This window comes from Phoenix dactylifera, unplaced genomic scaffold, assembly GCF_009389715.1.
Source record: "Phoenix dactylifera cultivar Barhee BC4 unplaced genomic scaffold, palm_55x_up_171113_PBpolish2nd_filt_p 000228F, whole genome shotgun sequence".
Taxonomy (NCBI): Eukaryota; Viridiplantae; Streptophyta; class Magnoliopsida; order Arecales; family Arecaceae; genus Phoenix; species Phoenix dactylifera.
The window spans coordinates 344,492-416,580 of record NW_024067733.1 but is presented as its reverse complement, the minus strand read 5'-3'; the positions used below and the strand labels follow the sequence as shown (position 1 = coordinate 416,580).

Genomic DNA, 72,089 nt, shown 5'->3' with positions numbered 1-72,089 from the left:
AGAGCGAAATTGGTGCAACTTTCGGTGATCTTCGTCCTATTGAGCTCGAATGTCCCTAGGAGCCACGTATAATTGATTTTAATTAAAGTGACACTATGTGAGATTGAGTTCACCTAAGTTGGGCAAAAATCTGGTGATGAAATCCGGCTCTTATCTTGTTGGGGTGATTGCCCTTACTATGTGCGGATTAATTTGTGTATGTATATCAAGCATGCATTCACACTTTTGCTGAAATTAAAATTAAACAATCACCACAAAATTTCAAGCTAATAATTAATTTAAATAAGAAAGGTTTAGAGGTTACCAAAGGGAATTTTCCCAGCAATAAAAAATTTTTTAGGCAAACCTTTACAGCATTCCTTTTCCAGCTATTCTCCTTTTGATCATCCCAGATTTTTCCTTCGATTCCTGATCAAATAAGACCAAAAGAAAAATTAAAAAAAAAATAGTAGAAGAGAGAAAGGAGATAAGAAAAGTAACAATAATAGAAAATAAATTTTTTTATTTTATTTTAGATATATATATTTTTTGAAATTTTTTTTTTTAATGATAGGAAAAAATAATTATGCTAGCAATCCCCGGCAACGGCGCCAAAAATTGATCGATTCTTTCAATTTTGAAAATAAACCACGCAATAGCACGTATCCTGTAGGATAGTGATTACGGGTGTCGATCTACAGGGATTGAAGAATAAGTTATTTTTCTTCTAAAAATAAATCAAGAAGAAGAATTTGCTAACTTAAATATACTGAATTAATCTATGAGTACGAATTGAAATTTATCAAAGTAGATGGATCTAGGGTTTGGAATCCACCGCGTAGCATTGCATTAGGGACTGTGTTCTTAATTTTTATCTTCTGGAGAGGCATGCAAATTGGCTACAAGCCTTTTAAAATAAAAACATAAAGAGTTTTAGGAAGATCCATCTTCGGTGTAGCATGAAGTGTCTACCTAAGTATGCTAATCTAGGATGCAGCACACTTCATCTTCCTAGACATGGATCATCTTAGACTACTTTAGCAAACATGATTAGTAACTAGCATGCTCAAAGTTTAAATATCATAAAGAAATATTTCATTGAAAATGAGAATTTAAACAAGCTCCAAAATAATAAAAAAATAAGAACTACAATGCCCTGATACATTGCTAGGGCTTCATCTAGCCCTAGACTAGATGTTTAGCCGAGCATGGCTTCCGGACGACCTCCCATCTTCCAATGAAAGCCTTCACCTCCCATCATTCCCAAAATATCACAAAATATTCTCTTTCCCCCCCTTCTCTCTTTTTTTTATTTCTTTTCTCTGGTTCGGCTCTCTTCTTCTCTTCACCGAAACAGGGTCTCCCCTGTTTTTCCTCAACCGAGCTCCCCCCTCTTCCCTGTCGATGGCTTCTTCATATAGACCCTCTCACCCGGTGATGGATCCCTTGGGAGCGTGCCGGTGGGGATGCGAATCCGGGATACTTGATGGGAGGAGCCGCAGGATCAACGTGATGGCTGGCTCCGGATGCATCGCGGAAGAAGAAGCGGAGGACAGATCGTAGATGGATGGCTCAAATTCGGAAGAGGGGACAGCTAGATGCTTGGGCTCATGCCTGATCTCATGGGATGCTGGAAGCATTGATCATGGAGGAGATTTGGTTGCGGGATGGCTGGGAGGATCGCTCCGGACGACTTCTTTCTTTGGACCGTAGAAGGAATGGATGCGGGATTGTCGGACGCCTGATGCGGAAGGATGGCTGACTCCGAGAGCGGCTGGGACGTGATGCTGGGAGGAGCGGAAGAAGGAGGTGGCCGGATCCATGGCGTGATACGCTGGGAGCATGCGGAGCTTGTCTCGGACGCCCGGAACGGCAGCTGTGCGGAGGCGGGGATGCAGGCGGATGAAGAGGCGGAGGATCTGGTCGCCGGCTGCACCGCGTGGAGGATTGGAGCGTCGGCTGTGGTGCGTGGCTGGAATGGGCGGGGGGGGGCTCTGTGAGGCGGGATCACAGGAAGGATAGATAACGGGAGGAAGGAGATAAACAGTGAAACAGTTTTAATTATATTATTTCTCACTGTTCATATGAACAGTATTTTTACGGGACACTGTTCATATGAACAGTGAATAAGTGATTCTCCCCAAAATTATTTTTATTTATTTCATTATTTCCCTTTTTTTTGTTTTAAATTTATAAATTTATATGAAGGCAGGTAAGGAATTGGTTGGAAATTGACTTTGGGTTTGAGGTGGGTCATGATGGTTGACTTGTTCTTGAGCCCATTGTCATTTAAATTTAATTCTTGCTAAGCTGCTTCAGATCGAATTCGACCAGACAAGACTAAAAATAGGACCGTGACCTAATAAAAAAGGTTAATCAAATCTCTGCCCCATACAAAATTAATTATAACTTTCGATCGAATCAGGACCAAAATCCATTTAATTATAGCCTTAGCTTGATTACAACTCCATTAGGTTACTAAACCGGGTCAACCCAATCCCCTCCTTATATGTTTTCATGAAAGATCGCAACCAGGAGAGAGACGAGTTCAGAGTCTGTTTTAAGAAAAGAATTATTTACTTCTTACCATATTTTAAATTTATTTCAATATTTATTCAATTTTATGGTAAAATATGTATTTATTAGTTTAAGAACATTGATAAGTGCTATCGAAAGATAACTAAATTATGAATTAATAAGCACTTATCAACCATGCTCATCTTTTTCTAATTTACAAGAGAGGCTCGTAGGGGTACCTATTGTTTTTGAATCTTCCATACCAAACTTCTTTAAGATTTCTTTTGTATACTTGCTTTGGCAGATGAAGATTCCATCTCTTGTTTGCTTAATTTGGAGTCCAAGGAAGAAGTTGAGTTCACCCATCAAACTCATCTCGAACTCACTTTGCATGAGCTTAACAAATTCTTTACATAAACTTTCATTAGTAGCACCAAATATAATATCATCAACATATATTTGAACAATTAGAATGTCTGCATTTTTTTTTTTTAATAAACAAAGTTTTATCAAAATTTTCTCTTGAAAAATTACTCTTTATTAAAAAATTGCTTAGTCTATCGTACCAAGCTCTAGGAGCTTGCTTTAGGCCATGAAGTACTTTGTTCAATTTAAAGACATGATCTGCAAGTTTATGATTTTCAAAACCAGGTGGCTGTTCTACATAAACTTCTTCTGTTATGAACCCATTTAGAAATGCACTTTTGACATCCATCTGAAATAATTTTAAATCCATGAAGAATGCAAATGCAAGTAATAGCCTAATAGCTTCAAGTCTAGCTACAAGTGCAAAAGTTTCATCAAAATCAATTTCTTCTTTTTGATTATATCCTTTTGCAACTAATCTAGCCTTATTTCTAATTACAATTCCATCTTCATTTAATTTGTTTCTGAAAACCCATTTTGTTCCAATTACAGAAATATTTTCAGGCCTTCTAACCAAATTCCAAATATTGTTTCTTTCAAATTGATTTAGTTCTTCTTGCATTGCCATTAACCAATTGTTATCATTTTCAGCCTCTTGAAAAGATTTTGGTTCAATTTGAGAAACAAATGCAAGGTGATTACAAACATCTCTAATAGAAGATCTAGTTCTAATGCCTTGAGAAGGATCACCAATTATTAAGTCTCTAGGATGACTATGTGCATACCTCCATTCTTTTGGTAGACTAGTTTTACCTTTAAGCATTTGATCTTCGTCTTCTTGATTTTCATCATGCTCTGAATTTTCAGATGTAGAAACATCCTTTAGGTTAAATTTTTGACTTGCTCATTTAGTTCTTTTGCATCATCATTGAGATCTACATTCTTCCTTGAAAAAGGGTCATTAGATTCATCAAAGATAACATGTATTGACTCTTCTACGACTAGAGTTCTCTTGTTAAATATTCTATATGCTTTGCTTGATGAAGAATATCCAAGAAAAATAGCGTCATCTGATTTTGAATCAAATTTTTTCAAGTTGTCCTTACCATTATTTAGAACAAAATAGATGCAACCAAAAATATGAAAGTACGAAAGATTTGGTTTCTTATTTTTCAAAAGTTCATAAGGAGTTTTCTTTAGAATTGACCTAACAGTAACTCTATTAAGAACATGACAAGCTGTATTTATGGCTTCAGCCCAAAAATATTTAGGTAAGTCACTTTCACATAACATTCTTCTTGCCATTGCAGTAAGAGTTCTATTCTTTCTCTCAACAACACTATTTTATTGTGGTATTTTTGGTGTAGAAAAGTTATGATCAATACCATTTTCAGTGCAGAAATTTTTAAAGTCATAATTTTCAAATTCAGTTCCATGATCACTTCTAATCTTGATGGTCTGCAGTCCATGTTCATTTAAAATCTTTTTATACAGTTTAGTAAAAGCTGAAAATACCTCACTTTTGTGTGCCAAAAATAAAATCCATATATATCTAGAGAAATCATCCACAATAACAAAACATAATGCTTTCCACCTAGACTTGCAGTTCTAGTTGGTCCAAATAAGTCCATATGCAGAAACTCTAGAGGTCTATTTGTGGAGACAACATTTTTTGATTTGAAAGAGGTTCTGGTCTGTTTTCCTAGTTGGCATGCAAAGCAGATTTTATCCTTTTCAAATGATAATTTTGGCAAGCCGAAAACAAGTTCTTTTCGAATAAGTTTTGAAATTAAGTCCATGCTTGCATGAGCTAATTTTCGATGCCATAACCAGCTAGCTTCACTGTTTTTGGTTTTCATAGCTACCAAACAGTCCATGTTTTTCATGAGTATTTGATCTAAATCAACCAAATACACATTTCCATGTCCATATCCAGTAAATATTATACCACTGTTATTAGTACTAGAAACTAAGCATATTGATGATTCAAAAGTCACAATATATCCCTTATCACAGAATTGACTAATGCTTAGCAAATTATGTTTTAATCCATCTACCAATAAAATATTTTCAATAAAAGTAGTTGGAGTAATCCGAATGTTACCAATAACAAGATTTTTTGGCCCTTTTCCATTATCACCAAAGGTAACCATTCCTCTCATCTTTCTTTTGAGGGACATGAATTGGGATTCATCCTCTGTCATGTGTCTAGAGCACCCACTGTCCAAATACCATTTTCTGTTTGATGCTTGGGATGCTAGACACACCTGCAAAACAGAAATTTAATTCTTTATCCTTGGTACCTAAGCTTTCTTGTGTCCTTGAATGTTAGCAATGATGTTCCCTTTGAAACCCATATTTTCTTAATTGAAATATTGCTTACAAGTTTTTGGCTTTTAGGATTGCATGCAGTGTATTTTTTCTATTTATCTAATTTAAATAATGTAATTTTGTTGAACATAAGTTGGCTTTACAAATATGTTCTTCAATGATTCTGTTTCTTCCAAGGATTATATCCTAAACTAGCTTTATCATAAACAGCTTTCTGACTCTCTAGGATTAGATTTAACTTCTCAGAGCTTAGGATGAATTTATCTACTATAGGTCTCAGTTTTTTAAGTTCTTTAGCTAACTTCTGTTTTTCTTCATGCAATTTTTTCTTATTTTCCAGAAGCAGAGCATTTTCTTTTTTCCAACGATTGGTTTTTAATCTTTAGCTCCTTATTCTTTAAACTAAGCTTTTTATATTCAATCATAAGCTCAGAAAAAGCATTTGAAGTTCATCGAAAGTAAAATCATATTCAGTATTTAAATATACCTCACTTTCGTGTGTCATTAGGCACAGATTTGCAGCTCTTGTTGCTGTTCCTCTTCTCCAGAGCTGGATTCATCACTGTCACTCTAAGTAGCCAGCATAGCTTTCTTCCTAAACCTTTTCGGAGCCTTTTTTAATAGAGGACAGTCCGTTCTGAAGTGTCCAGGCATTTTGCACTCATAACAGACATATTGCTCCTTATTTTCTTTGCTTTGCTCCTCCTTGATTACAGGCCTTTTCTTAAAGTTTTCTCTATTTCTTCTAAAAAATTTTCTGAACCTTCTTTAATCAGGGCCATTTCTTAATTGTTTTCAGATTCAGTCCTCGCTCTCATCTCATGTAGAGTGGACTTAAGAGCAATGGTTCTGCGCTTCTTGGTTCGTCCTCCTCAAGGTTCTGTTTCATTGAAAGCCCATGAGTCATTAGGGAACCCAGCAGTTCTTCCAGTGGAAGAGAGTTGAATCTTTGGCTTCTTGAATGGCAGTGACCTTGCTTCCCATGCTCTAGGAAGAGACCTAAAATTTTTTTTGAACAAGATCACTGTTAGAGTAAGATCTACCAAGGCTTTTCAAGCCGTTTAATATCAGTTAATCTAGTAAATATTTCAGTTATAGATTCACTGTTTTCCATTCTAAATAATTCATACTTATGCACTAGCATACTGATTTTAGATTCTTTGACCTGGTTAGTGCCTTCATGTGTAACTTTCAGCCTATCCCAGATTTCTTTAGCAGTCATGCAAATAGATATACGATTAAACTCATTTGCATCTAAAGAACAGTAAAGAACATTCATGGCTTTTGCATTTAGCTGAGCCATTCTTTTATCATGGTCATCCCATTCAATCTCAGGTTTGAATAAGGTGATGCCATCTACAATCTTAGTTGGTATGTGAGGTCCATTGACAATAACAGTCCATAAATCATAGTCAAGTGCTTGAATAAAAATACGCATGCATGTTTTCCAATAAGTAAAATTTATGCCAATGAAAAGAGGTGGTTTGTTGGTAGATTGCCCTTCGGCAACAGAGGATCCCATAGTGGCTGCCATGACCTTTAACTCTTGATTGTTAGATCAAAAAGTTACTGTGAGTACCAGGCTCTGATACCAGCTCCCCCTTGATTACAGGCCTTTCTTGAAGTTTTCTCTATTTCTCTAAAGAATTTTCTGAACCTTCTTGTAATCAGGGCCATTTCCTCAGTGTTATCAGATTCAGAATCCTCACTCTCATCTTCATGTAGAGTGGATTTAAGAGCAATGGTTCTGCGCTTCTTGGGTTCGTCCTCCTCAAGGTTCTGTTTCATTGAAAGCTCATGAGTCATTAAGGAACCCAGCAGTTCTTCCAGTGGGAGAGAGTTGAGATCTTTGGCTTCTTGAATGGCAGTGATCTTTGCTTCCTATGCTCTAGAAAGAGACCTAAGAATTTTCCGAACAAGATTACTGTTAGAGTAAGATCTACCAAGGTTTTTCAAGCCGTTTATAATATCAGTGAATCTAGTAAACATTTCAGTTATAGATTCACTGTTTTCCATTCTAAATAATTCATACTTATGCACTAGCATACTGATTTTAGATTCTTTGACCTGGTTAGTGCCTTCATGTGTAACTTCCAGCCTATCCGAGATTTCTTTAGCAGTCATACAAATAGATATACGATTAAACTCATTTGCATCTAAAGAACAGTAAAGAATATGCATGGCTTCTGCATTCAGCTGAGCCATTTTTTTATCATGGTCATCCCATTCAATCTCAGGTTTGAATAAGGTGATGCCATCTACAATCTTAGTTGGTGTGAGGTCCATTGACAATAACAGTCCATAAATCATAGTCAACTGCTTGAATAAAAATACGCATACGAGCTTTCCAATAAGTAAAATATGTGCCATTGAAAAGAGGTGGTCTGTTGGTAGATTGCCCTTCGGCAATAGAAGATCCCATAGTGGCTGCCATGACTTTTAACTCTTGATTGTTAGATCAAAAAGTTACTGTGAGTACCAGGCTCTGAGACCACTTGTTGCCCAGAGGTGCAGCCCAAGAGGGGGGATGAATTGGGTGTTTTATTTTATTTTTTTTAAGAAATTAAAGTGTAAGTGATATAAGTTATTGTTATCTTTCAATAACTTGCAAATTTTGCAGTGGAAATAAAATTACACAAATGAATCAGTGAATAAGAAGAGGAAAGCAATCAGGAATATGCAGTGGAGGAAGAGAGAAAACCACAAACGCAAACAATAAGGTTTATAGTGGTTCGGTGCACTCCCAGCACCTACGTCCACTCCTCAAGCCTAGCTTGAGATTTTACTATAACCCAGCAGATTACAGCCTGATTGGCTATGGAAGGATGTTCCAATGCTCGAGCAGCTGCTCTTCTCGATGCAGTGAGAAGCTTCGACTGATTTCCTCACGGGAGAAGGTTTCAGATGAAATGCCGATGAGGATGATGAACTGTTAAGCTTTTTCTTCTCTTTTTCTCAGTGGAAACCTTTTTGTTTTCCATAGAATCTTTTCCCTTTTCTTGTTGTTTCCCTTCTGAGGTTCCTTCGTATTTATAGACAAATTCTTCGGCGAGATTTGAATTTCTTTCTTTCCGTTCTGATGAAAATCTTTTTCTATTACAGAAGAGGACAAAAGTTGTGCAAGCTTTCCGTTGTGGTCCCAGCAATACAGGGGTCGACTCATGTAACTCAGGGGTCGACTCATGTTTATTCTGGATCAGCACTTCAAGTGTTGAGAAGGCTCTTGTTGTGTCATCTTCAAAGGGTCGATTCTTCAACCTTAAGGGTCGGCTCATCTTCTTCAGGAGTCGCCTCTTTAAACACAAGGGTCGACTCATACTATAATTTTCTGGCTGATGCTGAGACTGAACTGGGGTCGACTCTTCAAATGCAAGGGTCGACTCTTAAATTTTGGGGGTCGACTCATTTTGAACAAGGGTCGACTCTTCAAACTTTGTCTCAGGCGGTAAAAGCGTTCTGTTTACTTTGAACTACACAAGGGTCGACTCATGTTTTGCGGGGGTCAACTAATTGACTGCGCTTCTTGAATAAAACATACCTGAATCAACTTAAACTTGTCCTTTTTGCTTCGGGGTTGACTCAAGTTTTTCAAACAGAAAACTTTAGACTTCATCTCTGATCTCCATGGATTAGATTAAGATCATTTTTCTTTTAGAATATATCCAATGAAGTGTTTGCGAAGAACTTATGATTTTGCAGTGCTTCATTTCTTCTGATTTTTCTTGACTTATAAAACTTCACAATTAAGCCAATATCATTAGTACACAACATTATCTCAAGTATTTTGTAATCATCAAAATTCATCCTTTAGGGTTGACAATAAGTCGAACATGGTATACGATACTGTACCGATTGGCTTTAGTCTAAGTGGAAGTTGTTGGAAAATGTGTCCTAAAGGTCAATCGTCAGCCTGTTGATGATTAAGATGTATATGAATTAATAAATAATAAAAGTTATTTGGCATTTTTCATCGCATATTTTAATATATCTTCATGAACTCATGTGATGTGATGAAGTCCTTAGGACTCTTTTAAATGATAAAGCAGGATTTGTGTACGAGTCCTTAAACCTGTTCACGACCGAACGATATGCTATTACTAGGACAATGGCATTATCAAGTATAGGTCGTTGTGTGTCATATTTGTTAGTTGTCCTCTTAACCAAGGAGTGTAGAGATACTAGTTTGTCACACGGTGAAGTGTAGGAGTACATTTCACTGAATGTGACCTGATCCGGAGCGCTCTGCTGTCAAGAGATGTTCCGAGTGGATATGGGTATAAGTGTCCCTCCGACCTGAGATCACCACGGTGACTAGCAAACAACTCACTGTACTTTGGTACCAGACTATATGAATTTCTAATTCAGTGACGGAAGATTTTTGGGTATAGTCAAGTACTTGCGAAGTCGGTGTATGAGTCAAGATGGGATTGACCCCTCCTGATGATAGGAGATAATGCTCTTGTGTTCAATTCAGCAAAACCTTGGCCGGGGTAGTTGTTACCCAATAGACAACCCAAGAGGGGGGGTGAATTGGGTTTTGAATAAAGACTTTGATTTCTTTCCGAAATATCTAATGAGATTATGAAAGCTTTCTTGATTTTAATCTAAGAGATAAATTTTAACTATAAAGAAAGCAATGGAAACCAGATACTCAAGGAACCACAACACAAACACAATAAGTTTTATAGTGGTTCGGAGCCAACCCTGCTCCTACGTCCACTTCCCAAATTCTTTTGGGAATTCCACTATAATCTTCTTGATTATAGTCAGTTGTTTTACAAGCTCACAACCTAACTTGTTATTTTTACGAGATCACAACAAACTCGGTCGGTTTTCATAGGATCACCGACTACAACCAAACTAATTATTTTTTTCGAGATCACAATCTAATCCAGTTGGTTTTTCTAGGTTCACCAACCACAATCTAACTTATTGGTTTTACACTGGCTCACCAACTAACCTTGTTGCCCTTAATTCAATTCCTTGATTGAATCAAGTATAATAACAGAATATAAGAGTTATATGGTTACAGCACCATATAAACAATATTAAAGGGAAGAAGTTCTCAAACAGATTTTATGTTGAAGTACGATGTGGCTTCTTCTCTTCTGGATCCTCTCTTGAATATGCTGGTGGTTGAGGATCAGTTAATCAAGCCTTGAATGAGAGGAGTACTTCTGAATTTGATGTTGGGGCAATTACTCCTCCTTTTGCTTTGAGAAAGGCTCCAATCCTTTTTGGTGAATGTAAACTTGAATGCTCTTCAATGGATGCTTTGTTCTTCTCTCCTTTCTCCTTTTAAACACTTTTCAGAGCCTTTCTTTTCGAAAACTAGCCGTTACGAATGGTGAAAGAACCGTTCTGACACAACTGTGCAACCTGATAATATGACCATTGAGATTGGAGTCGACTCGTGTTCTTCATGAAGAGTAGATTGCCCAAGCCAATCATTTGATGGGTTTCTCTTTGTAATCCTCCAAATCATGTACTTTGACACTCGATATATATCAATAAAGGCATTGTGTTTCATCATTTGCTGCTTATCTATTTTATTATTGGATGATGAACCCCATAAATTAGGACATTGGTTTTAGGGTTATGATGAGATCATACCAGTGAGACCTAAAATCCTAAAATCCTAATTTAGAATATTCCCAGTCAAATTGGTATATTGAGTCGGGGATCAATATTACCGGAAAGACTGGCACATCTTATGTATGCTCAATGTAGAGGGTGATTGATCTCACAATCACTTGTGTGAGACACTAATACAAAGATGTGGGTGCTCATTAGAGGAATGAGTTCACTGAAATGACCAGCCATGAGAACATCTTATGGATTCTTACTTAATTATCAAAAGATGGTTCTCATAGTGGGAGTTGTGCAAGTGATCCTTAGACCTGAGATCACCATGGTACCTTGTGCACTTGAAGCTATTTTGGTTTACCCTCATTCACGACATTGCGTTGTGTACGGGGTATTCTGGATATGGTGGATTTTGTACGAAGGTTGTGAGTAGGTCAACAAGGAATCAGTCACTTCTAGTAAGAGAAGGTAACATCCTACTTACTCTAATCTTATGATGATTCAAGAAGCCTTTGATCAAAGCAAAATGAATATTAGAAAGAGTTTCTAATGTTTCATTGTTTGAATTATCATATAAAAGATTGAGAGAGACATGAATAAGTGATTGAGTTTGATATTGATCCATACTCGAGCACTTATTCAGGATGTAGTATGACTGAGGGATTGAATTGCACAGTAACTTTCCACTGAAGGGTATGTTTGGATTTGTCCAATACATTCCTCATCTTCCGGGTAGACATGATACGTTGCTAGACGTCAATCATGTCTTGTGGGTTGATCGGATCAAAGAGTTTGATTAGATCAAAGCATCAGAAAGGTTCTGATTGCTAAGTCAGGTTTAGCACTAAATTGAACCTAAATTGGATTAGAGGTATTCTAATCAGGTTAGGTCAACTTGCACCTGCACCTACTGCTGGCTAAGATAAGGAACCCAATGGGTCACACACAAGGGAATTGATCAAGGGTCTAATTGGATTAGATCATGTTTGCAAGATGAACATGCTAGCACGTGTTGCAAACCCTAGCTCCTGATTCAAATTAAATTCGAATATGATTCTTAGATTAGGTTGATCTAATATGATTAGATCATGACCTAATATGGGTTAGCCAAGAGTTGAAACCCATTTGGCTTTAATTAGACCTGATTTGATTAGGTTTAATGTTTTCTTTAAGTTGGTTAAACCCAATTGGATTGGGTTTGATAGGGCCTTCACTTCTGGACCATTGGATCGCTTCCTGGATGAAGGATCTGGTCCACTGGTTGGCGCCTTCATCTGGACCATTGGATGGCTTCCTGGATGAATGATCTGGATCTATTGTCAGATGGCCTTCACGTTGGTCAGCGCCTGAATCTGGACCACTGGATGGCTCTCTGGATGAAAGATCTGGACCGTTGCTCAGCGCCTGAATCTGGACCACTGGATGGCTCTCTGGATGAAAGATCTGGACCGTTGCTCAGCGCCTGAATCTGGACCATCGGTGATGGCATCTTGCTTCTGGACCATTGGATGGCACCCTGGATGATGATGCCTTGATCTGGACCATTAGATGGCGCCTAGATCTGGACCATTGGCTTTGGTTCACTGCATTTGGGCCCTTGGATCATCAGGATTTAAGAGGGAGATGTGAGAAAGAAGTTGATACACCCTTCTCCTTAGCACCCCATCATGATGGGATGCATCTCTTGGCACATGCCTCATCATGATGAGGTGTGTGGATGGGATGCATCCCTTTATGATGCATCCCTCCATCTCATAAGGAGGTGCCTTGGGGTTCTAAAGATCATCCAAGAAAAAGCCTCTCCTTCTCTCTCCCTTATCCCTTCTTTCTTACAAGCCTCTCTCTTTTGTCCTAACCCAAGACAAGAGGGTCTTCTTTAGGACAAAAAGGCTAGTGAATGTTTTAGAGGTAGAAAGGAAGAAGGAAGTGAAGGAAAATCAGCCAATTAAATCCTTTGGAAGGATTGAACAATTAGAATCAAGTTTTGGTGGAGCTAGAGTCTTGAACCCATTCCTGTGTGGATCAACATCGGAGGGTGAACATTTGGGCACCTTAGGACATCTTCAGACATATTGGATATATAGCTATACCAAGTATTATATTTTCTACATTATTTGGTTATACTATTAAGGCGATCTTGGCTTATTAGGGTTTCATATAATGGGTTTTATAAGAAAATTTTATAATCCCGTATCTTCCGCTGCGCCCTAGGGCACTGGGAAACCCTAACAGTGGTATCAGAGCCACCCTTAATCAGTTTAACCAAATGATAATACATGCTATTATCTTGATGCTATGAGATAGCTAGGTTGTTTGTATGCATGATTAGTTTATGCTATGAGATAGTGTTATATTCATGTTGTAGCACAGTATAATTGCTAGTACTAGAATGTGCAATGAGACCAATATAGTAGTATGAAAACTTTGGGCTGACCCATTCTGGAACAATCGACTCAGTTGGTGTCTAGGAAGGAAGCCACAGGTGGTTACTTAATTAGGACCTCACTCTCTGAGTGAGGGGTGCCTCCCACCTGCTTTCCTGGCCAATTATTTGATTGTCCTTTATGGTTGAGCTTAATGTTAGTAAGATACTACTATTTGAAAGCCCTCACTAAATTCATAATTAAGTCGTAGTGTTAATTGCTTTAAGCTGAGCCATTCTGAATCAATTGACTAAGTTGGTGTCTTAAAGAGGCTACAGGTGGTTATTTAATTAGGACCTTACTAAGTAAGGAGAGCCTCCCATCTGCTTACCTGGCCAACTATTTGATTGACCTCCATGGAAAAGCTAATTGCTGATATAACACTATAAAGGTCCTTCCTTCATGCTTAGATATTATTATGTCAATATCTACGCTAGCTTGTTGTGATTCCCACAAGGCTAGTATTAGGGATTGATATTGTAATATCTTGGTGCATATGATGCATATGGCATATTTTAATATGTTGCCTTGTTGTGATTCCCACAAGGGCAGCATTATTCAAATATGACTGTATAAAAATGAAGGGTTTGACTTAACTAGACACAATAGTTTGTTGTGATTCCCACAAGACTATATGTGTGCTAGAGGACAGAATAAAGTTGGGAATTGCATGGGATGCAATTGGAAAGAGTTTCCTACCTTTGAACTTATAAGGGCTTGTTGTGATTCCCACAAGGTCTTTTATAAGGAATTTGGATCTCAACCCCACTAAGAAAATTAGTATTTTCTCGTTCATCATACTTGAGGGTTATGATATTCGATAAAAATAGTGGGAGTAACAATTAGATAAAAGTCCTTGTCTGATTGAATACATGTCATCATGATTGGTCTGCTTATATTAGTGTTCTTTGTAATTATAGATTAATTCTGCAAAAATGGCATCTTCACTCTCACTTAGAGGTATCTTAGATACAAACAAATTGACTGGTCCCAACTATGTGGATTGGTTGAGGAATTTAAAGATTGTTCTCACACAAGAAAAACTTTCCTACATTCTTGAAACCCCTGACCTAGGGTCAGCAGGGGAAGATGCAACTGAGGAGGAATTGGCCACATATCGTATGTGGAAAAATGATAGTTTGACTGTCAAATGTATCATGCTTGCTTCTATGAATAATGAATTGCAGAGGCAGCATGATAGCATGGATACTCACTCCATACTCCTTAACTTAAAGGAGTTATATGGTGAGCAGAGCAGAACTGCTAGATATGAGATATCTAAACAGTTGTTCCGTGCTAGAATGATCGAGGGATCGTCTGTGCAAGACCACTGTTTAAAGGTTATAGACTTAATCACTCGATTAAGTCAACTTGGCTTTGCTATGGACAGTGAGCTCAGTCAGGATTTGATCCTGCAATCACTACCCGACTCATTCTCGCAGTTTGTCGTGAATTATCACATGAACAAACTGAATTCCTCCCTGCCTGAGCTTCTAAATATGCTGAAAACAGCAGAGTCTCACATCAAGAAGGACAAGGGTCCGATCCTTCTTGTTGGTGAGAGCTCAAAGAAGAAGTCGGGCAACAAGGGTTCAAAGAAAAAACTAAACCCTAAGAGTCGCATCAAAAAGAAGAAGGGAAAGAAAACCCCGGTACCTGTTTCCACTGTGGCAAGACGGGGCATTGGAAAAGGAACTGCAAGAGCTTTCTTGCAAGTGTGAAGCCTGATGCAAGTGTTGCATCAAAAGGTATGTTTTTATTACATGCCAATATGACATTAAGTTCTTCTGATTCTAATTCATGGGTATTGGATACCGGTTGTGGTTCTCACATATGCAAATCTTTGCATGGACTGCAGAAAATTAGAAGACTGAAGAAAGGTGACTTCGAGCTATATGGCGCTGGAGGAGAATCCATCCAGGCTGAAGCTGTTGGCTACATACTGGAGCTACCCTCCGGAAAGTTCTTGAAGCTAGAAGACTGTTATTTTATGCCAAAAATCATTAGAAATGTAATTTCAATTCCTTTGTTGCTTAAGAAAGGATTCGAAATAAATGGAAAGAGCAATGGTTGCTCTATTTCTTTATCTAATGAGTATTATTGTCATGGCACTATGGAAAATGGTCTTTTAGTATTATGTCTTAATAATGTTATGTTTCATATTGGCAAAGATAATAAAAGAAAAAGAGAAAATATTAATAATACCCTCCTCTGGCATTACCGATTAGGTCATATTAGTGAGACAAGGTTACATAAGTTGTATAAAGATAAATTCTTTGACCCTTATGATTTTGAATCATTAGGAACTTGTGAATCTTGTCTTATGGGTAAAATGACCAAGTCTCCATTCTCGGGACATGGAGAAAGGGCAAGTGAGTTGTTAGAACTCGTACACACTGATGTGTGCGGTCCTATGTCAACTCAAGCTAGAGATGGATACTCTTACTTCATCACATTTACTGATGACTTATCAAGGTTCGGTTTTGTGTATCTAATGAAACATAAATCCGAAGCCTTTGATAAATTTAAAGAGTATCAAAGTATGGTCGAAAAACAAACTGGAAAGTGTATTAAAATCCTTCGATCTGATCGAGGAGGAGAATACCTTTCTAGTGAATTTTTAGACTATCTTAAATTAAAGGGTATACTCTCTGAATGGACACCTCCATATACGCCACAATTAAATGGTGTAGCTGAAAGAAGGAATCGTACCTTATTAGATATGGTACGGTCCATGATGTGCTTCACAAATCTTCCAATTTCCTTCTGGGGACATGCCCTAGAAACTGCTGCATTAGTATTAAATAGAGTACCATCTAAGTCTGTATCTAGCACTCCATATGAGATATGGAAAGGAAAGAAACCTAATCTTAAGTATCTTAAGATATGGGGTTGTCATGCTTATGTCAAAAGAAATTTTGGACATAAGCTAAGTGCTAGATCGGACAAATGTATATTTGTAGGTTATCCTAAAGACAGTTTAGGATATATCTTCTATGATCCTACCGAACAAAAGGTATTTGTTGCTAGGCATGCCACTTTCTTGGAAAAAGAGTTTTTCTTAGAAAAGGGCAAGGATAGAAGAATTGAACTTGATGAAGTTCAAGACCTACAAGGTGAGACACATAATAATCCTCAACCAGATGTACCCATGGAAGAGGTACAGCCACTACACACTACTCCTCCGAAGGTCAGAAAGAGTGCGAAATGCACCTGAGAGGTATGGATTTATCATTGAGAATGATGAAGCCCACATCGTTGATAACGATGACCCTCTGACCTATTCGGAAGCTGTCAAGAGTAGGGACTCTGACAGATGGTTGGACGCCATGAAATCCGAGATAGATTCTATGTATACAAACCAAGTGTGGACTTTGGTTGATGCACCTGAGGGAGTGATTCCAATAGGGTGCAAATGGGTATACAAGAAGAAGATAGGAGCTGATGGCCAAGTAGAAACCTACAAGGCCAGGCTAGTGGCAAAAGGTTTCAGGCAAAAACAAGGCATTGATTATGATGAAACTTTTTCGCCAGTAGCTATGCTCAAATCTATTCGGATTATGCTTGCTATAGCTGCATACTATGATTATGAGATCTGGCAGATGGATGTCAAAACCGCCTTCCTTAATGGTCACCTTGAGGAAGAGGTTTATATGACACAGCCAGAGGGATTTGTCTCAAGAGAGAGAGAACTTGGTTTCATTTGTAAGTTTCCTACTTAATGTTTCACAGTTATGAGACAATTTTAACTTATCTTTGATAAGAGATTGATTTTCTTCTTTTAGAACTTTATTTTTATTAATTAGTTTCTTATGTTCTTCCATGAGTTCTAAGAATGCATCATGTAATTCATCAACAGTAAAATCACAGTCAAGTTCAGAATCTACCTCATCGTCATTGGCCATATGACACATTTGGGCCGTCTCTTGATGATCTTCCTCCTCCGAACTTGATTCCTCACTTTCACTCCATTCAGCCATGAAGTTCTTCTTTTTCAGTTTTCTTGCCATCCATTTCAAATCCGGGCAATCTATCTTATAATGCCCGGGTTTGTTACACTCATAGCAAATGGGAGTTTCTTTTCCTTTTCTTTGTCCTTATCCTTTTCTTTGCTTGAGTTACCTTTGAGGAAGGGTTTCTTTTTATAGAATCTATTCTTACCTCTCATAAATTTTCTGAATTTTCTTCCAAGCATAGCCATCCCTTCTTCATCAAATTCTTCATCATCATCTGAATCTTCCGATTTAGTTTGTTGTTTAGGGTGGTAGTCTTTAGGGCAATGGGCTTTCTTCTCTTGACCTCATCTTCTGAATTTTGCCTCATTGTCAACTCATGGGTCATGAGTGATCCTAGAAGCTCCTCTAATTGCAGTGTGTTGAGGTCCTTAGCTTCTTGAATTGCGGTTACCTTGGCCTCCCAAATTCTTGGTAGAGACCTGAGAATTTTTCGCACCAATTCAGAGTTAGTGTAAGATTTTCCTAAACTCTTAAGCCCATTTATAATGTCAGTAAAACGAGTAAACATATCAATTGTGGACTCAGATTCCATTTTAAACAATTCATACTTGTGTACTAATATGTTTATCTTTGACTCCTTAACTTAATTGGTCCCTTCATGAGTGACCTCAAGTTTGTCCCAAATTTCTTTAGCAGAGATGTAAGTAGATATTCTATTGAATTCACTTACATCTAATGAGCAATAAAGTACATTTATAGCTTTAGCATTTAACTGTGCCAATCGTCTATCACTTTCATTCCAATCCATTTCTGGTTTGGGTATGATAGTGCCCTCTATATTAAGTGTGGGTGTGTGAGGTCCTCTAGTAATGATGTACCATAATTCATAATCTGAAGCTTGAATGAATATCCTCATCCTAGCTTTCCAATATGTGTAGTTTGTGCCATTAAATAGAGGTGGTCTATTTGTAGATTGCCCCTCACTCATAGAACATCCCACTTGGGTTGTCATGATCTTTAACTCTTGATTGTGAGATCAATGAGTACTATTGGAGCACCTTGCTCTGATACCACTTGTTGCCCAAGGTGACAAGCCAAGAGGGGGGGTGAATTGGTTTCTTTTAATTTTAACTATCTTACTTGTGTCAAATGAATGATTAGTAAGCTAAAACAGATCACAATACAAACAACACAAAGTATAGTGGTTCGGTGCTCTCCTTGCACCTACGTCCACTCCCCAAGCGACTTCCTTGGGAATTCACTATAATCCGCGGATTACAGTGGATTGTTTTTCGGGCTCACAATCCAAAAACCTTTACACTTTGGTTTTTTCGGGTTCACCAAAAAACCTATGTTGGTTTTACGGCTCACCAACGATCTTTGTTGGTTTTACGGCTCACCAACGAACCTTTACAATTGGTTTTCCGGTTACACCCATAACCTATTCCGTTGGTTTTGCGGGCTAACCAACCACCTTTCAAGTAGTTTAACAAATAAAGAAGAAAGATTTAACTCCTAGATGAGCAAATAAAAAGAAGATAATCAACAAAGAAGAGTTTAGAAATGTATTTATCATCTTGTAGTGATCTTCTCTTCTTTGTCAAGAATGCTTCACTCTTCAAGGGAGGATGGAGCTCTTGATGACTCTTTGAATCTGCTCAACCCCTTTTGATTCTTGAATGAAGCACTTGGATGAAGAAGATTAGGCACTTTCTTTTCTTGTATACTCTTTGATATTCTTTGGAAAGTTTTGTTCTATCTGATGATGCCCTTTAAATAGTTCCTACTCCATTGGACAAACCCCAATGGTTAGAAATTCAAAAACTAGCCGTTACTCACTGTTGGAAGACAAAAAGTACATTGCAGAACTAGCCGTTATGCTTCTGCCCGTATTTGGGTCGGCTCAACCTGTCCTTGGGTCGACCCAACTTTCACTTGGGTCGACTCAAACATTCCTTAGGTCGACCCTCTCAGAATCCACAGAAACTTGAAATTCAGCCTTCCTTCACTTGGTCGACCCAACCTTTCTTTTGGGTCGACCTAGGTTCAGTTGGGTTGACTTCAACTTCTTCTTGGGTCGATCCTAAACAGGGTTTCAGAGAACCTTTCTGTCTTCTGTTCTGTCTTGCCTTTGGGTCGACCCTTCTAGGGTTTGGGTCGACTCAAGCTGGGTCGACTCAACTATACCTTGGTCGACCCTCTCAGTAAATCCAGAAACCATTTTCTGTCTTCTGTTTTGGAGGATCTTGATGTTTGGTCGACTTTCATGCTTTCCCTTGGGTCGACCCAACTCACTGTTCATTTGTGCCATTTTTTGTGCAAAAGTGTGCCAAATGGCTTTCTATGTGCCGGGTCGACCCAATCATCCTTTGGGTCGACTCAATCCACACTTTGCTATCTCAAGGTTAGATTCATTCAAATAAACAATGAAATGTATCTATATCAATTTATCCAATATACTGAGAGTAATAGACTTATAATGAAGTATCGATTTAACTTATAACATACTCTAGATAATTGCTTGTTAATCATCAAATAACACTATCATCCTCAGCCCCACTGAGTCGACCGCGGCCAAGTCTCCTCGACCTCGGAATCCTCCGACTAAGGTTGGGATGCCCCACGTGTCGACCGCGAGCCAAGTCTCCCTCGACCTCGGGATAATCCTCGACTAAGGTTGGGGATGCCCCACTGTGTCGACCGGAGCCAAGTCCTCCCTCGACCTCGGAAGCTATCGCAGAGTTGACAGCGAGCCCAAGCTCCCTCGACCTCGCGCATGATCCCCCGACCAAGGTCGAGATACCCCGCTGAGTCGCGCGAGCCAAGTCTCCTCGACCTCGGGTGCCCTGCTGAGTCGATCGCGAGCCAAGTCTCCCTCGACTCGAGAAGCACCGCAGAGCACGCAGAGTCGACCGCGAGCCCAAACTCCCTCGACTCGCGTATGGTCTCCGGCCCAGTTCGGACACGTCAACCTAGTTCGAGATACCTGCTACGACAACATCAAGCTCTACCTGATGGTTCCCGGCCAAGCTTAGGGACACCCAGTCGCATTGGCCGTGAACTCACTTCAGGTCCCGCCTGACGCGCCTTCGACAAGTCGAGGTCAAGAAGTATGCAAGCTCTGACGGCAGCTCAGCATCGGTCTACACTTGCATTAAGCCGAGCTCAAAGACTTAGCGGATCTTCCAATGTCTGAGCTCAAAGACATAGCGGGATTCTCCCAAAGTCCAAACCTAAAGACTCGGCGGACCTTCCAGATGCCGAGCCTAAAGACTCGGCGAAATTTCTCCAGAAGCTGAGTCCAAAGACTGGCAGGACTCTTTCAAGTTCTAAGCCAAAGCCTCAGCAAGATCTTTCTGGAAGTCGAGCACAGAAACTTAGTGAAATTCGCCAAACAGGAGTTCCAACTCAAGTGCTCGAGATAAATTCATTGATTGCACAAGTAAAAGCAGATACGAACACACAATAGAATTGAAAAAGAAGGTATTTCATTGATTAAAGCCCAAAGGCTAAATACAAAACTTGATTTCGAGGCTGACCCACATGGCCGTACAGCGGCTGCAGTAGCCGACCTCATTTACAAAAGAAGAAAGAAAAAGCTAAGTCCTAAGGCATCTCGAGAGCAGCAGTGGCCTCGGCGTCGGCCTCAAGTCGTCCACGACGATCATGTTGGGATTCTCAGCGGGAGCTGCCCAGGGTCCTCCTGGTCCGTTTTCGTGAGCATCCGCTAGCGCCTTTGGATGGGGCTTCGCCAGCAACCTCATCTGGAGCAGCGTCAGATGCCTCCTTCAGGGGCGCCCTTGTGCGACTTCTCAGGGAGAGCCTCCCGAGCAGTCTGCTCGGGCCGCCTCGGTTTCGGCCTCAATGGCCCCCGTTTAGCCACAGGACTCTCAGGCACACTGTCGAGCCGCGCCATCGTCTTCAGGGCTCCTGGGCTCGCTTTCAGTCTCGGCAATCCCCATATTGGGCCGAAGACCGCTGAGGTCGAACTGGGGGCAAATCCGCGCATCTGCTCCAGAAGTCCTCGAAGCCGCGGATGAGCCCGTCTAGAGCTTCCTCCTCCATCAAGTCACGGAACTCTTCCGACTCCCGAAGAGTTTTGCACCGCATTTTGGGCTTGCTCCAGCGCCCTTTTCTCTCGAGCCTCGAGTTGCTCGATCTCTTAGTCGAGAGACCTCCATCTCTATCTTGAGGCCGGCGATCTCGGAGCTGACGTCCAGGCGTGCCTCAAAGGCACGGAGCTCCGACCTGGCCAGAGCATGCGAGGCATTCTCTTCCTCGAGCTGCTCACCGCCGATTGCGCTCGACTCGGCGCCTCCATCTTCACGGTAACTTCCCTCCGTGCAGCCTCGGCCTCGCCGAGCTTCCTCTCGAACTCCTCCTGCCCCCTCTGGCTCCTCCGAGCCTTGTCCTGACATTCGGCCGCCACGGCGGACCAACATGTCGAACCTCGGGAAGATATTGTAAAGAAGGAAAAATGGGGTAAGCGGAGGTCAAGAGTTCAAAAGTGATGAAAGTTAAGGCGAGAAGCTTAACTTACCCCGGGATGGAGAAAGTAGGTTTGATCGACAAGGCTGCCAAAGTCGGCAGCTCTCGAACTCGGCCCGGTCTACCGGAAGCATTGTGCAATGGAACACTGGCGCGCAATTTGGCTGTCGTAGGGCCGACTCGTCTCGTAGACTACCCACTCTGTGCAAAAAGGCCTCCTCTCAGGGCCGGCTCCCGGCCCTCGACGAGCTTTGGAAATCGGCCTTGAAGAGCTCGAGAGGTCAGGCCTTGCCGAGCTCGGCAGCAGAAGAGCTCGGGACACCGAGACCTGCGCCTGGCTCGAGACCCGAGCGCTGCAAACGAACGACCTGGCAACTTGGCCGCTGAAAAATTGGAGCTGGGCAAGCGGGGGCCGCAGGATTCCTCGTGCCCTTGGAAGATCGTGCGTTGCGCGCTCGGTGGGGGAGCTTCCTTCCGAATAAAAATCGGAAGTCCCCTCAGGCCCCTCACCTCGGTAGGACAGAAAGTCGAGGCGACCTAGCCTTCTTCCCTGGGCTCGGGTTGAGCCCCGCTGGCCTCGGCCACCCTCTTCTTGTATCAGCAAGGAGGGTTGCAGCTGGTCACCATCGCCGCGATGTCTGAAAAGGAAAAGGCCCAAGTGTCAGGTCGTCACCAAAGGAATGGATGATAGAAAAGAAGAAGAAAAAAGTAAGACAAAGAACAACAAACAGAGGAGTAGCAGTGCAACCGCCCTTACCCTGAGGACGCGCCGAGCTCAGGCCGACGTTCACCAGAGCCTCCTCGCCGAGCTAGCTGTTCAGAAGGATATCTCCCTCGAGGCTGCGAGAGTGTCGAGAGTCTTCTGCTCGCTCACTGAAAGTTTGGGAGGCTTGTTGAGACGGCCTTGAGCCGGGGTGCCCCCACCTCGGATCAAATCTTCATATGCACTCGGAGGAGAGAAAGAAAAATTTCTCCTTCCACCCATGAATGGAGGAAGGAGCACCTCGGAAGAACGGCCTACCACCCCGAAGAGCGAGGTAGAGCCATTCTCCATCCGCCGGGTTGGACTTCAACACGAAGCACTGGCGAAAGACGTTCACTGAGGTCGGTATCCCGTGCGAGAGGTAAAGGGATAAGAAACCGATAATGGTTCTCCACGAGTTCGGAGCGAGCTGCGCTGGAACGAGCTGATACGCCGCCAGGAGCTCGTTCACAAACCCGTACAGGGGGGATCGCAGGCTGGCCCAAAGTGTCTCTACGTACACCCTGATCCGACCTGGAGGAGGTCTCGTCACCCGGTCTTCCGGCCCCGCGGGCTCAAGGCGAAACCCGTGTTGAGGGAAAAACTGGGCGCGGATCAACTCCAACTCCTCCTCGGCCAGGCTGGACCCGACTTCGTCAGAACCATGACCCGTCTCTGATGCGACCTCCCTCCTGTGAGATAGATCCCTACCGGAGAACGAGGCATCGCCTGACATTGCTATGAATAGAGGAAGACAAAGAAAGGAGGAAGACAAAAAAGGAGGAAGGAAAGAAAGACAAAGACCCTCCGAGCAAACGAGGGAGAAGGACCTACTGTGGGTTTCACCGAAGGCGCCGACAACCAAAAGTGAAGGATTGATACGATCGCGGAAACGCCTTGGAGCGCCGCTGGAAAAAACTAAACAAAGATTGGAAGACAAGGGAGAAGAAAGTAGAGGAAGAAGAAAGCAACAACAGCGGCGGCCAAATGAGAGCTTTTAGGGCCAGGCTAAAGTTTATATAGACCCCCCCCCCCGACGGCCCAGATCGACAGAGCCAGATCCCGGCTTCAGTCTAGATCGCACCACGTGTCGGTCCCCGAAAACCGAAGCAGCGTATCAACCTGGATCGGCGCTTTAAAAGCAGATTCGAGGCAGAGCGTCTTCGTCGGATCCCGGAGCCTCATCATGAGCTCGCGGTTCGAAACTACCTCGAAAAGCAGAAGGGCATTGCCTCGTGCCCTCGTTAAAGACGCCCCGAAGCGCGGAGCGATGGAGCAATTTAAGGCTACCTGGTTCCACCAGCGTGATAAAGACCATTACTTCCTTCGCACGAGCTCGTAAGCGGTTCGAACCTCGGGAAGTCGGGGGGTAGTGTTGGGAAAAAAATGGTTGCCCCAAAACACGTGAATGCATCGCGCCGCACGTGACGACGGGTGCAACGGCAGCAGCCCTCAAAGGCGCCCGACCTTAAGGCGCCCGACCTCAGAGCTCACAGCCTTGCGGCCTTGATCTCGGCTAAGCTGAGATCTATCGACCTCAAATCCGAAGAAGACCCATTCAAAGGATGAAGCAGACCTCTCCACTCTACCAAAAAATCAAGCCCTCTCCTCCTTATCCGGGATCCAATCCCGCGATCTCCGCCTGAGCGACTGTCAGCAATTAAATGCGCACGATCTCCACGGACCTCCAGCCAGCCCAAAATCTCAGGCCATCCCGGCAACTCGTTGACTCACTCAATCCGTCCAATCATCCACGGCAACTCCTTAATTCATACGATCACGCCCAATCATGACGGTAACCCCATTAATTCGTCCAGTCACATCGCAAGGTAACCCTGGCACCCTCCTATAAAAAGGAGAATTTCTTCCTCTCAAGGGGGTTTTTTTTTGGACTTCTGACTTTTGACTTCTACACATAAACTCTCTCCTTCTCCACAAAGACCCCCTCTGACTTAAGCATCGGAGGGCCGGCGCCGGAAACTCCGGCCACCGGCTTCTTGCAGGTCCCCGGAGGGCGCAGCCCGCCGACGCACCACCTGCCAGAGCTCCTCCTTCTCAGCCAGTGGCGACGCCCTCGGGTCCAATTTCCAGCAACAGTTGTCACTTCTCTTCCATTTTTTAAAGGAAACAAATTATGCATATGTTCCTCTTTCAACATTTCCTTACTCATGAGTTACATGCCATGGGATTTGCATGACATTTCACTAGAGATAAAACATTAACCTTTGCTTGAGGATAAGAAGGATGTCGGAAGATTCATTAAGATCTGTAGAGTATGTCAAACTGCCTAAAGCCATGAGCAAAGAGCATTGGATTTATATCTTCCTCTTTCATATTCTTAAGAGATAAGGGGAAGATCTTAGCATGAATTTTGTGGTTGGACTCCCAAAGACAAGAAGAGGATTTGATTTTATATTTTGTGGTATTGGATAGATTCTGCAAGATGGCATATTTTATTTCTTGCCACAAAACTTCTGATGCTTCACATGTTGCCAAGCTATTCTTTGATGAAGTGTACAACTGCATGGTGTTTCTAAGACCATTGATGAAGTGGTACAACTGCATGGGTTTCTAAGACCATTAATTGTGTTAGATAGATGATCAAATTTGTCAGCTACTTTTGGAAGACTACGGTAGGCTATGATGGGGATGAATCTCATATTTTCAAGTGCCATCATCCTCGGACAAATGGCCCAAACTAAAGTGGTGAACTGAAGTCTTCTGACCATCAAGAATCATGGATTTCTCTTCTTCCTCTTGCCAGGTTATCTCACAACAATACTATCAAAACATTCCAGCAATCGTTCACCTTTTGAGGTTGTTGCAAGTATAACTCCATGATTGTTTGCGGATCTTTGTCCAGTTCCCAATCATTATAGGTATCGTGAGAGGAGGCCAAGAATTTTTGCTAGAACATTAAGAAATCCATGCTGATGTGTGGAAAAAATTAGTTGAGCAAGCAAACAAATACAAGTTTCAAGCGGACAAGAGCCAATGGAAAGTGCAAATCAAAATAAGGAGAGTAAGGTGATGGTTCAATTAAGTCCCAATAGATAGCACCTTAGACATTTCACCAGCCGTAGCACAAGAAGATTGGACCATTCAAAATCATGAAGAAGCTTGGTGGCAATGCCTACTTTCCTGAGCTTCTAGCTACATTCCAATAAGCCCAATTATCAATATGTCTGAATTAATAGCCTACTACTTCAGCCACTATGAGACATTGATGACGAGACCAATTTTCAACTTCTGCCTCATGTCAAAGTCTTTACCATTAAAAGTTGAAGAAAATCCTCAATGATGCCATTATTTCCGATCATAAATGTGCATACCAGAGGTTCCTAGTTCAATGGAAGAACAAGCCGTATGCAGACCATGAATGGATCACTAAGGAAAACGTACAAAAGCTCAAACCCAGACCTTCATGAAGAGTATATGGCAGAGCATTTGTTAGGAGCTGAATTTTCAAGTCAGGAGAGTTGATGCAGCACAAAATATTTCAAGTTAAACAATGAGGTGATGACATAGCCAGTTATGGAAATACATATTTTTTAGAATTATTTTAGGATTCTTTTCTCTTTTCTTGACAAAATTCATTTAGGGTTTACCCTGCACTCAAGATTTTATTTATAACTATTTTAGGACTCTTTTCCTTATTTCATTAGAACTAGTTTAAGGGTTAACATGTAGTAATTACCAATAAAGCTTTCAAAGCTCTTCTTTAATTCTTGGCTTGGGTGAGTTTTTCTACTCATCGTTGTGTGAGACCATGATCCATGATAGGCGACCAAATGCACGGTGGAAGCTTTGAGCATTCCTTGGAGAGGTCGGAGGTCAGAGGTCGAAGACCCTCCAGAAGTTGGCATGAGATTAAACTCGTTAGCCATCTTCACGTTTGTTGTTTGTTGACCCATACTCTCATGAAGGTTTGCTTGGCTTACCTACATCACAATCCTTTCACAATCCTCCAAATAGGAAATTAATGAGGAGATATCAGATCGAGCGAAAAAGGCCCTAGCCAAGCAAGACGAGACGAGAGGGTTAGATTCAAGCAAAATTCGTATTGATCATACAATATTTATAAATATAAATTGACTTTGCTATAAAGCAAAGGGGAGGTAGGATGAAGAGGCGGAATGGCAATGATGGTGGCTAGGCTAGGCAAGGGGAGAGAGAAAGAGACTATGCCGGGACGGATAGCTAGCCTTGATCTCCATTGTTTCCTCCTAATATTCAGTCTTCGGTACTGCCTAACATATTTAAAGATATAGGATAAGGGTGAAGGAGAGTGACAATAAGTCATATTCAGGTCATAAGTCAAAAATGGATTGTATACCATGACTTATCCCTATGAATTATCCATAACTAGCTTTAAAAAAAATAAAGAGTTTGAGAAGATCTAATGCAATAGAGTGTTTTACCATTAGGAGGGGGAACTTTGGTTCTCATGTCTATGTATAACCAAAATCACCTTTTGAAATGGATGATTTCTCTCTTTCTTTATCTTCTCTATTTCTTGGGATATTACACTCAGTGGCATCATCTGTGTGTGTTCCTTCTTTTCTTGGTCCAATCAACTCGCTTTGAGTCAAGTTGGAGGTTTATCATAGAATTTGCACGAATCTTGGTCAAGTTTGGATCAAAAAATAATTTGGGTCAGGTTGGGTTTATAGATGAATTGAATATCCTATCTGATAATAAAATGCTTTGGGTGAGGGGTGGTTGTGGGTGTTGGTGTAACACCTAGCCTAGTTAATAAGGAATTGGACCTAGTCCACTTGACCGGCCCGGATATAAGAGTTGGAGTATGAGATGGGAACAAAAAAAAGGATAGAGTCATAGAGCCCTGTTAGATTTAGAGTAAGAGATGGAAAAAAAGATAAAGCTCTATTTGACTTGGAGTAGGAGATAGAAGAAAAAAAAATAGACCCTTTTTCGACTTAGAGTAGGAGGACTCCTCCATCTCGATTTTGTACAAGAGCTAAGAAACGTAGTCTCCAACGACTATTTAAAGACCCCACATCATTTTTTGCTCACTGCTGATAGGTTTTGCCGATGGTTCCTTCCTTTTTTCCTTTTGACTTCTAACGATCTTGGTTTACGGTGCTCACCAGAGATTTCGGTTAAGCCCTCATCAGAATCTTAGATTCTAAGAGAGATTTTCAAAATTATTTGGACCTATAGTTTGGTTTCGCTCGCAAGGTAAATAATATTTTGCCTTTTCTAGATTTTTTGTTGATATAATACTATTTTTAACATCAAATAAATTGTTAACCAATTTATACACAATTTATGAATTTTTATGAGATTTTATTTGAATCAAAAATAAACATGTAATTTTGAAATAATATTTTTTGATTATTATATTAGTTTATTGATCTCATATCGTATGTACATTTTTTTGGTTTGGAATATGGTCTATATATTATTCTGAAGAAAAAAAAATGATATGTATCCTATTTGAACTCTTAGCCTAACTATGTTCTGAACCCTGCAATTGAGGGTTTATGCATTGGCACTTTGATTATTATTGAGCTCATTGGTTTTGCTTCTGGCCCCGCCATAGGGTATAATATGGTATTCTATCCCACTCCATAGAGTATAAAGTATGGTATTTCGGCTCGCTCCGCAAGGTATAAGTGTGGTTCTATTTCTAGTCTAGTATAGAGTGTAAATATGGCCATAGTTAAATGCTATTGAGTTGAATATGATTTGTTCAAATCTGATTTACAAATAATATATGAATATTTGAAAGATATGGATTTTAATGGATTTATATTTTGAAACAAAATTGGTTTATCTTTACACTAATTCATGGGTAATTGTGTCTTACTATTGTATCTTATGCTATTACAATAAATTATTTAGCTAGGGTATTCATTAATTTAATGGGTTGTCAAGCTCATTATCTCTTTTGTTCTTCACAGGTGTAAATACTTTAGATCTGAATGTGGGTCATTCTATAGGAGTGAGACTAAAAGTAATATATTGACAATATCTACATAGTTTGGATTGAGTGTTGATTATAATTTTTTTTATTGGGTTATTATTTGAGGTTTAATTAATGTAAAACTTTTAAATATTATTTGTCAATTCGATTTGGTAGTTAATTGATTTATGGCTTATAGTGATTTAAATTTTTTTTGCTGTTTGTTTATGATATCATGATGAGATGCTTGCATACTTGTAAGGAGGGTTCCCTATAAGTATGCGGTGGTGTGCCCGCGACCCCTAGCTCCATGATCTTGGATTGAGGACGTGTCACTGTGTATGTGTTTATATATATACATATATAAATGTATGTATGTTGTATGTATGCCTGTGTGTATGTATGTGTATATGTATGTGCTAATGTGCGTATGTGGTGTGTATGTGTGTGTGTGTGCGCATGCGTGGATGTGTGTCAGCATGCGTTGATGCGTGCGTGTGTGCATGCATGCTTTGTGTGTGTGGTATGTATGTATGTGTGTGTGTATGTGTGTGTATAAGATTATTCTTTAACATCTATATCCAATATACTAGTCAGTTATATTTTCCAAATTTATATTAAATTGATTAATAAGACCCATATGTCCCGAAATAAATTTTATATGTGAACCAAATCAATGATATGAATTATAAAATAGGTAATCTGAACTATTAAGACACTATCTATATGATCTGAAAAGCCTATAAATTAGATAAATATGTTGGAGAGAAGTATATTTGTGAGGACTCGTATGGTCGTGTGTTTAGTCTCACATCGGTTATTCGCTCGGTAGATCTTGGTACTTATACAAGATCAAGAAACCAAATAATACTTTCTAGCTAGCCATTTTGGGTGAGATTCTGGTTGTTACACAAATGGTATCAAAGCAGACCTGACCTATAACCTATGTGGATTAGGGGACATTGCAGCACAGATCCATTGGGGCTAATCACGGGCCGATCGTGGTGTTTGTGATTAGATTTGAATGGATTTGAACTTTAGTCTGACAAGAACGTTAGGACTTAAACAGGAGGAGTATGTGAGGACCCGTGCGGGCGTGTGTTTTAGTCCTATATCAGTTATTCGCTGGATAAATCTTGGGTACTTATACAAGATCAAGAAACCCAAAATAATACCTTCCGGCTAACTATTTTGGGTAAGGTTCTGGATTGTTACAATATTAATATATTAAATTATTTTACAATTAAGACATTAGACTTGGTCGAACTTATTCATAAGAGTATTAATATAGATATGTGGCAAAGAATCTTCAAAATATATAACCTTTTATTTATGAACATCCTAGATGGTGTAAACTGTATGTGATAATTGAGAATTTTTCTGCAATCCCCGTTTTTTAAATTTAGCACAAGGTGTAAAATCTAATCTTTCCTAAGTAAATGGAGATTGCATCTCTACAACAATAACATGCCCTAGCAAACTATTGTTTGGAGAAAATACTACAATTTGTGACTTATTTCATAACCAACAATTGCTTTGAATCTCTTTGTTGCATCTTCTTTTAACATTGCATTAGGAAGATATTGTCAGACTTTAGAAGAATAATTAGCTAGCCTGCAAACAACGTCTATATTCTTTTCTCGACCCTTCTATCTCTCCGTCTTTAGAAGCCATCACTATAAAATGCAACAATAGTTCTTACCATCCAAAATTATCTCTCTACAACCCCAGTTCGAATTTGCTACACCTCCCCTTTGTGGCAAGAAATCAATTCCTTTTCAAATAACTTCCATAAAGCAAGGGGAACTAGATAGATGCTAATGGAGATGAACGTCCACTTAATCCTCGTCAAATCCTATTACATTTCTTAATTCATCAGGAAAGAGATTTGCTTGAGCAAAATTCATTTGGAATGCTCCAATTCCAGAAAAGGCCATTATTTTTGCCCAGCGTTGCAAGAGAAAATTCTAACAACAAACAGCCTATTTAAACAAGGATGGGCCACCATCAAAGCTTGTATTCTATTCAACTCTCCTCCAGAAACTGCGTCGCATATCTCACTCAACTACCTGTTTGCAAATCACTTTTGGGGATTTCTTTCTATTATGTCTCAACATCACATTCTCACAAGAGCTACAATATTTATGGATAGACTGGAAATCAAAGTTGATACCCTTAAATCTACAACACCAATGGATATGCTTGCAATCATTATTATCTAAAGCCTCTAGACGTGGTACAAAAATCGTATCTTTAACAAACCATAGACACTTACATTCTCTTTAATAGATGTGATTAGCTGTCTTCACAAACACAGAACCAATAACCTGCCAGCCTAACATTTCAAATTTCTCCACCCTTTACTTTAATTTCCCTCTTCCTCTCACTCCTTTATTTTATCTTTCAAACCACTTCCATTTTACTTGTACTTCAATTTCATATCAAGGCTTTTAGTTCTGTTTGCACCAGAATTTTTTCATATCCCTAACGAAAATCTTGGTGGTCCATTTTCCTCCTGTTTCCTTAAAAAAAAAAGGAAAAGAAATATCGAGATCTTTCCAACTTGTTTCTATAGTCACTCTACACCACTACAAATAAATAAAACTAAAAAAAGAGACAAACTATGATCAATCTGCCAATTTTTCCAATCATTGTACATAGTTACACTAGCAAATCAAAGTCTTATCATACAAATGTGTTTAATATATTACTATCTTGAGAAGTCAAGTTCTTGACATTGAGGGTTTCTTAGAGTTGCTGGACGCTGAAAGGTTAGTCAGTCCATTTTCAAGTCTATGAAGTCTCAAAGCAGCCGAAAGCAATATTGGTGCATAATAATATGAGTTTTCTTTTTTCTTTTTATTGAGAAAAGAGAAGAGTCCAGGCTTACCTCCACTTTATTAAGAAAATGAACATACATAGGAGATTGAGCCCAACAAACAACATAAAAACCAAAGAACAAACCCCAAATTTAAATTATTCAAAATTCAAACTAACCTCCAAAAAGGAAAAAAAAAACAGAAAGACACATTCAATAAATAACAAAGAAATTCAATTTTTAAAATTCAAAAGTCCCACAACTAGAGGACTTGTTGAAGCTGCCCGAACTATGAGCACTCCATCAACAGCCACCGACAACACTAACATCAACAATTGGAAATGATCTATCAGTGGGGGAGCTCCACCGTCAACACAAGTGTTGTCACCCTAAGCCACAAAGCCAATGAAAGAGAAAGGTGGTGGGATAATTGATGACCCAAAGATTGATTTAAAGATTGATTTTGATAATCACAAAACCTTGAAGTAAAATAAATACTAATGTTTGTGTTGCAAAGAGAAAGATATTTATTTTGCAAGGAACATTAGCAAGTTGGAAGAACACAAGAAGAACTCCAAAGTTCTCAAGAAAAGTTGGAAGAAAGTTACACTTCATTGGCCCAAGTTTCAAATTCAAAGGACTCAAGTTGGAAGAGCAAATTCAAAGGAAAATTCAAAAGAATAGTCCTCGAGTCGACTTCTGGATAGTAAGAGTCGACTCCCAGAGAAATACAAGGCAAAAAGTCAGAGAGCCAATTTCAGACACTGAGAGCCGAGTCGACTCCGCGAAGTCCGAGTCGACTCCGAAGCAGCGCAACCCCAAAGACAGAAGACGGTATTTTCGTCTCTGAGAGGCGAGTCGACTCCAAGACAGTTCGAGTTGACTCCAAGGCAGCGCGACCCCCAAAATACAGAGGATCAGTTTTCGGGCTCTGAGAGCCGAGTCGACTCCAAGAGAATCCGAGTCGACTCGAGGAAGAAAATCAGAAAATATGTCCTCTGGATTCCTGAGAATGAGCCGACCCCCAAGTGCCCGAGTCCGGCTTCCAGCTATTGGCGATAATCGACTCCAGTTTGGTCCGAGTCGACTCTAGGACAAGGCATGCACATTAATTCAAATTTTGGAACAGTGGCCGAGTCGTCTCCAGAAAAGCACGAGCCGACTCCTGCAACAGGCGGAGTCGACTCCAGATCCGCGCGAGTCGACTCATCCTCCAACGGAAACTTTGTCAGGAGTTACAGACTGTGCACAACGGCTCTATTTTTTGTCTCTAACGGCTAGATTTCTATTCCACGACATCTAAAGCTATAAAATCAAGAGGAAGAGCTAGGATAGAGAGGATGGAAGTGGGAGAGAACATTTAGGGAAAGAGATTTCAAAGAGATTACAAGGAAAATCTCCCATAAGCACAAAAGGGCCATTTCAAAGTAAAATAGAGAGAAGAAGAGCATCCAAGTGAATCCCAAAGCTTCCTGTCCATCCGTGTGCTGCCCTCCGTGATCCACTACTTCGTGCAAAACCAGAAGAGGGTCAAGTAAAGAAGAAGCTGTTGCCAAGGTGACAAGCCAAGAGGGGGGGGTGAATTGGTTTCTTCTAAATTTTGGTGCTTTAAACGTTTTCTTAATTAAGTGCGGTGGATGCTTTCTTAAGCTATTTGAGTGAGTTAAACTAACGCAAGAGTAGAAGATGATGCAAGAGTAAATGAAAACACAAGCACAACACAAACACAACAATATATAGTGGTTCGGTGCTCTCCTTAGCACCTACGTCCACTCCCAAGCGTCCCCTTGGAAATTCACTATAATCTCGCGGATTACAGTTGGATTGTTTTCCGGGGCTCACAATCCAAAACCTTTGTTGGTTTTACCGGGCTCACCAACGAACCTATACACTTTGGTTTTCCGGGTTCACCAAAACCTTTGTTGGTTTTACGGGCTCACCAACGAACCTATACACTTTGGTTTTCCGGGTTCACCAAAACCTTTGTTGGTTTTGCGGGCTCACCAACGAACCTTTACAAAGTGTTTAATAACAAAAGGAAAGATTCAAACTCCTAAATGAGCATATGAAACAATATAAGCTACAAGGAAGAGTTAGAAGTATTTATCGGCTTTGAAGTCGCTTTGCTCTTCTTTGTCAAGGATGCTTCACTGCTTTAAAGGGGGATTGGAGCTTTCCTTGATGCCATCTTTGAATTGCTCAATCCCTTTCTTTGACTTCTTGAAATAAGCTGCTTGATGAAGAAGATTAGGGCACTTTTGTACTTCTTTTGGGTCAGCGTCTTTGATATTCCACTCAAAAGTTATTTCTCTCTGATGAATATCGTGGCCCCTGTAAATCAGCTTTCCCACCTTCTTCAGGTACGAGAGTCCCAAATGGTTAGGATTTGGAAAGAAACTAAGCCGTGTATCTCACACTTGGAGAAAGGACCAAAAAGTACAATTGCTAAGAACTTGCCGTCTACTGGTTCAGCCGTGTTTGGGTCGGTCCAACCTTGTCTTGGGTTCGACCACAACTTTGGCCTTGGGTCGACTCAAACATTCCTTGGGTCGACCCTCTCAGAAACCACAGAAACTTCAATTTTCCAGCCTTCCTTTCCCATGGGTCGACCCAACCCATTCTTTGGGTCGACTCAAAGTCCACTTGGGGTCGACTCAACTTCTTCTTGGGGTCGACCTCTCTCAGTAATTCCAGAGAACCATTTTCTGTCTGTCTTTCTGTCTTGCCTTTGGGTCGACCCTCTCAGGGTTTGGGTCGACTCAAGCTTGGGGTCGACTCAACCCACTGTTGGGTCGACCCTCTCAGTCAATCCAGAGAGCATTCTTCAGTTGTGTTTTTGAGGTTTTCAAAGGTTGGGGTCGACTCATGCTTAACCTTGGTCGACCCACTTCACTGTTCATTTGTGCCATTTTTGCAGGAGTTGCCAAATGATTTCTTGATTGTCGGGGTCGACCAATCAACCTTTGGGTCGACTCAATCCACACTTTGCTGCACTCTCAAGGTTAGATCATTCAAATGAACAAGGTCATGTATCTATTTCAATTAACCAAATATACTGAGAGTAATGAACTTATAAATGACAGTTAACTTAACTTATAGCATACTCTAGATAATTGCTTGTTAACTCATCAAAATAACACTATCCATCCTCAATCTCCCCCTTTTTGATGATTACAAAATAAAGAGTATAAAGTCTATTGATACTTGTCTTTAAAATCAGTTTATAAAAGGGATTAAATTGCTGAATTTCAGCTTTTCATATATACTTGTGAAATCTCCCCCTATATCATTCAAATGTTGCCAATTTGACTTTTTGAATTGCTCCCCCTTTCATTTATAATTCATTAGCAATGAAACTTCAAAAATTTGAGATAAACTCTGAGTTTCAGGTTATGTATCGGGGTGCGAGAGGTGCGTGCCAAATTCTGAATTTATATGTGCCAAATTCTGAACTTTGATGGAAATTTTTGATTTAGTCAATTTCATTGTTGCAAATTGCTCCCCCTTAGATGTATAAGCTTTCTTATATGATTTTCAATTTGTTTGCCCATTTATTTCTCTTTTCTTTACATAACTTTTATCTTTATTTCTCCCCTTTTTGTTATATATCTTTACTTCAATTGAATACTCTTTCTTTTCTTATACTCTTTCTTTTCTTAATACTCTTTCTTTTCTTAAATACTCTTCCTAATCTTTCTTTTCTTCTCCCTTTTTGTTATCATCAAAAAATATATATATGGAAAAGATGCAATAAATAATAAACTTCAAACCTTCAATTGATCAAAAATAGGAACATTTTCATACATTCATGTAAAAACAAAGACAGATACCAATGTTCCTTAATCCAGATTTAAAAGATACATAAGATAAAAACAAGATACATAGGAGAAAAGCAAGATACATGTGAGAACTTAGATATCCTAGCCTAGGCTCTAAAACATAGACGCTAAGATCAGCCTAGGGGGAATCTAATGGCTGGGATCTAGTCCTATCCCTCCTAGCATAACGTGGCCGAGGGGGAGGTTCGAGCCTGGTGAGACTGTGTCTGGCGTGGAGCCACGACGAGCGGGATGACTCTGTGCCGATATCTCTGACTCAGCCAGCCTGTGGGCACAGATGGTCCATGTGCTCTCTCTCTCCTCCGGAGTGCTCCATCTGCTGCCGCCTCAAGATCACTGATCTCAGCGACATGAATCCAACCGGGCGTCCAAATCGGCTCGTGAGCCCGTCAGTAATAGTCCTCGCCTGAGCTGTCATGAGCCTCTGTCATCCCTGCTCCAGAAGTCATCCGTATCTGTCGGAGGAGCGGATGACGATGGTCCAGCCTCTGAGGTGCAGTAGGATGATCCATAGGCTCCTCATCCTCATCCTCTGGTGCCTCTCCCTCTGGTGCCTCACCCTGAATGCCTGCACCGGTGTGAATCCACTGCCCGTTCACTTTCGCATATCCCATGCGTATGAGTGTCCGTGCAGTGTACGTGTCCGTGTGATGCAGACTCTTGGATGCCTCCTCCTCAAGAGGTAAACCATGCTGACGGAAGATCAATGTAAGTATCATACCATAAGGTAGTGATACCCTGTTGCTGCACATCACCTTCCTCATCTGCCTTAATATCATAGCCGGAAGATTTAGAGGAGTCCCCGAATCATACACTCCATAACTGCTAGATCTCGCTCTGAGATGAGATCAAATCTCCGGTCTTCGGAAATAAAATCCTATTTATCATATTGAGCAATAACCTCATCTCAGCGGAAAGAGAACTAGCTATTACCTTCTGAGAAAAATCGAAGTTCTCGTTTTCCATGATCAATTGCAGAGCTCTCATTTTGTCTTCTGGCCTCTCCGGAGTGGCTCCTATGCAGGGTAGGTGTAGTAACTCACTCAAGCTCTCCTCGGACACACGGATCCGAACCCCTCGAACTTCCGACACAAGCCCTCCCATACCAGTCTTGAGGAAGGCATAGAACTCTTGTACCAACCCGGGGTAGATGACCACATCTAGGGAGCAAAGATACTCCCAACCTTGTCTTTGGATCCATTCCCAAATCCGAAACCCTTCTTGATTGAAAAACTCCGAATGGATCCTTCTCCCGGTAGTAACCGGCCTCCCCGCAAATCTTGCAAGGATCACTGAGGGGGAAGGAGGAGGAGGGACCTCCGCACGTGCCTCACGTCTTGGAGACACGGGAGAAGGCTCGGTAGGGTGCCTTTCCTCTGGTTGGACCCGGGTCACTCTTCCGGATCTCTTGGCTACGGCTCGTTTGGGTCCCATTTCTCCAAGATCCTTAGGAAATCTACTGTTTGGAGGAGTTTAGTGGAGATTGGAGAGTGGGAGCTAGTCTTTTCGGAAGAAGACAAAGGGCAAACAGTGCCCTAGATGTGCTCTCGGGCCCCCTTTTAACAGTGGGGGTCCCGACGTTGGGGTCGACTCAAGATTTTTCTTGGGTCGACTCAACGTTGGGGTCGACCCATGTTTCTGGGTTGGGTCGACCCAAGTGCAGAAATTTTTCTTTTCTCTTCCTTTTTGCTTCTAAAAAGTTTTCCTTGCTTCCAATCCTTATAAACTCTTTATGGAACAATGATACATGAGTAAGAAATCTATAGATAACAAATTTGACTCATGTTTCATGGGATTTTTGAAATTAGAGGAATGTATCATGAGACTACTATCTCCCTTTTATATTTCTTTAATAAAAAGGATCACATATGCCTAATTCCCTCCTGAGCATACAGAATCTATCTTCACTCAATGGTTTGGTAAATATGTCGGCCAATTGTTTTTCCGTGCATATATGCTCAATACATACATTTCCATTTTGCACATGATCCCTAATAAAATGGTACCTTATTTCTATGTGTTTGGCTTTAGAGTGCTGAACTGGATTTTTAGTGAGATTGATAGCACTAGTATTATCACACTTAATAGGAATATTATCTAGTTTGACTCCATAGTCCTCTAGTTGTTGCTTGAGCCATAATACTTGAGCACAACAACTACCAGCAGCTATGTATTCAGCTTCAGCTGTGGACAGTGCCACTGAGTTCTGCTTCTTACTAAACCATGATACTAAGTTATTTCCTAAGAATTGACATGTGCCACTTGTGCTCTTCCTATCTAACTTGCATCCAGCAAAGTCAGCATCTGAATATGCAAGCAAATCTAGACAGGAGTCTCTCGAGTACCATAATCCAATGGTGGTAGTTCCTCTTAAGTATCTAAGGATTCTCTTAACAGCACTTAAATGTGACTCCTTAGGATCCGATTGGTATCTAGCACATATCCCTACACTAAATACAATGTCGGGTCTACTAGCAGTAAGATAGAGCAAGGATCCAATTAGTCCTCTATAGAGCTTAATATCAACACTTTTCCCTTTTTCATCTTTGTCTAGCTTACTAGTAGGATTCATTGGAGTGCCAATTCCCTTATGATTTTCATTCCCAAACTTCTTCAGTATTTCCTTTGTATACTTAGTTTGATGAATGAAAATGCCTTCTTTGGTTTGTTTGATTTGTAATCCTAGAAAGAAGCTTAGTTCTCCCATCAAACTCATCTCAAATTCTCCATGCATTAAATCAGCGAATTCTTTGCATAGAGTATCATTAGTGGCACCAAAGATTATGTCATCTACATATATTTGCACCACTAATAGATTTTTGTCCTTTCTTTTGATGAATAAAGTTTTATCTACATTTCCTCTACAAAAATCATTTTCAAGCAGAAATTTACTTAGTCGATCATACCAAGCCCTAGGTGCTTGCTTTAATCCATATAATGCCTTATGTAGTTTAAACACATGATTTGGCAATTCATGATTTTCAAATCCTGGAGGTTGTTCTACATATACTTCCTCCTCAATAATACCATTTAAGAATGCACTCTTCACATCCATTTGATATAATTTAAAATCCATGAAACATGCAAATGCCAGAAGCAATCTAATAGCCTCTAATCTAGCTACAGGAGCAAATGTCTCATCAAAATCTATTCCTTCTTCTTGATTGTATCCCTTAGCTACAAGTCTAGCCTTATTCCTTATAACTAATCCATTTTCATCTAATTTATTTCTAAATACCCATTTTGTTCCAATTACTGAATTATGCTTTGGTCTTTCAGTTAATGTCCATACATTACTTCTTTTAAATTGATTTAATTCCTCTTGCATGGCATTTATCCAGTTAGTATCTTTTTCAGCCTCTTCATAAGTTTTAGGTTCTAATTGTGAAAAAGCAAGATAATCATTTAAATTTCTAAGAGATGATCGAGTTCTTACCCCTTGAGATGGATCACCAATGATTAAATCTTTAGGATGTCCATGTGCATACCTCCATTCTTTTGGCACGTCTTGGGGTTGTGGTGGCACGCAATCATCTCCCTTATCTTGATTTGGCACGTCATCAATTTTCAACTTTTCAAAGTCGATAATTCCTGTATCATCATCAATAGTATTTTCTTTCCTAGCAGACTCACTATCAGACTCATCAAATATAATATTGACTGACTCTTCTACTACTAAGGTTCTTTTGTTGAATACTCTGTATGCCTTGCTAGATGTGGAGTATCCTAAGAAGATACCTTCATCTGACTTGGCATCAAATTTACTTAAGTCCTCCTTGCCATTATTTAAGATAAAACATCTACATCCAAACACTTTAAAATATTTTGCAGTTGGTTTCTTATTCTTCCAAAGTTCATAAGGAGTTTTCTTAGTTATAGGTCGTATTAAAACTCGATTTAGAATATGGCAAGAGGTGTTTATAGCTTCAGCCCAAAAGTACTTTGGAAGATTTGACTCGCACAACATTGTGCGTGCCATTTCTGCCAATGTCCTATTTTTTTCAACAACCCCATTTTGTTGAGGCGTTCTAGGTGCTGAAAATTGATGTGATATTCCATTTTTAGTGCAAAATTCCTCGAAGTGTTGATTTTCAAATTCAGTACCATGATCACTTCGAATGGCTACTAAGGTGAGTTTCTTTTCATTTATGATTTTATTATATAGTTTCAAAAATTCTGAAAATGCTTCATTCTTATGTGCCAAAAATGAAACCCATGTATACCTTGAAAAATCATCAACAATAACTAGTCCATATTTCTTTCCTCCTAGACTTGTAGTTCTAGTAGGTCCAAATAAATCCATGTGTATGAGTTCAAATGGTCTAGTTGTTGATACTACGTTTTTCGATTTGAAAGATGACTTAGTTTGTTTTCCCAATGAACATGGTCCACATATTTTGTCCTTTTCAAAAATTTTGGCACATCCTTTATTAATTCCTTCTTAACTAGTTTTGATATTAATTCCATACTAGCATGTCCTAATCTTCGATGCCAAAGCCAACTAGTTTCAATTTTCTTTTCTTCATTAGTAATTAAGCATAAACCATTTTTCTTGCCTAACTCATGAAGATCTACTAAGTAAATATTTCTTTGCCTTTGTCCTACAAGTACAATGCTATTATCTTTAGGATTTGTGATTATGCATACAGATGCTTCAAATGTAACTTTAAATCCTTTATCACAAAATTGACTTATGCTAAGAAGGTTATGTTTCAAGACCTTAACTAATAACATTTTCTATAAAAATAGATGGAGCAATGAAAATTTTACCCTTTCAATGATATACCCTTTACCATTGTCTCCATAGGTCACTACTCCACCTTTCTGGTTCCAAGTGACAAATTGATCTTCGTCACCGGTCATGTGTCTTGAACAGCCACTAATTAGATACCATCGTTTTTTCCATTTTATCACGTGCAAACACCTGCAATCAAGATCAAGAAAGAACTTTAGGTACCCAAGCTAAGTTGGGTCCTTTAGGGTTAGTACTCCATGTTCCTTTTGGAACCAAACTTTCTTGAATTTTATCTCTTTGTTATTTACTTGATCTGTTTGACTAGACTTTCTAAAATTACATTCACATGCTCTATGTCCTATCTATATTACAACAATAACAAGTAATATTTTCTCTTTAGCTTTTACAAAAATATTCTTTAAGAGTTTTTGTTTCCTATTTGTTCTATACCCTAAACGGCCTTATCATATACAGCTTTTGGCTATCAAGAATCAAGTTTAATTTGTAGAACTAAGAGTAAATCTATCTACCAAAGATTTATATTTTTCAGCATCTTCTTTTAGCTTTGACATTTTCAGCAATTAGATTTTTGGTTTCATTTTCAAGTTCCTACTTAATGTTTCATAGTTATGAGACAGTTTTATCTTATCTTTAATGAGAGATTGATTTTCTTTCTTTTTAGAGCTTTATTTTATTAATTACTTTCTTATGTTCTTCCATGAGTTCTAAGAATGCATCATGCAATTCATCAACAGTAAAATCACAGTCAAGTTCAGAATCTACCTCATCGTCATTGGCCATATGACATATTTGGGCCGTGTCTTGATGATCTTCGTCCTCCGAACTTGATTCCTCACTTTCACTCCAATCGGCCATAAAATTCTTCTTTTTCAACTTTCTTGCCATCCACTTCAAATCTGGACAATCTATCTTATAATGCCGGGTTTGTTACACTCATAGCAAAGGGAGTCTCCTTTTCTTTTTCCTTATCCTTAACCTTTTCTTTGCTTGAGTTACCTTTAAGAAAGGGTTTCTTTTTTATGGAACTTATTCTTACCTCTCATGAATCTTCTGAATTTTCTCCCAAGCACTGCCATCCCTTCTTCATCAATATCTTCATCATCATCTGAATCTTCCGATTCAGTTTGTTGTCTAGGGGTGGTAGTCTTTAGGGCAATGGGTTTTTCTTCTCTTGACCTCATCTTCTGAATTTTGCCTCATTGTCAACTCATGGGTCATGAGAGATCCTAGGAGCTCCTCTAACTGCAGCAAGTGTTTGAGGTCCTTTGCCTCTTGAATAGCGGTTACCTTGGCCTCCCAATTCCTTGGTAGACCTGAGAATTTTACGCACCAAATCAGAGTTAGAATAAGACTTTCCTAAACTTTTAAGCCCATTTATAATATCAGTAAAACGAGTAACATATCAGTTATGGACTCAGTAGATTCCATTTTAAACAGTTCATACTTGTGTACTAATATGTTTATCTTGGACTCCTTAACTTGATTGGTCCCTTCATGTGTGACCTCAAGCCTATCCCAAATTTCTTTGGCGGTGGTGCAAGTGGATATTCTATTAAATTCATTTACATCTAAAGAGCAGCAAAGTGTATTTACAGCTTTTGCATTTAACTGTGCTAATCTTCTATCACTTTCATTCCAATCCATTTCTGGTTTGGGTATGATAGTGCCATCTATGTTAAGTGTGGGTGTGTGAGGTCCTCTAGTGATGATTTGCCACAGTTCATAGTCCGAAGCTTGAATAATATCCTCATTCTAGCTTTCCAATATGTGTAGTTTGTGCCATTAAATAGAGGTGGTCTATTTGTGGATTGCCCCTCACTCATTGCACATCCCACTTGGGTTGTCATGATCTTTAACTCTTGATTGTTAGATCAATGAGCACTATTAGAGCACCTAGCTCTAATACCACTTGTTGCCGAAGGTGACAAGCCAAGAGGGGGGTGAATTGGTTTCTTCTAAATTTTGGTGCTTTAAACGTTTTCTTAATTAAGTGCGGTGGATGCTTTCTTAACCATTTGAGTGAGTTAAACTAACGCAAGAGTAGAAGATGATGCAAGAGTAAATGAAAACACAAGCACAACACAAACACAACAATATATAGTGGTTCGGTGCTCTCCTTAGCACCTACGTCCACTCCCAAGCGTCCCTTGGGAATTCACTATAATCTCGCGGATTACAGTTGGATTGTTTTCCGGGCTCACAATCCAAAAACCTTTGTTGGTTTTACGGGCTCACCAACGAACCTATACACTTTGGTTTTCCGGGTTCACCAAAAACCTTTGTTGGTTTTACGGGCTCACCAACGAACCTATACACTTTGGTTTTCCGGGTTCACCAAAAACCTTTGTTGGTTTTGCGGGCTCACCAACGAACCTTTACAAAGTGTTTAATAACAAAAGGAAAGATTCAAACTCCTAAATGAGCATATGAACAATATAAGCTACAAGGAAGAGTTAGAAATATTTTACGCTTTGAAGTCGCTTTGATCTTTCTTTGTCAAGGATGCTTCACTCTTTAAGGGGGATGGAGCTCTTGATGCCTCTTGAATCTGCTCAATCCCTTTCTTTGATTCTTGAATGAAGCTCTTGATAGAAGATTAGGCACTTTTGTATTCTTGGGTACTCTTTGATATTCCACTCAAAAGTTGTTCTCTCTGATGAATAGTGCCCTTAAATAGCCCCACCTTAGGACAAGTCCCAATGGTTAGATTTGAAAAATAGCCGTTACTCACCTTGGGAAGGACAAAAGTACAATTGCAGAACTAGCCGTTACTGTTCAGCCCGTGTTTGGGTCGGCTCAACTGTCCTTGGGTCGACCAACTTTGCCTTGGGGACTCAAACATTCCTGGTCGACCCTCTCAGAAACCACAGAAACTTCAATTTCAGCCTTCTTTCCCATGGGTCGACCCAACATTCTTTGGGTCGACTCAAAGTCCACTTGGGTCGACTCAACTTCTTCTTGGGTCGACCCTCTCAGTAATTCCAGAGAACCATTTTCTGTCTGTCTTTCTGTCTTGCCTTTGGGTCGACCCTCTCAGGTTTGGGTCGACTCAAGCTTGGGTCGACTCAACCACTGTTTGGGTCCTAGTAATCCAGAGAGCATTCTTCAGTTGTGTTTTGAGGTTCTTCAAGGTTGGGTCGACTCATGCTTACCGGGTCGACCCAACTCACTGTTCATTTGTGCCATTTTTGCAGGAGTGTGCCAAATGATTTCTTGATGTGCCGGGGTCGACCCAATCAACCTTTGGGTCGACTCAATCCACACTTTGCTGCACTCTCAAGGTTAGATTCATTCAAATGAACAAGGTCATGTATCTATTTTCAATTAACCAAATATATTGAGAGTAATGAACTTATAAATGAAGTATCAACTTAACTTATAGCATACTCTAGATAATTGCTTGTTATCATCAAAATAACACTATCATCCTCAAAGCCGAGTTCCTCCATCTACAAATTTGTTTGAGGGCTTCTTCTCTGTACTTTATTTATTTATATTTGCTATATTTGCTTATGTGAGAAGCTTGTATTTGATTTAAACCCTTGTTCTAATATCTTGTAACTTGATTCAATCAAGGGATTGAATCAAGGGGTTAAGGTTTGTTGGTGAGCCAAAGGGAAAAACCAACATTGTAAGGTTGTGGTTGGTGAGCCTTTGGCAAAACCAACTGGGTTGATTGATGAACCCGGAAAACAATCGTTGTAAGGTGTGGTTGGTGAGCCTTGGGGAAAAACCAACTGGGTTGGATTGTGAGGCCCGTGAAAATAATCGTTGGATTCTAGTCGGTGAGCCTGTGAAACGACCGAGTTCGTTGTGATCTCGCAAAACAACAAGTTGGGTTGTGAGCTTGTAAAACAACCAACTGTAATCTGAGAGATTATAGTGAAATTTCCAATAGGTCTTGGGGAGTGGATGTAGGTGCTGGGGTGCACCGAACCACTATATATCTTTGTGTTTGTGATGCCCTTATTTCTTGCGTTTCATGCCTTACATACATACTTGACTGTGTAATATCTCTAGCTTTATTTCCTAATTGATTATAAGAGATTGTTTAGAACTTGCTTAGCTTTCACTCTATTCTTACAATTCACATAGATTAAATTGATCATACAACTATAAGTTAATTAGGATCCAATTGCGTCACTAAAGCCCATATAATAATTGGCTCTAAGCTTAAGTTTGTCCACTGTCATTACTTATAATTACCTAGAGTTTTAAGTAAGTAACATCTTATCATTCCGCTACATTCATTTAAAGTAAAAAAATAAGAAACACAATTTTAGAAACCCAATTCACCCCCCCTCTTGGTTGTCATCTTGGGCAACAATAATACCATGGACGGAGGTTACCTTTGCCATCACAAACCCATCACCCATGAGTAACCAAACACCAATGATAGAGATATTGCTACATCATGGACCTTATAGCCATGAGGGAGGCAACAAATCAAAATCTCTCACGTAGCTAAAAACAGGCGGCTGAGAGGGGGAGATATGGGTTCTCACCATACATGGAGGAAAAAAGGAGAGAAAACACAAAGGTGAATGGAAAAGGAAAGAAAAGAGAGAGGAGAGAGAGAGAGAGAGAAAAGAGAGAGAGAGAGAAGGGGGGGAAGAAGGGAGGGAGGGAGGGAAGCACAAAAGTGAAAGGGACTGAGCCCTTAAGGAACCAGATGGAGAGGCAGGGAGGGAGGGAGGATGGGGGGACCATAGAGAAAGAGAGGGCGAGGGGGCCAAGACTTAGAGAGCGGAATTGCAGAAGCCCACGAGAGGGAAGAAGAGGATTGGGGATCAAAACAGAGAGAAGAGAGAGAGAGAGAGAGAGAGAGAGAGAGAGAGAGAGAGAAGGAATTCAAGGCCTATGGGCCAGAAAGAGATGGAAGGAGAGGGAGAGGGAGGAGGAGAAGAGGTGGTGGCCGAAATGCAGGGGGAGAAGGGGGGTGGTTCCCTAGCCAGGAGGCCAAGGAGCCTAAGGGGTAAAGCTAGATTCTCCCTAGATTTAAATTTCAAAACATAGAGTGATTATAAATTGCACCAGCAAGTAGGTTGAATACCCAAAAAAATAAGCATATGGCACGAATAAGAATTGAAATCAAAGAAATCTGTTAATAAAAATGTGGATATCTATCTGTTAGCGGTCACAAGGATTGAATGCGGCCTATGAATTCCAAGAACAGTACTAGATCTTCTACATTTCAAATTATATATTAACTTCACAATCCTTAAATGTTATGATAGTATATATTAGTTGAAGATTTCACGCTTCAAGAACACCAGTGTCAATACATTGTCAATTACAAATTTAGGTGATGGATAGAAAAGGAGATCCAGTGCTAATAAATGCAAACCCTGATGTAATTCTGGAAGCCTGATTTGGAGCAACTTTGGCCCAAAATCTGGGAATGAAAATGGGGAAATCTGTCAATCATATGTAGATAAAACCCAAAAATGCAACAGTTTAGATATACAAGAAAAAATTCTGTGATGAATAACAGACCACATGTAAATTACTATAGCATATGAATGTATTAATTTTTTCTAAGCAACTTTGTGGTTCACATGTTAAAGGGTTTGTTAGTTGATATTGCTCACAGCATAGAACTCGCACAGAAAGTCACATGGAACTACAAGCATTTGTAGAGATAAAGCCCAACACCGTGGAGAATAACATATGCCAGATACAGTCACTCAAGTTCATACTGTCTTTGATTAAATATTACATTGAGTGGATAGCTATGACTTGATACTTGAATCATACACTCCTGCAAACCAGAAGATGGTTGGTTTTTATATTTAATAATTCACTAATGTATTACACCTGAAGTGTATTTTGAAAACAAAGCAAATTATACGGAATAACTTGTATATGGCCAATACCTGATACATAAAGTTGATTAAAGACATCATATACTCACTCTTAGAGCTCATGCCAAAATTTTAACTGCAGTTCTTTTGAAAAAGTAGTAAAATATTTCGTGAGTTTCCATGTTCACTGTAACATGTTTACATTTATTTGAAATTTGGGGCTATATCTAACTAAATGATACTTGTGAGAAACACAAAAGGTTGATGTTTGATTTCATAAGTTAGAATTTATTAGCATGCACAACTTATGCTCTATCCTAATCATCATTGTGTTCATAATCAGAAGAATAAATTTTATTCATGCCTTCGGTGCTTGAGAACCAGCTGGCCAAATATGTTTGGCAATTCCTGCTTTATATATTGCATATGATAAAAAGACGAGTGTAAGAATGTGACTATAGCCCAACACTACACGTTGGGAGGTTATATTGGCGCTGATTCCCTTGCATAAAACAATCACTAATCAGATCGAGGATTGAAACAGATGTTAATGATCTTATTTAAGCTGCCTTATGACTTAAAGTGGCATCAGACTGTGCATGACCAATTTGAGAGAACATGTATAGTGGTTTGCTACACACTGCGCTCAAAGAGGTTCTCTGATGTTCAATATAACCTCTTTCCAGTTATGGAATAATAAATAACAACATAAGCAATATTATGTCTAACCAACATTGGTATATATCAATGGAATATGATAGAAACTTTTAAAAATGTCATTGTTTATATACAAAAATATTTGAGAAGGTTTAATACATGCTTAGTTCTTTTACCCCACTTCTACAAACCTCCAAGGAAAAAAGACCTTAAACATCCACATGTATGTTCAGTCAATTTATGCTACAATTTATCTTCACCATTCCATTCCCATTTCACAATGAATGTTTTTCAGAATGACCCTCAACTTAATCTAGACTGGTGATCTTTCAACCGATCAGGGAAGTTCTTAGAACAAATGTTTCCAGTGAGATACTATCAGTAGAACTATTGTACAAAAGGACTCAATCCAACAGATCTCAAGATACTTTCCTACAATGGGTTTTATTTTAAAATAATTGTTATAGTATTAATGTGCATATTACTGCCCTGATTGTCAAGGTCTGTCTCTCTCATGTTCAAGTTTATCTTAAATTATGAGGAGATCTGGGACTTTTTTGTTAACGGGAAGAAACTAAAATTTCTGCACTTAATGCCAGTGCTCTGAGTTATTTCTATTAGTAGAACATTCCATAATAGTGTGAAAAGGCTACCAATTAAAAGTTATATGGCTTGGCAGAGGGCAACAACATATTTATATAATATTCTCTCATCAAATATAATGATAGAGTATAAATACCAAACAAAAGGACATATATCAAAGGAGGGAGGAAGAAAAAGCTTCAAACCATGGAATGCCGTACCGGCCCGTACCGGCCGGTACGGGCCGGTACGTACCGGTCCGGACCTAGACCGGTACCGGAACGGATAAAAAACCGGTATTTCCCGGTTTTTTATCCGAACCGGCCGGTACGCATAAAAAACCGGTATTTCCCGGTTTTTTATCCGAACCGGCCGGTACGGGTGCGTACCGCCGGTTCGGGCCCGTACCGGCCGGTTCGGAGCCCGTACCGGCCGGTACGGGCCTCGTACCGGTGCGAACGCGGCCGGTTCGCACCGGTACGATTTTTTTTTTTTTTTTTAGAACCACAGCGCCGCGCGCTGTGGTTTTTGAAACCACCGGTACCGGGCCGGTACGGACCGGACCGGACCGGTACCACGTACCGGTCCGGCCGGCCACCGGTACGCCCGACCAGTACCGGTACGGCGGACCTTGGCTTCAAACAATCAGAAAAGGTTTAAAATGCAGAAACAACATATAAGGAAGCAAACCAAATAAATTTGTGTACCTTGGTTAGCTACATTGTTTCATTTATTCCTTGAAAGCAGTACTCAGCACATTTGTGGTAGGGATTGGATGCTTTAACACACTTGGGGTGCACATCCCTTCTCTCTAGCATGTTCAAACCATCTTTCTTTTGTCCTCCAACCACAACTGCAGCAACAGTAATATTAGATCATACCGAATAAAAAACTTAATAATTAAACGAGAAATTGCAAGGAGGAAGACCATTTTGAGAATGAAGCGTACCTGGCTTGCCTGTCTTTGCCCGCTCCTTTTCATGCATTTTTTGGAAGCAGTAATCAGCGCAGATATGATAAGGGTTGGATGCATTTATACATTTCGGGTCAACCTTCCTGTTCTGTCCCATGTCAAAACCTTCCTTGTTGTCCACTATAATCATAGCATGCAAAAGATATCAGAACAAACTCAAATTTCAAATGTGCAACTAAATAAAGCAATGAATATGGGCTGGAGTTTTAAATTTGCATGTATAACTAAAACTGAAGGAAGCGCAGCAAGGAAGGATGTAATCAAGCTCTCCTGTAGAATATAATCGAAATTCCAATTATAAAAGGATGGAGCTAAGTCTTCAGTCTTTCTGATTACTTTAGAAACATCAAAGAGAAGAGAAAAAAAGGGAAAGAGATTTAGAAGTGGACCTGATCTGCCTCCCCCGGTTTGTTTCCTTGTGGCTTCAGTGGTTCTTTTATTAGAGCAATACTCAGCGCATATGTGGTAAGGATTGGAAGCATTGACACAAAGAGGATCCACATTCCCTCTTACTCCACTGGCCATGATTCCTTGCTCCTGGTCCTTCCTTCTTTCTCCATTTTGAACTGCAAATGCCACAAAATAATCAAGAAAATGAAATTTTAGAAAAGCAAAAGAGAAAAAGAGAAAATTTCAGAAAAGGGGTTAGAAAAAAGGTAGGAGCCTAATTTTGACTCCTAGATCATCTTGCTAGGATTGGCTTTGGGGCTGCATCTATGGATGTAGTAGTCAGCATAGACCTGCTAGGGATTGGAGGCACTAACACAATCTAGATGCACCCTTTGCTCCCTCTCCATCCTCCATCTCTTTCTTGTTCTTGGATGGGGAAGAGAGAGACCAAACGTAGGGTCAGAGATCTATTACCAACAAAACATCAAATGGTTGGTGGTTGATTCTCAAGAGGATGGGGAGCTTTATGACAAAAGGAGTGGGAAGCTAGAAAGGAAGTCCTAGGATGAAGGAATGGATAGGGTTAGAATCTAAAAAATGTGGGCAAATCCAGGAGGAGATCAAAAGGAATGTAATAGGGAGAAAGGAGAAGACAGGGACGTGAAGTATGGAAGTTGTAATTGTAGGTTGTGTTCTGTAATTGTGGTCTTCTACAAAGAAAGAACCCAGCTGGCCAACCCTGGGAGTAAAATTTTCTTTCAATTTCCACAAACGAACACCGACTAGAGTCAATTGAAAAACATGACTTTAATTGTTAAGCCTAGGGAAGTACGGATGTGTCATGGACTCACAGTCTACTAGATTAAGCTATTAGGACTTAGGAGGAGGACCATCTCAGGCTCATAAACCCATGTGGTACCAGTTTATTAGTCAATATATGACTATAATAATCTTCCCCACTCAACCTCATGATGCCCTTGTCATGGTTGGCTCTTACTGGAGAGAGGAGGCCCCACCCATAGCCCGGATCCTACTTGACTCTAGTATCTCCCAGTGAAGGGCCCATACGACTAATAAAGGTTGTGACGCACAATGGACCTAGCTCTAGTACAAACTATCACGAGCTTGGAATTTTTTTAAGCACCCATGCAGCACTTAGAAGCTTTGTTTGACTGCAATTATCTCTAAGTCAGCCTATTACCATTGCCTCTCAAGCTAGAGCTCTCAGAAGAGGGAGGAAAGAAGTACACAAGAGAGGGTTTCAAAGAACGAAGAGTAGTATTCGACTAGAGATATTTTACAACTCTCTGCTTGGGGTAGTCTGGCCAATGAGACCTCTCCCCAAATTTTTATAGGCACTACCGACTACAATGAATGGTTAAGATATGTACAAGTATCATAATTTCAAGAGTTAGGACCCCTTTAGCTCTTTCCATAAGAGCCTGAAAAACATCTTGCCTTCCTTCCAAATCAATAAGCTTCTATAGAATTCTGCAAGCGCAATCTCATTGGGCTCCTTTCATCAGAGTCGGTGCACCCAATGTTGCACGGAAGGCAATTTACTATCGCTGTCTTATAATTTTTTCGAGTACTCGTGCAACACTCAGAAGTTTGGCTTGACTAGAATCACCTCTATGTCAACCTATTTCCCTAGCCTCTCAAGATAAAACATTCAGGAGAGGGAGAAGGGAAGCATACAAGAGAGAAAGGGTGAGCTTAGGAGAATGGAGAATAGTATTCCACTAGAGAACTCTTACAATTCTTCACTTAGGTGGTGTAGCTAATGAGGCTCTCCCTTTTTTATAAGCACTATCAGCTACAACAAATGGTTAGGATATGTACAAGTGTCACAATTTCAAGGTTTAGAATCCCTCTATCTCTTTACATAAGGGCTCGAAAAAATATCATGCATTCCTGCAACATTAGTTGGTTCTCAAGAATTCCGCAAGCTCAATCACATTAAAGGAGATCCATGAGAACATGTTGAACATCACCGACTCCGTGGGGGAAGCTCAACGTCAAGAGAATCTCCCATTCCAAGCCCGAATTTTGGAGGCCTTGACCAACCTTCAAGTTCAATTCAAAGAGATGAAGAAGAGCGTGGAGAAGACTAAGGCTGATTGGGCCATGTGCAAAAGGGTCATGGCTAGTGGGATCATTGATGCTTCTATTGCATGTTTTGCTCGAAGGGTCAAAGCTCCCAAACCTAAGGTCTACGATGGCAAGAAGGATGCCAAGAAGATTGATTACTTCTTATGGTACATGGAGAGATACTTTACGGCACTCAACATGGAGGATCAAAAGCTTGAGAATGGCTACTCTCTTTCTAGTTGATCTTGCTACCGTGTAGTGGTGTAACAAACATGCCAAGATGGAGAAAGGTGCTTTCTCCCTTGACACTTGGGATGACCTAGAAAGAGAACTCAAGAAGCTCCAAATACTTGATATGGGTGAGGACTAGCTCTTCAACTTCGTGGATGGTCTCAAGCCATAGACTGGCACCGAGCTACACAGGTGTGGCATGAGAGACATCTCAATTGCTCTAATGATTGCAGAGACTTCGGTAGAGTTAGAAAGACCGAGTCTTTCAAACTTAGAAGTCCAAAGGGTGATCATGCCAAAGGTGGGGGAGAAAAATGGTCCAAACCATCTCACAGCAAGGAAGACCATCCGAAGGGTGAACACCCAAAGAGTCGAGGCAAGCTACCAAAGGGCAAGAAAGTGTACAAGGAGAGGAAGACCCGAGGCAACTTCTTCCTATGTGATGGTCCACATTAGGTTAGGGACTACCCAAAAAGGGGAGCACTTAAATGAAATGACCAAGGAGCATGATAGCCAGGAGGGTGCTCAGATGAGCTGTCTTCGACTCCACAATGCCTTAAAGGCTAGTCTAGTGCCCAAAGCTATAGGAGATAGGACCTTGATGTATGTCGAGGCCTGCATCAACGGCATGTCCACCCATGTGATGGTTGTAAGGGGTACGATGCACTTCATCTAGCCAGATGAGGCAAAGCGGGCTTAGGCTCAAGGTGAATCCAAAATAGCTCCTCCGAGCATCCTCAAATCCTACAACAAGGAGGCAGAATGCATATTGGCAGACCGTATGGTGTGACAGAGTGGTATACCTCCTACTCGAAAACATTTGGTGAAATGGGGAGGATTGCCCGATAGTGAAATAAGTTGGGAACCCGCCGAAATATTGTGACAGTTTCAAGAGCTAGACCAAGAATTTCATGACGGCATGACAAGGGCGTCGCTGACTTAGGTGGGGGAGATTGTCAAAGGTTCAAGTCTTCCATGCAAGATTAGGTGCACCAACTCTCTATTGAAAGGAGCCCAATGAGATTAAGCTTGAAAAATTCACTAGAAGCCTACTGGTTCGAAAGGAAGGAAAGATATTTTTCTAGGATCTTATGGAAAGAGCAAGCGAGATCCTAAGCATTGAAATTGTGACACTTATACATATCCTAACCATTCATTATAGTTGGTAGTGCCTATAAAAACGGGGGAAGCCTCATTTGCCAAACCACCCAAGTAGAGAGTTGTAAGAGTTCTCTGGTGAAGTACTACTCTATATTCTACCAAGCTCTCTATCTCTCTCTTGTGTGCTTCTCTTCTCCCTCTCTTGAGAGCTCTAGCTTGAGAGGGTAGGGTAATAGGCTAACTTAGAGCCAATTGCGGTCAAGCAAAGATTCTAAGTGCTACATGGGTGGTAGAAGAAATTCAAAGACTATGACAGATGGATCTCCTCCACTCCTGTCCTATCGAGTGTGCAGAAACCATGGCCCATGAGATCTGTAAATGGGCAAGCATCAATCTGCTGCTTGGCTAGCTAGTTTCAAACATGATTCCCAAAGTTATACGGCATCACCTTCTGGATCAATAGATAATATAAGGTGCATAAAATGTGATATTCATCACCTTCTGCATCACCTTCTGGCCAGCTACATTTGATTTGTCAAGATCACAATAACGAAAGAATAATGCTAGTGGCTATTCATATAGTTTGACAATTAGAATCATGATGATTATGATCATGAGGAGAAGGAAGAGGATGACGTGGAGATGATGGAGGTAGAGACAATGGTGGTTGACAGGGACTGGTTGAAATTTTATGGTTAGACTTAAGGCAGCCTTCTTTTGGAGTGAAATAGCCGTTCAATGTATACAAGGAGGGTAATTTCCTGTTCAGAGAAGGGAACCTAGCTCTTTTAAAATACCCACTATCATGAATATATAATACCAAAAGTACTGTATGGAGTTAACTATTTATTGTGAAGCTTCAATAATATGCTCCTCACTTCAGTAAATGCGCCTGATTTTATTTAATCTCTATCCACAGAACAAGAGCACTACACCCAAAAAGGTGCAACTGTCTCAATTACACATAAAATAAAAATGATGGGAAAAGAAAATTTGGGTCCCAAGCATTTTCTAAGCTCATGGGATCCAAATTTCTATAATCATACACATGCTTTATTGCATCACTATCAACATACATTATTCGGCTACCCATGGTAATGCATTGGTTTATCTCTCAACCTAGTCCAGTCCTCATGCTTTACAAGAAGTCTTGGACTAAAACCTAGATTGAACTTTGTTTTCCTCCTATCCTTTCTCACCAAGCTAATTATAAGGTTTCTAATTAATCTATGATTTCCCCCCCTCATTAATTTGTTTTAGAAAATTCTATGATTTCTTTGTTATATGTATATCATTTCCAGTTTTTCTACTTTGCCTAATGGGTTCTTCTATGTTATTTGTTGGATGTATTGCTTTGGTTCAATCCATTAGTAACTAGCCTTTTGGTCCGTTGAAGTTTGATATACAGTATTTGTCATTCATTTCTTCACAACAGTGCCTATTAGGCACCCTTTTGCACACATAAATAAGCACTAAGTGGATTGCAATTATTCTTATATCCAATTTTATTTTCTAACAAGAAATCTGGCACTTTATGCCAAAATTTGTTAAACTTTCTAATATTTTATAATAGCAATTCCTTTCCATGAATATCTTCATCTTCTGACTTCTTTTTGTTTGTTATTTAGTAAAGATTTATTGATTGTCTTCTTGATTCCATTTTTATGTTCAATAGGAACTGCACCTTTGACAAGATGAAGTTTGATGCTTCACAACAGTGTTTCATAACACCACCAACAATGATAACAAGCTTGTCACTGCATTTCATAACAACAACACCAACAACTAACACATGACCTAACTCTTGAAAGCCAACTAAGATTGCAAAAGCGTTGTAAATGAACTAGGCAATTATCATCATCTAGGAGAAGAAAAATCCAATCACAAGAGCGAGTAACCATAGGGGCTTGAGGAAAAGAATCTGCAAACACAGGGGCATAAAGGGGCGTAAAGAAAAGAAGCAAGAAAGAAACCTGATCGATCCCTTCTCTTGTTCGGATCCTTGGCATCGCCAATCTTTTTGAAGCAGATCTCGGTGCACTGGTGATATGGATTGGATGAGTTGACGCAATCGGGATGCACCCTCTCTTCTTCCCTCGTCGCCATGACCCCTACCCTGTCCCAATTCCCCTGATGAGAGAGATGATATCTAGTAGTTGAAGAGGGCCCCAACCGAGCAAGACGAGAAGAGGGGATCAGATTCCAACAAAACTCCGGCAGATGCCGACACGGTATATTTTTATAAATCTAGATTGGCTCTGCTGTCAAGGCCAGAGGGGGAGGCAAGGGGGAAAGGCGGAACGGCAACGGTAGCGGATAGGTGGAGGAGCCACGGGTCAGGTGCAGAGGGAGGAGAGAGATGGCCCTGATCACAGCCGTATTCCCCCTGCTGTCTTGCCTTGATGCTGCCGGCAAATTTAACTCTTTTGAAGTAATAAAATTTAAAAATAATAATAAAATTTAAAAAGAATTTTTTTTTGCATAAATATCCTTCTAAATATCAAATTTGATATAAATACCCTTAAAATTTGATATTTGCATGTATACCCTCGTAAAATACTTGTTTTGCTATTTTACCCTATTTTATCCTTATTTTTGTATATGTACCCATGCCATCTAGCGCCATAAAAAAATTAACAGTCTCAAATTAAAATGACTAAAATGTTCTGAATGGGTAGAAGTGCCAAAAAAAGATATATTTATAAGGGTATACTAGCAGATAGCAGTTTACGAGGATATTCATGAAATTTTGCATATTTAGGAGGATATATATGTTAAAAAAAAAATAGTACACGGTGAAGAAGTAAAGTAAAGATTTATCATCGTAAAGTTTGCGATCCTAATAAGAACTGAAAGTACTGCTTCCAAACACTCGACCTTGTCTTCCTTCTCCACTGGTTCTGCTATCCCATTCTCTATTCGACGTTGTTTCTTGATTGCTTCAACAACATCCTTCATCCTTTGGGTCATCCTTGCTACCCATTCTAGTCTATTTTAGACTAAGGTGTGGACCCATTTTAGCAGACATATGTAAGTCATATGACAACTTAAGTAATTTGACGACATGGAAGATATTAGTTAATAAATTTAAGGAGCACTAAACCAATCGACTAGATGTTCTAGATGTAAAGAGGAAATCAGGATTGGGTGGCTAGGATTGATGATGGCGACTAAGATCGGAAAAAACACTTGGTCGGACACATCTAATTCCTCCCTATCAAGCCGTACACCAATCCTTCTCTCTTCTTTCCTTTTGAGCATACCAACACCTCTCCTTTCTTTTTTCCATATGGACTTGAAGGAACCCACCTTTTCCTTCTTCAGCCAACACCTAATCCTCCACTTCTTTTCTAATTCTTATGCTAGTTGTTCCCTTCCTTGCCATATTAGGGTATTCTAATCATCTAGGAACCTAGAAAGCTATTTATGAGGGTCAGTGCTCGGAGAAAATCAGATTTGGTTGGTGTTTCATCTACAAGCTGCTCGAGCCCTTCACATGCTTGTCCAAGGAGGATCCAAAGACCGAGACATCTATTGTTGGTTGTTTCTCCATGACATTTTTGCCAACTTCCTCGTTTCCCAGTTATTCCTCTTCAAAACAATTTCTGAGTCTTCTCTTAGATCTAGTTTGTTAGTCCTTGATTTGGTGTCACTATCAGCTTATTGTGATCAGTATATGAGATTATTATCTGCTAATTTTTGTTGAATTATAATTGTTTATTATTGTTTAGATATTTCTAGTTTGATTACGATGCATGTTGTTGTCATCTTAATTTGTTTTCAGTTTGTAAATGATTCTTTTATTGCTCTTCTGAAATTTGATTTCAATCTCTGCATAACAAAATTCTCCAAAGGTATGTTTGGTTGTAGAGAGCTGAACTTTAGAATATGAATGGGAATGAGTGACTTTCATTTCATTTGGTTGGGGAGAGTCCCATTCCTATTTCGATTATGGGGGAAAATGAAAATGCCCCAATCCTCCAAATGAAATGAGAGGAAGAATGGATTCTCAACCACAAATTCATGCTACAACAAGGAAGAAGATTTTCAAGAATACAAGAAGCCCAAAGCACATAATCCTAGCCAAAGAAAGATCCTGAAAACATTAATCACGCACTTTCAAAAGGTAAGTTATCGATTTTTCCTTCCCGTTGAAGATTTGATTTCTATCAGCAATCATGATTGGAAGACTCCTAAGGCAAGATGACGGTGCAACCAACAGTAACAAATACAAGAGGAAGATGAGACATTGTTTACGGTACTACATTTTTTGCAACATCTCCATTTTCCATTTGGAGGAAAAAAAGCTTGAGATCAGAGCAGTATTTCTCCAATTTGGTTCATCAACGACGTATTCTAAGCCCTTGCTGCTAACCACGAAATATGTTGAGAATTAAAACAGCATCACAGAATGGACTCAAAGAAGATAAAAATCGTTAGGGTTAGTAATTAAATAAACTTCACTGAAATTTCAAAAAACAAAAATAAGAAAAAGAAAACAACGCATGACGCAGAGAAACGGCTTAGATGCTACATCCTCTTCTCTAATAAAGTAAGATTAGAATCTCAAATTGGAAACCTTGTCCCGTAGCTTTCGATCATCACCTGGGTTTCTAGGGTTAAAGCCTCCAAATCGAATCAGGCCACGTATCCAACAAGAGATTCGCATAGCAAGAAGACCAAAAACAGATTTTTTTTTAATTCAAGAAAAAATTGACAAAAACAGTAGAGAAGCTTCGGATTACCTTTCAGTCAATCGATTATGACCTGCTCTCTCTGTTTTCCACCACCACGCTCTCGGAAGTATGGTAGGGCGGTGGGAGATTATATCCAAACAGAACGTGATATGGATAAACAAAACTGTGGGCTGGGGCGGGCGTAATGCAGGACAGCGCGAGGGTGCGGCGCCTCAATCTCTCATTCTCCGTGGATAAGCGAAACGATAAGGATCGCTGGGCATTGACCGAAGACCATGGAAGGGATGACCGGGTGCGGCTCATCTGCCGCAGCTCACAGACAAGTTGGGCCTCCTCCCTATTGCCATTGGGTCTCACGGTCCAGCTGTTAGATAAAGCAGGCGATAAACGGCAATCCACGTCGTTCATCATATCTGTTAAAAAAAATAATTTAAAAAAAAAAGAATGGGAGAGAGGGGAGTAACCCCATGGGTTCCCCGCTCCCCTGCCTATCCCCCTGGGTGGGGGATCTTAACCCATCGTCTCAGTTCCTCCGTCATCGACATCTCTTCCGAGACACCATCCCCTCCCTGCCCTTCCTCGCCACCCTTTAGGATTCATAAAAATAGAGCATATAAATACAAAGGCAATGATTCACGAATTAAAACATTTTTCTTTCCAACTTTAGTAACACAAGAGACTTCATCAACTGGAGCCAAATTCAATCAGTACAAACTATCATATAAAATGACATTTCCAACCATACGAGAATTATAAAATAATTCAATCATTCCATTATAAAATTTAAAAAAAAAAATCTAGACTGATCAAGTTTTGACACAAATTAAATTCCGTCTCATCGTCATGACAGTGAGAGGAATTTTGGAAGCTTTGCTGGACCATGGCCAATGGAAATACCTTGTTTCAGGCTTTTAATGGAAAGAATTATTCCATGCTTTTTCTGTAACTTGATTTGGATCAATTATCTTTCTGACTTTGGGCCAAATCTCAATCATATTTCTAGCCTGTGACGGGGCAAACCAATAATGTCACACTTAGAGCCTGTGACGAGCAAACCAATATTGTCACAATTAAAGCCTGTGATGAGCAAACCAATATTATCACACTTAGAGCCTGTGACAGACAAAACAATAGTAATAAGACAGCCCAAAGTCAATGTTTATTTAATTAATTTCACATTAAGAGTATGATAGACAAGAAAAGGCTCTGTAACGGAAACTTTTAAGGCTTCCAATTTAGAACTTATGTGCATCATTTTCATAATGTACTCGCTAACTCCACAAGTACTATCATATTTCATATTTATAAATTTATCCATTAGGTCCCCAATTTCAGCCTTATCAGACTCAACAAATCTCTGTCCTATCGCATCCAAAAATTTTTTTTAGCATTGTCGTGGTCCAGTATAGCACCCATAATGGAATCAGATATAGAACACTTGATAATCTTCAAACATAGCATGTTAGATCTTTCCCACTTGACATACTCAGCCTCGTATTCGAGAGTGCTCTTATTTGTTAGTTTTGAAGGCGGCTCCTCCAAAGCAAAATCTAAACCCAAGAGATCCAATGCTATTTCTATGTCTCGTTCCATCTCACATAATTATTTCCAGTCAAGGTTTCAATAGCAGACAATTAGCTTGAAAGGGAAAAGGCATTCAAAACTGCGGAAACAATATTTTTATTTAATATCATCCAAATATGATGCATGCAATCAATGGATGACAACATATCTATCTAATTAACTTGGGTTATTAATTAGATAGTCTGTAATCAGGCTTGAAAAACATATAAGTCTAATTATGGTAAGAGCCTCGGTGCATCATTGTAGAGTCGCCTTTGGGCTAACAATACAACATGCTATAAAGTACTCTTAAAACATATCATGAAGCCAATTAACAAAATTACATCAACTTTCGAAACACCATCATCTTTGGGCAGAAGAATGATTCTAGGCCAATACAATCCCATTAATCACTTCATGACATTTTTCCAAATTATCATACACAATAACACCTTTGGGCAAGATATTGCAGGTAATAATCTGGAAAAATGCAATGCTACCCCTTTTTTTTTGAGAAAATTAGACAAATATCAGTGAGTGTGCTACTTTGGCGGCTACCACCCACTTCAATTTCAGAATATTCTCTTAATGGGAAAATAAGAATAGTCTTTATGCCCAACAAATTTGAATCACAAAAATAATGGTTTATGTGACAAAAACATAACCATCAAACATACTACAAACATAATCAAAAATACATGTGATTGATTAGACAAAGATGTTAATTTCAAAAGGCATATATGGCAGCAAGGAATGTCCAAAATTTAACAATTTATTAATTTTAACACCTCAATAATTAATATGCATGAGCACCTTGATTCAGATTATTCAATATTTAAATAACAGTTAAATGGGTTACTAACTCTTAGCCCCAAGTCCAAAAGCTATTCTGGTCCATTAGGATGCAGTGCAAATAAAATAAATATGGGCTGACTAAATAAAAAAGCCCAACTTGCAATTATGGACCTATTCAGATTTAGCTTAGCAGGCCCAAGCCCAATCAAAAGGAAAAACCCTAAACCTATTTTTATTTTCCACTTTTTTTCTATCTTCTTCCTCTAACCGCCGCCACTATTCCTTCTTTTCTTTTGTTTGGGAAGTAGCCCGTGGCTACTACCCATGGCTGCCCCATGATGGCAGCCCGCGGCTGCCACCCATGGCCGCCACCCACGCCGATCTCCGCCCGTGAAGGAGGCGGGATACCGCTCCTTTAGGCGGTGATTTCCGCCCGCGGCGGTGGCGTGCGAGCCGCCTAGGGCTGTTCCCATCGCCGTCGCATGGGTTGAGGGTGCGGCCAGCGGCGGGAAGCCCCACTTTTGGGCTTGCGGTTCTTCCTCTACGTTTTCTCATCCACCGTGAATGAAAATCAGCCAAGAGATCAATTGATGATTTATGGCAAGATCGATTAGAAAGGAAAAATATTGGAAGTAGAAAACGGGAAAGAAGTTGTGAGGAAGAAGATGACTCATGCGGTTGGAAGATGAAGCTTACGGGAAGGAAAAGAAAAAAGATGAACAGTGAAATCCTTTTCCTTTTTTCTTAAATCCGAAAATCATATACAATCATATTTCATGCAAATCTAAAATAAAATCAAACCAAATATTTGATTATCAATGGGAGATCGATTTATGCAGAAGATTCATTCACCAATGCATAAAATTAATCCATAAATCTAGATAAAATAATAATTATATATGAAGGATTCTAATCCTAGCATGGAGGCTCTGATACCAATTGTTAATCAAAATATTAACATGCTAAGATTTAGAATCACAATAATAGTGTATTCAAGTTTGAGAGATATACCTGCGGAAGACATATTGAATACGATTCTTCAATCACCTGGAATAATAGCGGCCAGATCTTTCCTTCCTGGCTCCTCATAAAAGATAGCCGTCAATGGGGCAAGCTATCAACCTTATGGAGAGGAGAGGGGGACCTAGCCTTTATATAGGAAACATAAGGGAGTCTTTCCATTAAAGGCTCCAAAACCCTAATTGGGTTTCCTGGCCTACATACTAAAATTACCACAATAAATAGGACTCAATCCTATAAATCCAAGGTACACCAAAGCCCATAAAACAAAATGATCACACATCATATTGGGCTTAACCATAGTACCATTCTGAGCCATACGTCTAACCTGTTTTATAAAACAAAAATACGCAATCAGTGTAAACCCATATTTTGAAATTATTCTAACACCGCCTCCTCGCCCTTGGCCGCCCCCTCCCTTCATGCCTCCCACCGCGCCCTCGGCGGCTGGCTCCACCTTCCCTCTCCTTCTTCCCATTCCCCTCCTTCCTCCGCCCCACCACCCTCCTGATGAGTTACGCCCCGTTCGATGCGACGTTCACAGCGAAATTCGAACAAAATGTCGTTCATCGTATGAACGCACCTCGGATCGTAGAGTTCAAAAATTTTTCTAGATCCAAATCTAGAAGATCTTTGAACTCATTAGGAAGGAAAGATTAGGATCTGAGGAGGGTTGATTAAGATTGATAAAACTAAAACAAAAATCATAAGTTATTAATTTGAAGATCTCATCTTCAAAAATTCTGCAGGTATAAAACATCGTAGCCTGATAATCTTTCTAGGTTCCTGGTTAAGCCGCACATGTGTCCGGCCTCTATAGGTATCCACACGAGGATCTAATCATTTGAGATAGGGTCTTACCGGAGTGTTAGCTCCTTGCAAAGACCTCTCATGACTATCAAATAGTTGGAAGAAATCTGTAATATACCTCCTTGAAGAAGAACCCTTTCTTCTTTGATCTTACTCGCAACGGAGGAAGAGGAAGGAGGAACCTTTGCGCGTGGATCTTCCTTGCCTTGATGTCGTGGAAGAAGAGGATGCAGAGGACCCCCTTGCTGCCATAGAGAAGGAGGAAGAATGGGCTTGGGCGTGGAGAAAAGAACTTCTTTCCTTGGGCGAATTGATCTCTTCCTAGGTTCTTCTTCTTTCTTTCTTTCCAACACTTGGAAGAAGATGAACTTGATCTCCCTTGCTGCCGTGGAAAGAAGAGGGGAAGCCTCTTGCTGCCATGGGAAGGGAGAAGAAAAGAGAAAGGAAGGCATGGAGAGAAAGAGGAGAGAATTAATTCATAATGTCTCCCTTGCTACCCTTTTATAGATTAGGCTTAGGACTTCTCCTAATCTTATTAGAAGTATGGGACTATAACCCATCCTTGGATTAATGTTAAGTGTCCAATCCTTGTGCTCATAGATGCATGACATGTGTCCACTTAATCAATTGATTAATTTTCTAATCACATTAGAATTCCTAATCTCATTAGGAGAATTAATTGATTTGGGAGCATGCATCCTACAACGCCATATGGACTTTAAAGTCCGCATAGTGTGAACACGACTTAAGTCATATTCATCCTACGACGACATGTGGTCTTTAAAATCTGCATAATCCTTGGTTTAATCAAATTGGCCCAATTATGAACCCAAATCAATTTGGATCGAACCCAATTTGATTTGGCTCATTAAATCAGCCCAATTGCAATCCAATTGCAATCAATTCCACTTAATTCTTCTTTCATTAACTCACTAACACTTAGTGGGTTAATTCAATCACCAATCATATTGATGATTGATTTCTATTGTGATTCCAAATCACAATTATGATAGTCTGATTAATTAAACCCTCTATGTGTGTGACCCCGTAGGTTCTATTCTGACTGGTAGTGGACATATTGAGATCTCCATCTCAATATCACTGAAACTCCTTTCAGTGGACTGAAACGATTTTAGTTCTACTCTTAGGGTTCACTGATCACCAAGTGAATGCCTTGGAGTCTCACAATCCACTAGTGACACCTAGCAGTATGTGGTGGCAACCCAGCAGAATAGAATATCTGAACCTCTTGGTGCAGTTAGCGTATGATACAGTCCCTCTATCATGGATTCCGACGTGACGAAGGTTATGGATATCTCGTCAAAACCTATTGTCCGTCATATGTCAGATTTATACGACTTCCAGTTCGAGATATGAAAAACTCTTTTTCCAAAATACCTAGCTAGGAATTTATCGAACTCAGTCTCATAAATCACATAGGATCACTCCTAATCTATCAAGGTCGATAGATCCATCTGACTAAGTCTCGCATAATCACTCTAGTCTCTCTACACCATGGCTCGAGACTCGTCCATCTGACTAAGTGATCTATGCACTAATCTCAGCGGATCGATCACCGTCCCTCGTGATGGATCCATCGATCAGGAGCATTTAGAAATTATTCCCTAATGACAAATGCCTCAAATTCTCAACTTCTTGAGAATATGTGTCATCATCTATTAATTTCTTGGACGATTCATGGACACATACAAACATGAATAAAAAAAACAAATTGCCCAATCTTATTTATTAATAAGTATAAAATTATGAATTTATGCCCTAGATTACAAATATGCGTCAACCACGTTGGCTTCTAGGACATACTTCTAACAATCTCCCACTTGCACTAAAGCCAATCAGACATGTATTTAAGTCCCAATTTTTCAAGATGGACTTCTAATTTCTTCTAACTCGGCTACTTAGTGAATGGGTCCGCCACGTTATCAGTGGAGTCTACTCTCTGCACCTCTACATACTTCTTTTCAAGGTAGTCGTGAATTAGATGAAATCGCCGCTCTATATGCTTGGACTTCTGGTGAGACCACGGCTCCTTAGCCAGTGTTATGGCGCCGTTATTGTCGCAGAAAATGGTTATGGCATCTGATGACATGATTTCTAGCTCTTCGACAAACTTCTTGTACCAGAATGCTTCCTTTGCAGCATTCAATGCAGCAATGTACTCTGCTTCTATGGTAGAATCTGCAATAATCGGTTGCTTGGAACTTTTCCAATTTACCAATCCTCCATTGCATAAGAATACATATCCTGATGTAGACTTTCTATCATTAGGGTCAGTCATGAAGTCTGAATCAGTATATCCTTCTACCTTTAACTCTGTGCCTCCCCCAAAGACCAAAAACATATCCTTAGTCCTTCTCAAGTACTTAAGGATATTTTTCACTGCCATCCAGTACTCCTCATCTGGATTTGACTGATATCTGCTCGTGACACTCACAGCATATGCTATATCAGGTCGAGTACATAGCATGGCATACATGAGGCTCCCTATTGCCGATGCATAAGGAATCCTACTCATGCGCTGAATCTCTTCAGATGTTTTGGGGCACATCTTTTTGGAGAGATTTATCCCATACCTTAGGGGTAACAATTCCCTCTTAGAGTTTTCCATGCTGAACCTCTTCAGCACTTTCTCTATATACATTTTTTGTGATAGGCCAAGCATCCTCTTAGATCTATCTCTATAGACCTTAATTTCCAAAATATAAGATACTTCACCTAGATCTTTAATGGAGAACTTCCTAGACAGCCATAACTTGACCGATGTGAGCATGGGAATATCATTCCCAATCAGGAGTATATCATCCACGTACAATACGAAGAATACTATAGCCCTCCCACTGATCTTTTTGTACACACAGTTCCTCTTTGTTCTTGATGAAATCAAACGATTTAATCACATCATCGAAATGAGTGTTCCAACTCCAAGATGCTTGCTTTAGTCCATAAATGGATCTTTGCAACTTGCAGACCTTGTGATCACCATCACTGAAAGTGAAACTCTGAGGTTGTTCCATATAGATATCTTCCTCAAGATATCCATTAAGGAATGCAGTTTTCACATCCATCTGCCATATCTTATAATCATGATAAGCTGCAATGGCAAGCAACGTTCGAATGGACTTCAGCATGGCTACCGGTGAAAAGGTATCCTGATAGTCAATGCCTTCGCGCTGACTATAACCTTTTGCCACCAGCCTTGCGTTAGGTCTCTACCTTGCTATCCGAACTTATTTTTCTTTTGTAAATTCATTTACACCCAATAGGTACTATACCTTCAGGCGGATCTACTAAGGTCCATACTTGGTTGGAATGCATGGAGTCTATTTCTGACTTCATCACATTCATCCATTTTTCGGAGTCGATGTCTAACATCGCTTCGTTGTAGATCATCACTATGATCTCTTTCTCCCATGAGGAACTCTTCCTCTATTTCCTCTGAAAGCATACCTAAGTATCTTTCAGGAGGATGGAAGATCCTACTGGATCTACGAAGTGGACGAGGTTCTTCATTTATTGGCTCAATGTGAATAGGTTCACTAGGCTCAATTGCCCGTTGCTCGTTGCTCTTCAGAGACTTTCTCTTCGAGCACAATTTTTCTCCCACTGCCTCTATCAAGGATAAACTGTTTTTCTAAGAAGATGGCATGTTGGCTCACAAATACTTTGTGATCCTTTGGGATGTAAAAATTATATCCTAACGACTCTTTAGGATATCCAATGAAATGAGCACCAATTGTCCTAGTCTCCAACTTGTCTGCCTGTTGTCGCTTGACTTGGGCCGGACATCTCCAAATCTTGAGATAACCAAGACTTGGTTTCTTACCATGCCATATCTCATACGGTGTGGTAGGAACGGCTTAGAGGGAACTCTATTCAATATGTAGATAGCTGTAAGTAGGGCATCTCCCCACAAGAATAAAGGTAAGTCAGTGAAGCTCATTGATGAGAGCACAAAAGTGCAATCGTCATACCATCTTAATTAATATTATAGTTAATCTTTAATAATAAAATTAACTAATTAACATTGTATTTGTGTTTGAGTGCAAGTAATCCAAGAGACCCAATAACATTGGGTTTGAGCCCAAGGCCCGGCAGCCCAAGCTCTAGTCAAGCCAGCGTGCCAGCAATGCCCGCATCCCAGACTTCCTCCCTTGATCGTGCCAGCCGCATGCCAGCTTCCGTGCCAGGCCATCCGCGTCTCCAGCACGTCCCCACCATGCCTTACAGCCATCCAGCATCAGTTGATTCTGCCGCTTCCGTCCGTGACGCACCGGAATCCCAAACCCCCCAGGAACCACATTTCCAGCCTCCCAATGCGTTCATCCTCCCCTGTTTTCTCATCTTCCCGTCTCATCCCGCGTCCGCGACCCAATCCCAGCCGTGCGCCCATTCTGAAAATCTAGCATCAAGCCGCCCGCATCCGCACCATGATCTTCAGCCCCCCTCTCCCATGATCCCGCCTCACAGATCGCCCCCAAGCAAGCGTCCGTGAATGGCGTCTTCCCACCGCGTCTCCTCCATTCCAGCCATCGGCATTCAACGCCCACGTCCCAGACTCTACCGTGATCCAAGCTCCTCCGGAACCCCAGCGGCCATCGTCATGAATCCACACTCCCAGCTCATCTCGTGATCAAGATCCAGCGTCTCAGCCCCTCTCCCATGGATCCACTCCTCCCATCATCGTGCCCAGCCGCTCGCTTGCATCCATCTCCTCCAGCGATCCCGCGTGCATCAACTCCCGAAATCCAAGCCTCCCGTGATGCTAGCAGTGGTCCCAGCAAAGATCCCGCAACGCCCTTTCATCCAAATCCCATCCCCCGCGTCTGAGCTCCATGGATTGTGCCACAGTCAAGCCTCCGAGTCTGCCCCTTCCGGAATCCCAAGCATCCTCACTCGACATATAAAGAGGGTGGCCATCGGAAGAAGAAAGGGAGGGGGAGCTCTCGGTGCAGGCTGGGTGTTGAGCCAAAGAACAGGGGAGGCCCTGTTTTCTGAGAAGAAGGAAGAAAAAAAAATGTTATTTTAATTTTTCTTTTGTTTAGGTGTTCAACCGAGTTACTTGTTCCTTATTTTTTTTTTATTTTTTTTCTTCCTTACTCTTGTAAGCACTTGTCCTTTTATGCAATCCATAAATTTATTTTATGCAATCTATATTCCAGTCTGCAATTTTCCTAGCACTGTTTTCATCCAATTTATGCTAAAGCTTTAATTTCTATTGTTTTTAATTTCTATATTTTTAAGTTCCGTTCTTCAACTTCTGTAATTTTTCTTTTTATGCAATACAATTAAATCTTCCTTTATGCAATTTGTGTTCGCTTCAATCTTCTTGTTTTCATCCATTTTAATTTATGCCAAAACTCTTCTTTGATTAATTAAATAAATGCTTTTCGAATCTGAGTACCTTTTTTTTAGTTAGTTTCAATTAGAAAATCATATCAACATCCCCGACATAATATTTTTCTTTTATTATTCAAAAATCGCTTTTGAATTCGAGTGAACGTTTTTATTTTTAAGCAACTCCAATCGCCTCCTTGTGGATCAACCTCTTACAACCACTATTCTTCGAGTAGAAAAGGTAAGAGTAAAATTAAATTAAACTTTTTTTGTCGGTTCTAACAACGATCTATTTAGCATATTTTTAGGTAAACAGGAACCGGACAACAAAATTTTGGCACCGTTGCCGGGGAGGCAAATCGAGAAGCAAGAACGATCACGAAGATCAAATTGGATTTTGGATGCCCGGAGTGAACGCACTCTGGTAGTAAGTTTTTATTTTTTTTCCTTATTTTGATTATTTTTAGTTAATAATTTCGTAGTTATTAAATTTTGAAATTTGAAATTTGAAATTTAAAGTTTTTTTAAAAAAGTAAAAAAAATAAAATTCAAAAAAAATGAAAAATTTCCAAAATTCAAAAATTCAAAAATTTAAATTCAAAATTTGAATTCTCAGATTCGAAATTTGAAATTTAAATTAAAAAAAAGTTAAAAAAAATTATTATTTTTGCTAGTAATTGATAGGGTGCAATCTTCCGAGGTTATCATACCTCTATTGGGGCTCCTCACGGAGTAATCTCCAGAGCTTATTCAATGGGCATTCGGAGATTGACTGACGCATAAGGATTGTGTTTAGTTTACATTCAAGTTATGCTATATAAAAATCTAAATAAAAAAATAATAAAAATTAAAAAAATAAAAAAATAGTAAAAAAATAAAAAAAATTGCTTGCTTATTTAATCAGTACAACCTAATGACATTGCATAAACTTTAAAAAAATCATTAATTATTTGCTGCATTTAGTATTAAGCATTTGCATAAAATAATTTAAGGGCAAAACCTATTAAAAAGATAAGGTCGGAAAGTTATTACCTGTCCTTAGCCCAAAAATCACCACGTTGTATACATATCCTAAGCCAAATTAAATTAAAATCAATTAGACGTTGGCCTTAGGATTTTTGAGCTCAATTAGGCTCTTGGAAAGAAGCGGCTGAAAGCCACTCCAGTGAAAATTTAGTAATTGGTGATGTCTAGGAAAGTTTTACAATAGTGAGAACTGTTACGGGTATTGTGGTATCAGTGTATCCCTTCTAGCACCACCACACATCCCGGGACTTTTCTGGTCACTGGTTACTGGATCACTTAACTGGTAAGCTCAAGCTTAATCTGAAAGAGAGATTAGGAGCTGTCTAATCTAGGAGAGAATTTCAGAAACTTTTTAACCTGATAAATCTCTGTGCAACTAGATTAAAAGCTACTAAACCTTCTTTAACCTCAAGATTAAAGAGCCAATCCATTGTGTGGTGTTGATTGTGGTCATCTTGGTCTAGCCCTTCTTCTTATCTTTTAGGATTTCGTTTAGGAGTCGAGTCTAATTAAGTTGTGGATAATGTATGCATGGTAGAAGATCATTAAGGGGTAAGTTAACACCATTTAACCCAGAGGTTGGAAAAAATTATCGTCACATCCGATGAATTATTGATCAACCACCGATCTCTACAATGGGCGATTATATTAGAACCCTGAATGAATTATTCGCTCCTGCATCTGCTAGTCCACCTACATGTATAGTGTTGCCAATAAATAATGCAGCCCAATTTGAAATTCAAGCTGCAACAATAAATATGCTACCCAAATTCCATGGGTTTGAAAGTGAACAACCCTACATTCATCTAAATAAATTCATGACAATTTGTCAAACTTTCAAAAATCAAAATTTAGATGAAGAAAGTGTAAAATTGAGATTGTTCCCAATGACCTTAGAGGATCGAGCCGCGGCATGGCTATATTCTCTAGCTCCAAATTCCATCACAACATGGAAACAACTATCTAAGAAGTTCATGGCAAAATTTTACCCCATGATTAAAACAGAAAAAATTAAGGATGCCATAAGAACTTTCAGAGGAAAATCTAAAGAGAAATTTTTTCAAACTTGGAAACGATTCCATGACTTGTTGATCAAATGCCCACACCATGGGCTTGATAAGGCTGATCTGGTCCACTTCTTTTATAAAGGACTACCTCCGGCACATAGAAACATGATCGAGTCTATGCACAAGGATAGGTTCATGAACCAAACCCCGGATCAAGCCTATGAATTTCTTGTTGACTTAGCCGAGAACACCCAAAATTGGAGTAGCTATGGTGAAGAAGTAAATAGAGATGAGTTCGGGTCTAGAGAACCAAGTACCTACGGAATAAAAACAGACCCATAACTCAAAAATGTCATGTCCAATCTAGTAAATGGGATGAACAATTTAAGTAAAAAGTTTGATGCTTTCACTGTTTCCCCTAGTTCGAGTTCATACAAAGAGTCAAATCCCATCATAAAAGTGGAACACGAGCCACAAGGCTATGTATCTTATGTAACAGTTCTGAGCATCTAGTGGAGTGCTGTCCTAATCTGCCCACCATAAAGGCCGAGCAAGCAAATGCTCTAAATTCATATAGTGCCTTTAAGAAGCCCACTCCCAACTCGCTCAGCCCAGTTTACCATCCTGATAATAGGTTCCACCCAAATTTTTCATACAAGCAGAACGAACCTATTCAGCAAGGTGGTCCACCAGGTTTTCAGAACAACTTTCCCAGAATAGGTCCATCGCAAATGAACCAACCTTTGGTTCCATCTATACCTTCTTATAATGCCCCTATCCCACGCAACCTTCACCATTAGAAACCATGATGGCTAATATGATGAAACAACAATAAGATTTTATCAAGCAACAATAACAGACCAATACAGCCCAAGCCCAGACTAACCAATTCCATGCGCAAGCGATTGCAAAACTTGAGGTTAGTCTAAGCCAAATAGCAAACTCTCTAGGGGATAGAAAGAAAGGTGAACTACCTAGTCAACCAGTGCCTAACCCTAGTAGACAACAAAATCAAGGTCAGAGAGGTCAGTATCAAATCGATTCTAATGGAAATCCGACCTATGAAGTCCAGGCAATTACCACTTTAAGGTCTGGCAAGCAAGTGGACAATAAAATCCAACTTTCTGAACATGAAAAAGAAAATAAAAATGAATCCGATAAGAACCCTATTCAGAAGAGAGGTCAAGAACAGAATAAATCAGAAAAAAAGGAAGAACCCATAGAAACATACAAACCTAAGGTTTCCTTTTTCAGTAGACTTCAGGACTCCAAGAAACAATCTAACTTTGATGAAATAATGGAAGTCTTTAAAACTGTTCAAATAAATATACCTTTTCTCGATGCCATAAGATAAATTTCCTCCTATACAAAATTCTTGAAAGACCTCACCACGGTCAAAAGAAAAACCAGTATTCCTAGGTAAGCTGTTATGGCTGCACAAGCCTCATCTCTCATTCAACAACAGATTGCTCCGAAATTCAAAGACCCTGGTTGTCCCACCATTGAAATAAAAATAGGAGAGACGATCATCTAGAGAGCCCTATTAGATTTAGGAGCCAGTGTAAACCTACTTTCCTACAATGTGTACCAAAAGTTAGATTTGGGAGAATTAAAGCCCACAAATATTACCCTTTCCTTAGCAGATAGGACGGTGAAGTATCCCAAGGGGATTGTAGAGGATGTAATAGTGAAGGTAAACGCGTTTTACTATCTTGTAGACTTCGTTATCCTTGAGACCGAACCTATAATACATCCAGACAATCACACACCTATAATTTTAGGTAGACCCTTCTTAGCCACGGCAAATGCTGTGATCAATTGTCGAAATGGGATGCTGAAGTTATCTTTTGGTAACATGAAAGTCGAGCTTAATGTCTTCAACATAAGTAAACAACCACCAGACGACAAAAAAATAAATGAAGTTGACATGATTGAAAGTCTGGTTCAGGAGACTTTCTTACAAACTTATAATAAGGACCCTTTAGAGGCTTACCTTGCCCATTCCGAGGAAGGGGTCAAGCATGCGCCCCCTAATTCTGTTCCCCTTATGAGCATAGAAAGTCATCAGCCGACTATTCTTCCTCGGACTCTTCCAAAACCATTCTTAGATAATGGTTGAAAAAAAAAGGGGATCTATATTTTGTCTGGCTGAAGACATAAAACTTAGCGTTCTTGGAAGGCAACCCAACATGTAAATATTATAAAAAAATAATAATAATTAAATTAAAAAAATAATAAATTACTAACATGCAGGTTTGGAGGTTTTTGGCCCCACTTGTCAATTTGCCTACCCATATCAGGTAACATCTCCTTTGTCCTATTACTGCTTTAAAATTTCTTTAACATTGTGGACAATGTTAGATTTGTATGGGGGTGAGAATATTTTTGATTTCTAAATAATAATAATAATAATAATAAAATAGTAATAAAAAAAAGAGCACACAAAAAAGAAAAATAGGGGGGGGGGATTTCAAATTTTAACTCAAATTCCAATCTTTTTGGCTGTACAAACTAGGAATTGCTTTGACAATAGCTTTAAGTTAAGGAATAGGATAGCAATTCTAGCTTGAGTTTTCGTCCCACCTATCTTCTGCTAACATGATAAAAGATGATTAAGCACCTACACGTAAGCACATGAATAGTGGGGTATGTAAACTTATAACTAATATGAATACTTTTAATCTTCTGGATAATTTAAAGTTATATGTGTGATGAATACCCTATATAAAAAAATTAAAAAGAAAGAAAGAAAAAGAAGAAAAAAGAAGAAAAATATAAAATGAGTTTATTTTAAGTCTTCTCAATGAGTAACTGAGCCTCTTGCTTGGCAAGCAGTGAGTGTTCGCGTAAAAAGGTGAGGATGACTGAAATTAAACTCTGAATGACTAATTCGGCCTTGAAGCCTAGTTGACTTGAGTTATTAAGCCTGTTAGGGTGTCTTTACATCTAATGCCCTGAGCCATCTAGATCGGGAGTTATTGGCCTAACACTCGCTACATGGGTTAGCTAGAAAGCTTAATAAGGCTAAATATTGCACAAGTCATTCTTCTTAGCATTCAGTCTGAAAAAAATAAAAAAAAATAAAAAAAAACTAAATAAATAAATCTGGGGTGTTCATTACCATTTAACTCTAGAAAGTCTCGAAAATTAGAGTGATCATGTTGGAAGTAAGTGAAAGCCACTCATTTATATGATACTATCTTGCACCTCACTACATTCTTGACTTGTTAGCAAATAGATGGGGTGTAATGAAACTTGAGTTAGAGTCTACTTAAATATGATAGCAACAAGTCTCTATTGTCCTTGCAATTCTAGTTTCATACAGTAATACTTGTTCAAATTTCAAGTTAAAAATTGGAAATCCCTGACTCATGAAGTTTGTGGGTAACTTCACTGTAAATCCTCACGAGACAACACTCGTCCACTAGGGTAACCTAGGGGTTTAAAGGCTTGCTGCACGTGCTAAGTACAATCGTGATGCTCTACGAAAGTGGGTACGTATCTCAATTTTTATGTACTTAGCTTCAATAAAAAGTCATGGGTTAGCTACATCTTTTGTGCCCTCATTTTATCATTTGCTCATTAATTGCTAGAGACTAGTAATAAGCTGGTTGGGGGGATGTGATGAGAGCACAAAAGTGCAATCGTCATACCATCTTAATTAGTATTATAGTTAATCTTTAATAATAAAATTAACTAATTAACGTTGTATTTGTGTTTGAGTGCAAGTAATCCAAGAGACCCAATAATATTGGGTTTGAGCCCAAGGCCCGGCAGCCCAAGCTCTAGTCAAGCCAGCGTGCCAGCAACGCCCGCGTCCCAGACTTCCTCCCTTGATCGTGCTAGCCACATGCCAGCTTCCGTGCCAGGCCGCCTGTGTCTCCAGCGCGTCCCCACCATGCCTTACAGCCATCGAGCATCAGTTGATTCAGCCGCTTCCATCCGTGACGCACCGGAATCCCAAACCCACCAGGAACCACATTTCCAGCCTCCCAATTCGTTCATCCTCCCCTGTTTTCTCATCTTCCCGTCTCATCCCACGTCCACGACCCAATCCCAGCCGTGCGCCCATTCTGAAAATCTAACATCAAGCCGCCCGCATCCGCACCATGATCTTCAGCCCCTCTCCTGTGATCCCGCCTCACAGATCGCCCCCAAGCAAGCGTCTGTGAATGGCATCTTCCCACCGCGTCTCCTCCATTCCAGCCATCGGCATTCAACGCCCACGTCCTAGACTCTACCGTGATCCAAGCTCCT

General features: G+C 40.0%; 1 protein-coding gene across 6 annotated transcripts; it reads right to left on the bottom strand.

Annotated features, from left to right (window-relative positions):
* Positions 1–44,890: 44,890 nt before the first annotated feature.
* Positions 44,891–56,579, bottom strand: LOC103720282. 6 transcript variants are annotated; one of them, XR_005507571.1, is made up of 7 exons: positions 56,305–56,579; positions 53,533–53,675; positions 48,136–48,312; positions 47,723–47,866; positions 47,481–47,626; positions 45,607–45,678; positions 45,207–45,491 (listed from the first exon to the last, which is right to left on the bottom strand). XR_005507571.1 is itself a non-coding variant. In XM_008809905.4 (6 exons), exons 2-5 carry the CDS (start codon positions 53,663–53,665, stop codon positions 47,490–47,492), a joined length of 591 nt encoding a protein of 196 aa, XP_008808127.1. In that variant the 5' UTR covers positions 53,666–53,708; positions 56,305–56,577; the 3' UTR covers positions 44,891–45,125; positions 47,481–47,489. The 6 variants fall into 6 exon arrangements, 5 of the variants coding, with proteins under 5 accessions (XP_008808127.1, XP_008808130.1, XP_008808128.1 ...); XM_008809905.4 differs by lacking the exons at positions 45,207–45,491; positions 45,607–45,678 and adding an exon at positions 44,891–45,125 and having other exon boundaries at positions 53,533–53,708; positions 56,305–56,577; XM_008809908.4 differs by lacking the exons at positions 45,207–45,491; positions 45,607–45,678 and adding an exon at positions 44,891–45,125 and having other exon boundaries at positions 56,305–56,577.
* Positions 56,580–72,089: the final 15,510 nt, after the last annotated feature.

Excerpts from the sequence above, each read along its gene's own strand:
- LOC103720282 (XM_039117456.1), bottom strand. The coding sequence starts at position 53,665 with ATGGCGACGAGGGAAGAAGAGAGGGTGCATCCCGATTGCGTCAACTCA. Across the intron at positions 48,313-53,532 it reads CAAGAGAAGGGATCGATCAG|TTCAAAATGGAGAAAGAAGG; the intron begins GTTTCTTTCTTG and ends TGGCATTTGCAG. Across the intron at positions 47,867-48,135 it reads AACCGGGGGAGGCAGATCAG|TGGACAACAAGGAAGGTTTT; the intron begins GTCCACTTCTAA and ends CTATGATTATAG.